Genomic DNA, 56,756 nt, shown 5'->3' on the forward strand with positions numbered 1-56,756 from the left:
CATGTACATATGTATGTATGTATGTGTATGTATGTATGTATGTATGTGTATGTATGCATGTGCGGGGCTCCAAGGAATTTTTGTAAGGAATTTTTATGCATGCGCCAATTCAATCAATCAGATCTGCATTGAAGATTCATAGAATTGAAATATTTATTTGTAATCTTCGAATATTTATGTGTATTTTGTTTTTAGCATTTAATATTAACAAACATATGTACATACATTCAAGTATTTAATAAATTTTTGCACTTTCGTTCTTATTTCTAAGCTACAGAGCTGCTAATAAAGAGAAAACATTTAGACATATAATTTGAAAAAGCACCGCAGAAAGTGTTTTTCGTGTTTTTGTTTTGGTGTTCTTGAAGTAGAGACTTTGTAGAGTTTTGGAAATGTGATTGTATTATGTGCTTTTGTATTTTTTATTCCTTTTCCTGCTCTTTATGGGTGATAATTTTGCGCCACCTTGTATTTCATCGCAGTTACTTTACGCTTTTCGTGTTTCAAAGCATTGATGTGTCTAAATATTTTTTTACAAGCTTAAATATTTTTTTACAAGCATAAATATTAGTAAAATATTCTTCTATTTCTTCTTCGTATTCTTCGGAAAGCTATTTTCATAGAAATGGAGATTTTTCGCAAAGGAGTATTCAGGATGAAGATTTGGTAGTTTGTGGAAAATTTTGCAAACAGCCAAAATTATTTCTTATTTATTTTTTACTTTTGCCTCCGCAAGCATTTCAGATTCCAGTCAAATATATATTTCCTCAAATAATAAAAAAAGCTTAGTCTAGAAATTAAAACAGTTTCCAAGTATGCATATTTTTCGTTTCTCCAATGAAAATTTATATTCCTTAAGTAAGTAGAAGAATAAAATTTAAAACACCATAGTTATTATATAAATTTTTGATAAACTTTGCCAGCTGGAAAAATTTTAGATGATTTTTCTTATAAATTGACCTTGCATTTCAAACTTTTGAGTGTGTGGAGAGTTTATGAACAATTATTATGATAATATAAAATGTTGTTCCAATTTCTATAAAATAAAAAAAATCTGTTCTATGACAAATTTAGTGTAAAAAAATCTGTTTATAAAAAATTAATAAAAACATTTTTGTATTAACTTCCATTATAGGTATAAGTTCTATGATAAATTTTGCGTAGTGAAAACTCTGTACAAAAACCTTAACAAATCCTGGCATATTTCAATTATTTATCAGTGTGGAGAGTTTTTCGAACTTAATAGAAAAATGTTTGACACAATTACACAAATAAAAGATTTTTCGTAAAAAATCAACCGGCATATTTCAAATTTTTGACTTTGTGGAGAGTTTATGAAAAATTAATAAAAACATTTCCTTTTCCTACAATTTCTATTATAAGTGTAAAGTCTATGACTCAGTTCGCATAGTAAAAACTATGTGCACAAACTTAACAAATCCTGGCTTTTTTTAATTATTCATCGGTGTGGAGAGTATTTGAAAACTTAATAGAAACATTTTTGGGAGCAATTTTAATAAAACTTTGTTAAAAAAATGAATCTTTATAAAAGTAAAACTAACCCAAGTCTACGAAATTCATTGGGAGTTAGAAAGCTTCATAATTTATAAAAAAATTTGAAAATATTGAAGAAGAGTGTGCATTGTAGAATTTCAAAATTCACTCTTTTGGCATATAAAATAAATGTATGTACAAACATATGCAAGCTGATAATCCTAATATCATGCAATCTATGATAAAAAAACTATAAATATATTGCGCAGAACATGGAAGTAAATTTAATGAAATCGGAGATGATAGTCTTTAGAGAAGGTGGTCAACTAGCCAAGGCAGAAAAATGGTGGTACAAAGGTGAGGAAATAAAAGTGGTAGCAGAATATAAATATCTTGGTGTCATTCTCACATCCAAAATGGCGTTTGCTAAACATGTGCAAGTCAGAAATAATTCAGCAAAAGCTAGCATTAATAATACATGGAACAATTTCTTAGCTAAGCCCTACATCTCATACAAAGCTAAATGGAAGGTGTTTCAGGCTGTGTGCAGAACCATACAAACATACGCCGCTCAAATCTGGGATTATTCGCTGTTCGAAGAAGTAAACTTCAGCGTTATTTTATTAAAAGAATTTTCAAATTACCTGACTTCACCCCGAATTATGCAATAACGCTAGAGACTAACGTAGAAGATAGATACATTTGGAAAACTATCTATAAATACAACAGCAGTAGACTCCCGCACAAACTTGCACAGTGCATATTACGAAAAAACGTGTTTTGGCTCAAACAACTCAATGACTTAGGTATGGAGTTTGGCCTAAAGCTTGAAGAAAACATAACTGCTACGGACTGGCAAGATCACTGTACCCAGCTTTTATAAAACATTAAACTACAAAAGTTAAACAAGGCCAAACAAAAAGCACTATCAAGCACCACACGAATATACAGGGCGTGCCATATTGCGTTTGCTTTTTGAACCACCTATTCTTTTGGGAATGGTAACACAAATGACATGTCAAATGTTTTCATAATTTATTTAAAGGTTTGACATTTACGAAATGGGACGCTATACGCTTGAACAAATTTGGGAAATATTGAAAACCTATTTCCAAAGTGTGAGTCTTCTTGTTCTTCCGCGGTTACAGTAAATGGTGAGCGTTACCGTGACATGCTCAATGAGTTTTTGTTTCCAAAAATCGAAGAGGTTGACATGGACGACATTTGGTTTCAACAGGACGGTGCAACTTGTCACACTGCCAAAGTTAACTCGAACTTTTGGCTACCGTTTTTGAAAACCGAATAATCAGCCGAATTCCGATATCAATTGGCCACCTCGGAGCTGTGATTTAAGCCCGTTGGACTATTTTTTGTGGGGAGCCGTTAAGGACAAATGCTATGCGAACCATCCAGAGACGATTGATGCTTTAAAACACGAAATCGAAGTTGCCATTCATGAAATTGGAGCCCAAACAATCGAAAATGTGCTTAAAAATTGGGTTGATCGAATGGCCTACTTTAAAGCCAGTCGTGGCAGTCATTTGAACGATATTATTTTTCATTCATAAATGACAATGTTCAATCTTCAAATTAAAAAAAAAAGGTTTGAAAAAATATTGATTAGTTTTTTTTTATAGCCGATTCAAAAAGCAAATTTTACATGGCCCACCCTATATATGCACTTAGATCACTCAAAAGGAGAATCATACTTTAGAGAAGATAAGCGGTTAGCTGACATAACAACAATATTCAAAGCAAAATGTGGTTTGCTAAAACTGAATGCAATAGCTTATGGAAACGCTGGAAAAATACCTATGCACACTATGCAACTCAACCGAAGAAGAAGACATGTATCACTTCTTAGGAAGGTGCCCTGTACTGTAGGAAATCAGACAAAGATACTTAAATGCAGAGAAGCTAAACGACGCTGAAGTAATATACATACTAATTGTCCAAAATTGGAGAACTCTAACTGGTTTCATATACTCAGCCTGACACTATAGAGATTTTCTTATAGCAGAGTTCAATTATTAATTAATATAAGAGCAGTGACAGACAACAACGTTATTGTCACAAACATTTTTATTTATTTCTGTATTTACTTTAATATATTAAATGAATTAATGCATGAATCAAATCAATTGTTAGCCATAATTTTTTTTTATAAATTAAATAAAGAATTACCTACTACTACTACTACATATGCAAGTATGCTCTGAGTGAACGAAAAATATTATCAAAAAGATCTTAAATAAAATTCCTGTGTCAATACAGATTAATATAGTAAATATTTATTTGTTATACTATATTCATAAAGCAATAATTTACAATAGTTTAAAAAATATTTAGTTTTTAGCCGAGGGATTAAGTTCTCGCAAAAATCTGTGAAGAATGAGAAATGAGGAAAAAAATTAGATTTGCATGTATTTTCCGCTTCTCCAATGCGGATATTCAATTTTTCTACATTCCAACAATTTATTTCGCCCAGTGATGGAATGTCTTTTTAAAGTCTGTAAACTGATGTCAGTGTCGGATTTGTCATTAAATGAAAAATTCAAACAAATTGCCAATAAATTGCATTACCGACCACAGCAACAACAAATCAAGTATACTAAATGACATACCATATACCGCCCAACATCCAAACAAAAAACACCAACAACGACCATGTAAACAAACACAATATTAGCAATTATATAGGGGGAAAAAATCGCATGCAATGCACTGCCCCGTCGCGCATTGTGGTTGACAGTGTTGCCAACTAATAACAACAGACAACAAGCAGTGCCGACAATGACTATAGCAACAACACCTAACCACACACAGCAACATCAGCCGACTAGAGCGTCACAGTCGCGACGGCATAAACATCGGCCGACATCGGTTTGTTTGTTGTCGATGCGCCTCACGTGCGACGTATTGAATAATTACGAATCGCATGAACTTGGAATGCCAAATGAGTGCGACAACAACAGCAGCAACAACGATAATGGCAACGACGTCGACGACGCGTCAGTAATGAATGCCAGCCAAAGCGGCAGTCAGACAACCAACCGGTCAGTTGAATGGATGGGCGAGTGTATGAGAACATACAGAGATATTTACATTCACACATACATATGCATGTGTATGTATATGTATTGTTGTTGTTGGTGTTGGGGGAGGTGCTGCAAGGTGGGTGGACAATAATTTTTTTGCTGCTTGTGTTTTTCGTTGTCATTTACATTAGTAGACGCGACACGCTTTGTTGATGTTGTAAATTACGTAAAAACAGGAAATAAATGCACATTTGAACGCAAAAAAAAAATTGTAAAAAAATTAAATGAAGTTAAGAATAGAAAAAGCATTTGTGTGTAAAAAAAAAAATAAAGAATGGTAGAGGAAAATTTAATGAAAAATTTAAATGCATGGAACATGCCCGGATTAATCAGAACAAAAAATTAGATAATAAAAAAGAAAATTTGAAAAGAAGCACTCGTTTTTCTGTATTTTTATTTAAGCAAACAACCAACTTTCGCAAATTATCTTCATAGCAACTTGTTTAATTGAAAAGGTACACAAAGGCGCGCTCGCATAGAATAGAGCCATTGTAGGAAGACGCTCGCCTTTCATCTCTACCACCAGCACAAATAATACAGTGAAAAAGGCCGTATTTTTATTTTTATTTATTTATTTCAATTTTTTTTGTTTGCTCTGCCGACTTCCTTGGAAACACACAACTCAAATCGACCTGTCTGCGCTTACTAATGATAATAATTTCAATTCAATTGCCTCATTCCTCTGACCCTTGGCACATGTAGTAGGTGAGCCTGCTGCTTTTTGCTGACGCCATTGTGGGTGTTAAGCCATCAATCATAATCAACACGACCCAAGCGTGTCTTCAATTGCCCCATCTGTCTTAGGCGGCGCAACGGAGCCCAGTCATGCATTTCGCGCACTTTCGTGCAATCGCTCGATTTCTGCAATCAATTCTTGACTTATTTGCATCACTTTTTTCTCTTATTAAACTTCACCTTTTTCCAGTGAAATGCAATGGCTACACCGAAGGTGAAGGTGAAGGCGAATTCATTCCAGCATTTTATTGAAGTCATCCTTTTCATTTCAGATAATACGCTTTGTTGTAAGATCCCTTGAATTCCGGCAAAATCATCAATGCTGCAATAATTTCGTTAATTTTTTAACATTTCTGCGAATTATTATTGAATCAGAAATGCATACCAAAAGGCTCGCAGCCTACACAAAAACAAAAACACACAACAAGAAGCACTCAAGAAGTTGTGAAAATTAATGAATGCGTGCTTACTTAACATTTAACTGAAGAGAAGAATGCACTCACGGAGTTTTGAGTTTGGTTCAAAAGAGTAACGGCTTTTATTTAAGAAAACAGAAGAAATGCAGCCAATATTGATGGCAGACTGTAATTCAAAGACTTATAAATGACTTATGGAAAAAGGCTTAATGTTTGCGCTATACTACAACACAAAAAAATCTACTTATATATTCATATGTGACTAAGCTATATGACAGCTGAAAAATTCTTCGAAATGCTAAGCTAAGTTTAATTAATATATATATATATATAAGCGTTTGAGGCTATCTGGTTGCCCGTGCAAGAACCACTTTGACAAAAAATTCTGGGATTTATTTTTCCTAAATATGGTACTCAAGCGAGCACATACACCAATTTTCGGAAAAATTGAAGACCACGTCCAAAAGCAGGTAGCAAATCGACTGCATTTACACGGATTTTCCAAAGCGTCCGAATCTCTCATAACATTTTATTATACATAATCTTCGCTTGAATTTCACTCTGCTTGTAGTGATACCATTGCGAGCATACAAGGAGAATCACAAGAAAGAAAGGATAGAGAAGAGGGGTTATGGAAAAGACCGAACGGCATACATATATAAGTGGCGCTTACACTTTTTGTTGAGGTATGGTCCGAGTTCCTCTTCCAATTTGTGGTGTGCGTTTTGAGGTTTTTCCAAGGTGTTTTTAAGTTTTATACCGCTTCCAAACGGCAGAAGCGCTTTTCCAAGGCAGAAAAACATTCGATGGTATGCTATTGCTTGCCGCGGGCCGACCAATATTAGAGAGCACTTTTTCGATCATATGATGCTTAGCCGAGGTTTTAAACCCAATGACTACCGCTTCACTTGTAATGAAACCGATGAAATTTATCAGGTATTGGATATCTAAACCTGCTATAACCCGCAAGCGCGGTACTCTAAGCGCGCAGACAGAGAGGAGAAGGTATTGAATTAAATCCTTCTCACCCTCCAGACAGTTGCTGTAGCAAGGGTTCGAAGTCCTAATACCAAGTTTCATCGCGTTGATGTCTAACGGACAATGTCCGAAAAACCAAGAAAATTTGAGAGCCTTGGCTTTGTTAGCCCTCGAAGTTCATTCTATCCTTTTCCAGAAAGATCACTCGACTTTGCATGTTGGTGTACTCGCCAGCGCTCACTGCGTCAATGCAAAACCAACCTTTTCAGTGGTAGACCATAGGTTTTCAAGGGAACACCAATCTTCTCATTACGCGGGGAAACAATCTCGGGTGGTTTGTGCTTAGCTGGCTCATAAAGTTTAATTTTAACATTTGATCAAGTTCCGATGTGCTATCGATGTACTGCCACCCATCTAAATGTGGCGAAAATTTAATGATCCAATTTTGTTCTTGAATAGATCTTTACGCGCCCTATTTGCAAAAATTGTAAATCTTCGATAGGGTGATTAATTTTACGCCACCTTGCATTAGTAATATTCTAAGGTACGCAGATAGGCAAATGGCTCAATAATTGTTAATAAAAGCAAGTTTTTGAAGAAGCACATTTCTAATTTGTGGAGAAACTTAGGTCACAAAAACACCTTAGTTGAGAGAAAGTTAATGGTTTTAGAGAAACCAATCTCTGCTACGTAAGCCGTTATCATTACGAACTTTGTGCCGCCTGACGATGATCATCTCTAATGAGTATTTGAGAAGGGGAAGAAGAAGAAGAAAAGAGGATGACGACTAGAGCGAGAATGTAGATCGTTTCCCAAACGCCGTATTAGTAATTTATCACATAAATGAACACTTCTCTTCAGTCATAGAAAGCATCAGAGAACGTCACTCATAGTTTCAGAAAACCCTTTACTTGTACAAGGAGAGTGTGAGGTCTCCAAATGCCGAACTACTGCCGAAAAGTAAATGATACAGAAATCTTTCACATTCTCAGTATCCTCTGCTCTGATCCATCCAGTGGATTTTAACGACTAAAAGGCCGTTTTAGAAATTTTATGCATAGGTATTCCTATTTTGGTGCCGCCGTAGCCGAATGGGTTTGTGCGTGAGTACCATTCGGAATTCAGAGAGAGAACGTTGGTTTGAATCTCGGTGAAACACCAACATGAAGAAAGACATTTTTTCTAATAGCGGTCGTCCCTCGGCAGGCAATGGCAAACCTCCGAGTGTATTTCTGCCATGAAAAAGCTCCTCATAAAATATCTGCCGTTCAGAGTCGGCTAGAAACTATAGGTCCCTCAATTTGTGGAACAACATCAAGACGTTCACCACAAATAGGAGGAGGAGCTCGGCCAAACACCCAAAAAGGGTGTACGCGCCAATTATATATATATATATATTCCTATTTCCCACGTAACAAAAATGTGAGCTCTTAGGTAAAGGCTAAGCGCCATTACATTTAAACTCGAGTATTTGAGTTGTAAAACATCAGGTGCCTCGATCTATTTTGTCTTGAAACCAAAGTGCCCTGCTTAGGCGCAACAATCGCAGCGGGCGAGATACACAAAGCCGTAGAACTCAATCAGTACAACAGATCGGATGTGAATTCATTTCTTTGCAAAACGCTTTATGTGGTGAAAAATCACAAGTTAAGTCACAAATTTTATAAAATTCTGTTAATTTTATTTGTCAAGGATCAGCTTAAAAATTAGGTATTTTTTAATATCAAAATGTTATTTTGAGTTTTTCTCACAAGCGATTACTAGTTATTTAATAAATCAATTATCGAAATTAATTATTTTTGAAAATGTAATAAGCCGCCATTGTTAACTCGGCTTAAAAATTACTATCCCTAAATTCTTCCCTTCAACTCGTCTGAAAGGTGCATCTAATCCGGCCATTTATTGTGAAAAACACAGTTCCCCTGTTTCTTTGTTCGAAAATATCCGCCTGTCTGTCCTAAATAAATATTGAAACGCAGAAACCAAATCTCCAGTCAGCTATCCGTAATTACATCAATCACCTGCCAAGGCTTAAGCCTCGTCAATTACGCGTTCACAGGCTCAATGCGCACACACAGGCTCATATCGAAAATTACAAGGAAGCCAATTATTATTAAGTGCATGGAAACCTGCTACTTATCAGCTTTCCGTACTTTCAATCATTTTTTTATTATTTTCTACTTTTAGTTGTATTATTGTTTCATTAAGGACTAAAATAAATCAAAGAAAACTGCAAGAAGTAATGAAAAACTGTTCACATACTTACAAGGGCGTTTCTGGCGTAGGGGGTCTTCCAGGCGAATGCACTAAAACCCGCCGACGGCCAATTGCGGCGCTGCTCGTTGCTTGATCGCATGGTTGACTGGTTGGCAAGCCGTCGCATATCAGTCGCAAGGGACGCAGGAGGATTATAATGCCCCGGCCGTTCAATGCGTGACATATGTATATACATACATATAAGTGCATATGTATGTGTGTATGTAATATCGGTAGTGTTGGCAACTATCCGAGTTCCCTGCTCATCTAACGCACTTTGTACCCGTACACTTCTGTTCCCTCGCTGGAAACTAATGAAGGTGCAGATTTTTTTCAAAGAAAAAAAAACATAAGCATTATGCTTCAGGATTATCGCCACGGCAATGAAAATACTACAAACAAATATGGACAATAGCTGCAAACAAGACTCATAATACGAGCATTTGGTCCATGAAATGCGTGGTGTGGAAAGCGCAGTGCTCATGTAAATAAATATGTATGTATGTGTTTGTGAGTGTGTCAATAAAATTACCCGCACATATAAATCCATTAAATTAAAAATAGGAAAACATACTTGCTTAGCTCAGATAAAAGAATGAAATCAAAAAGCAAGAAACACATGGTGTGAAAGCACCGACAGTTATACAGGGTGTGCGAATACCTAGTTTTGCTTTAATAATATTTTTATTTTTTTGGATTCTCTAAAACAGACTAAAAAAGCAGCCCACGTAGGTAAGAGAGATTGTGTGTGACTGCATATTTCTCTTCGGCCGACAATGCCACGCCTCAAAAAAGTGCTTCATGAATACATATTATCTGCGTTGGCTGTCAGCATAACATTTGGGTCTCTCCATTGTAGCTTTTTTAGATTTTAGTTGCTTATATCGATTGTTTTTTTAGAATAACGCTTCCCTATTACTGAACTTTACTTTGAAAAAAATAGTTAATAAATAAATAAATTTGTACGCGAAGTTCATGGAGCGAAGTGTTGAATAAGTCGTCGTTCTCGACTTGTTGGCTTTTGCCCTTCGACTATTTGGACAACTTTACGTAAGGATCTTTTGGGTATTTGGCCGAGCTCCTCCTCCTATTTGTGGCTTGCGTCTTGATGTTGTTCCACAAATGGAGGGTCTTACAGTTTCAAACCGACTCCGAATGGCATATATTTTTTGTGAGGACCTTTTTCATGGCAGAAATACACTCGGAGGTTTACCATTGCCATTATTAGAAAAACTTTTTCTTAATTTTGGTGTTTCACCGAGATTCGAACCTACATTCTCTCTGAATTCCGAATGGTAGTAACGCACCAACCCATTGGGCTACGGCGGCCGCCGTGGCTTACGTGCCTATAAAATACAGCTCGTGGAAGAACTCAAGCTAAATGACCGTCTTTTGCGTCGAATTTTTGCTGATTAGTCTCATTCAGATTTATTAGAAAAAGTAGTAAAAACATGGACTGATCGAATGGACCATGTAAATCGTAGCCATTGCGGACATATGTCGGATATCAAATATTTATTCAAGAAGTATTGCCATGAAATTATAATAAAAAAAAATTCATTGCAACAATATTTATGTTTGGTATTATCATTTTAAGTTATCAAACAACAAAAAACACCCTTTACAAAATTAATCATCCAATTGTTTTTGAGGAGCTTTTTTACTAAATAAAAAAAATTACTTTTTTGCCAAATAATAAAAACTATTTTAAGTGATGGAAATCTTTATTTGGACTTCCACCGCTCCGTTGCTTGTCTTCTTGTACACTGCAGCTGTCTAAACAAATGTCAAATATGATTGACATACGACGCCATTTCCAAAAACTATAATATTTTCCTTTAGTTTTATATTTGGGCTTTGTAGGTCCCAGCATTAACTTTAGTTATCAGAAAACTCCTTTCTAATCAAGTGAATCTCGTTACTGTTTTTTTTTTTTAACTATAAAACAAGACCTCGACCTCGCTTAATACTCCAAAAAAACAAAACTAAATTAACACTATTACTTTGAGGCACCCTTTAAATGTGCTTGCGCATGTGTGTATAAATAAATTTGCTCATTTATATACACATACATACATACATAAGTGTTTGTTGGCTGCTAAAAAGGGTGCCAAATATTTGTATGCTTCAAAGCAGGATATGCCCATGAGCCATGCAAAGGATAAGCCAGCCTGCAGTCACGTATACGGTTTCAAACGCTTGATCTTCACATGCATGCATAGATGTGCATGTGTGCGTTTAAATTCTTTCATTCGCTTATAAAAATATCACCAATTGTTAATATTTGTCTATTTGATTATGACTATTCAGCGGAAAGGCGAATGAATGAAGAAGTACGTATGTATGTGTGTACATATTTTCCTTTATTACAGGCTTTAGTCACATACATACATATATACATACAAACATATGTACATGCAATATGCTTGCTATGTCATGAATACGGCATAAGTAAATGTTTATCTTGCAACATAAAGGCTTCGTTTGGCATCGCCAACCTGCTTGTCACCCTATGCAGTACCTAAAATTGCCCTCCACATTTGATAAGGATGCTGATGGTGTAGACGTGGAAGATTACTTGCAAGTTGCAACGTACATATGTATATTAGTATGCATATGTATGTATGTTAGTATGCATAAAATGGGCTGGGTAAACGTCGATAATGGCTGAATGTTGTTGATATATTTGTGTTGGTGCTTTCGCTGTTGCCGTTGTTGTTTGGTGGCTATGACAGCGACATAATGTCAATTTCCTGCAACAGCCATTCTCATACCATCACTGGAGCTGCCCATCATCAGCATCACCATCACTCATCAAGCATTCGCGCCATCTATCAGGCACGTTTTGACTAGCCGCCTCTTCTTTTGAGTATTTGTAAATGTTGCTCCAACCAAGTGTTTTGCTCTGCTATTTGGTCGGAACAAATACGCATTCTTACACATACATTTATATCTACACATAGATACATACATACATAATTACAGGCAAAAGCATAGCGCGAGCAACAGAAACATCAGCACCTTGTTAAGTATTTACATAAAAATAAACAAATGCATGCATGCGCACATACATCCATGTGTACGTACATATATACATATGTATATACAATCAAACAATCGTCTTTCAATGCCAGCCGGCATATTTTGTCTATCGTTAGCGGAAAAAGTGCTTCAGGCCAGCATCAAAGGGCAAATGCGGTAAGGCCAATAGCACTCCCCTATGCGTACCGAGGTTACTCACACTTGCCTAACTTTGCGCTGGCTTTCGAATTCCGTACGGGGAATTCGGTTTTATGAAAAAACAAAAAAGCATTCTTTCATGAATTTAGAATTCTCTGTTATTGTTGTTTGTTGTTTAGTTGCATCAATTGCATAATAGGCATAATTTTGTAATTGAAAATATCAATAGGCCACTAACAAGGTTGTTGTGGGGCACAGACAAGCATACATACATAGATATGAACACTTACCTTCTTTGCGTTAAAGGACGTAACTACGAGTCTGCGCTTGGATATTTTACTTTTTTTTGAGGAGTTGGAGTAAACGAAGTGGTTATGAAAGGTTTACCAGAATTGCCATAGATTTTCTTTGTTTAGTTGCTTGCATCTTGCATCGTATAATTATGTAGCTTCATAAGGCTTCCTATATGGCTTCCCTATCAGATCAAAGTTGTTGTTAAAGTCCTCAAAACAAGTATGCCTTTTCAGATATCAAAATTAGACCAGAAAGTTTTTGAGAATCTCATGCCGAAAATTACGGGAGAAAAACTATTTTAGCTGAATAAAGGCACCTTGAAAAGGTGGTGGCAATAGCACAAAAACAACAGGAACAATGTATTTTGTTTTTGCTTTTGATCCCTAGAATATCGAAATCTATAAACCAAGATTGATAAATTAGTATAATTTCAATAAAATTTGACAATTTAGCGTTGAAATAAAAAGACAAAAATCAAATCAGCTGATTTACTGCTATTAAAGGTTGATCAATTTAGAGGTATCGGATTTTAAATTGAAATAAAACAAAGAAAATTCGAATTGATTGGGCAATCTTTATTATTTTTGTATAAAGCCATTCATGGCATTTATTTTTTAAAGATAAGTAAACCCTTTCTAATGTTAGCCGCAACTCCGCCGTAATTCGGCCATCCGTAAACACCAATTTAGAATGACTCGCTGGAAGACTTCGGTCTGTACCTCGTGAACAACATTGGATTCCAATGCCCTAATTGAAGCTGGTTTATCCACAAAGCATTTAGACTTTATCGGAGATGAGAGATAAATTGATCATCGAAACGACGATGCAGTAAATACATTGTTTCACGGTCTGTTTGGCAAGTAGCGTAGTCTTGTTGGAACCAAAAGTTATTGAGATCACGGACCCCAATTTTCGGCATCAAAAAGTCGTTTATCATGAGACGATAGCATTTGCCATTCACTGTTATATTGGCGCTAGCTTCGTCTTTGAAGAAATATGGACCGATGATTCCTCCAGCCCATAGCCGCATCAAACAGTTGTTTTCAATAGATGTAGTTACTGTTTTTGAATGACTTCGAGCTGCTCTTCAGCCCAAATATGGCAATTTTGCATATCGACGTAGCCATTAAGCCAAAAATTTCTGCGCAATAGAGGAAGAGGTAATAGGCTTCAAATCAACGTAATTAGCTTTGATCGCTGCTTGACAGTCCATACTTGCAAATTTTATTTATCAAAAATGCATTCTACATTAATGGGCGTTAAACACAAATAAACGCCCAAATCCTTTTTCAGAAAAGTAGTTCCAAACATAAACTCTAACTGGATGCTTAACAGTTTTTTGAAATTATCGATTATCAGCAGTATACCAGCACCGACGTATGCAAGTATTAGCCCAAAAGAAGGATTCGCGAATGAATATTACGCTTGCCTAATTCAGTTCTTAAGGGGGTATTCTGGTCTAAAAATTTCAGAGGACTCGTTCTTTCCAGAAAATCTTTTTTTTTTACCCCCACACAACCTTCATTTATTCTATACATATATATATATATAGTGTATACATCTATAATATATACCTGGAAATATATATATGTATATCCAGAGTGAGTGAGTAGTAAATATTATGATCTAAGTTATTCTATTGGAATTGTTGCTCAAACTTCAAACGCGATTTTCTCAAAACTACTTTTTTTGAGATGGTCGTCATGATATCTCAAGTTCTACTTGACCGATCGCTTTGAAGTTTGATAAGAACTTTTTATTATACATCTGTCCATCGCGCCTGCCTCGGATTTCGAAAAACTTAAGTTTGATGTATGTTTAAAAAATTTGAAAAGGTAAAAAAAAGAGGTTAAAAAACATTTTTTTTTTCAAGTCATTTTGTGAACGTTTTTTTCTTTGATTTGGCGGGATCCGATAGCGACATCCTAACTAATGAAGAATTTTTTTAATTTGTTTGTTTTCGATCACTACAAGGGTTGGAATCATGTCCACCATGGAGCATCGTTTTTTATGTAACCCCCACTCCGCCGGCTTGTAATTCCACGATTTAAATTTTTTTTTTATTAATTTTTTTAAATTTTTCAATATTAATAAAAACCATAAAAAAAATTGATAGTAAAAATGTTTTTCATTTTTTTATCTTAGTTTTAAAAATACCTAAAATTAAGGCGTCTAGACCAGAATACCCCCTTAATTTGTTTTAGTCCATGCAAGGGCTTAGCATCAATGCGAGATAATGACAGCAGCGTTTTTTTTTAATGAGGTCCTCTGTGGGTAAACTTCCTCGAATCGTGTCTTGGGATATGTTAACTCCATTTTTTTTTAAACTACTTCAGCTTCACATTACAATACGTTGGACTTTGTCATAAACAAGTCAATGCGTTTCTGATCTTGCTTTGGAGACGAGTTTATATTTTGTTTTTTGCCTCTTCGTCAACGTTTTTAATTTCGTTATACCATTGCACTCATTTATTTATGAACGTCCTCGACTTCTTCACATACTTTGCTGCAGTTGCACGTAACATTTTTGGGCCAAGGGTGTGTGAATAGGACCGCTGCTTCAAATCATTTTTCATATGCGGAACTCATTTTCTAAATTTCTCTCAAAACTAACAAATTGCAGATCGCGTATTGCGAAAAGAACGCCTATTTAGCAGCATTTACATTTTTTAATACCGGAAGCCAAAGTTTTATACGAAACTCCCTTTGTTCCTCCAGGGAACAATAGGAAATAATAAAAATAAAAGTTTGAATTTTGCTGGTCACGCTTCCACTAGACAGGCTGTATAAAAATTTAATCCATATTTTAGGGTTAATTTTAAAAATTAGAAGAAAACCTGAGATTCGTGAAGCTAAATAATATATAAAATGAAAATATTAATAAAGTAAAAATAAAAAGTTTACCAAAACGCTGATTACTTGTTTTATTTTATTAATTTATTGTTTCAAGCCACATCTACATCCACAAGGGGCCAAAAGTTGAATCTCAAGGCCTACTTGTTTTAGTGTTTGCAAGTATGACTTTTTTTAATGCTGAAAATCCTTATTACAAATAAAAAAAATTCAAAAAATCCTTTTGAAATACAAAAACAAATAATCGGATATTTCATCGAAAAATCCCTTCACACTCATTATAAAAATTTATGCGCTCACTTGCCACATTGACACACTTAAGCATGATATATTGAAAACTCCTCCAAAATGCCTTCATTTGTTTAGTTATTTTATATGCCCAACAAATCGCATGTGATGTATCGATTTCCGCCCTTCAAACACTACAGAGAAAAGAAGGCCTTACTTACACCGGGCGCCAATGCTGGCGCACATACGTAATTTTTTGTTAGTGTAATATGAGCATGTAACCATTTGTGCATATATAAATTGAAGAATGTGAGTAGTTGGCCTGCCTTTTTGTCTGTCTGTCTGGCTGTCTATCGATAATTTGTATGCAATGACAGCCACCGGAAATGTTGTTGACGCTAAAGTGTTGCTGTTTGCTGCTGCATTTGACAGAAGATTCATGCATACATTTAATAAAGCGCATTGTAGTAAATTACCAGCATGCGTGTGAGCAAGAATTAAATACAATATTTTCTAATGTGCCTTGCTTTTACACTATATTCTTCTTTTATTCATTTTTATTTATTTTTTAAATTTTAAATTTTTTGTTTTTATTTTTAAAAGTGTCAACGTGCACTTACAAAGCCTTTGCAAACACACTCATATCACCTTTTTGAGACTGCCTTTCTTCGACTTCTTCCGAAATTCTGGCAATACAAAAAACATTGTTGGCACATTGAGCGGTAGCAGCTCGCTCATTCCACTGGTACTTATTCGTGCACTCTCTACAACCCTTCAACATATTTCGTTCTACATTTTACTGACTTTCCCCATCCAAGCTTTCCTAAATCTCCTGCGCTGCTTATTGGCTGTCAAAATCTCTGTTGATTTGCTTATTTATTTGTATCGTAATCGCATCGCTTTTAGTTATTCACCTTTTTCCTCCGTTTTTTACTTATTTTTTCGGTTTCGTTATTTTATTCTCCACATTTCACTTTGGCAGCATCTCAGATTTATGTATGACACTTATGTACATATCGAGGCAGGCCAATTTTCATGTAGTCGTCAGCAGCGAGCTTGTGCTTGAGGGCCACTAAAGGTGCGCGCTAGAACAATCTTAAGCTTAGGGCAGTGTGTGGCATACCGAATTGTTGCTGGGATTGTAATAATAATTTTTTGAATTATTGCCCCACCCGCTGTGCCAAAGAATTTGAAAAATTAAGAAAACTAAAAAGCGCGATGACTCTTGCACTCCCGAAAGACCAACAAAAATGCGATCGTTGAATTTTTAAAGGCAACTTCTCTTTTTGATATACTTTAGCGATAATTTTAAAATTATCGAAATTACTGCAACAAAAGCGTGAATGTTTAAAGCATTATTTTAAAGCAATTAAAATGAGTGGATTATTTTTTGGTTAATCAAATCATCAAACTACGGGTGGTTGCGTAGAAGCCTCAACAAATGCAGCGTGACTGACCACCTAGGCTTTGTGCACGCACAGCGCGTTTTTTCGCTCATTTGATGAAATGCCTAGGCAGTCTAAAAAAATAAGAAATATACGAGCGGGACAATAAGTACTATTGAAGAGGGGAGCCTGCTTTAGAGGCTTCAAAAAATCGATTTTTTTGGAAAGGAAAGAAATATTTGATTTAAACGAAACTTTCAGGTTTTATTGTTATATATTTCAACAGTCTTCTCAAATTTTTTCATTAAAATACATATATGTCATATTATGCCTGGTACAAGCATTTTGCTGAGGCGCCTAGAGTGTGCATGTGTCGTGCGGCGGGAAAGATGCAGGTCGCAATTTTCGTCAGAAACCAAAAACCCAAAAAAAAATTTATTTTAGTATAGTATAGCTTCTAGTTAAACCAAGAAAAATAAACAAAAAGTGAGAAGTTCAACAATTTTTCGCTAATAAAAAAAAATCATTTTTTTGGAAAAACAAATTCACTTTAGATTGTTTAAAAAATGGGTTAATCATAAGGTTTTTTAGGTTCAACTAGAAGAGAATTTAATTCCGAATACAATCAATGTTATCTCGTTTCGATAGGACGTTTAACTTTTTCCCTATCTTTCCCGCCAATTAGGAAAAAACGTAAAAATAAAAAACCGAAAAATCGCACTTCGAGCGATCCGGCCGCTGGTATACCTGCTCGACGCTTGCTCACAATTTCTTCTGTAATTCCGAAAATATTTTGAATTTGCTTCTGAAATTTTGAGGACACTTTCTTGGATAGTTTGGGAAGACATTTATGCAAAAAGAAAATCGATTTTTTGAAGCCTCTAAAGCAGGCTCCCCCTTAAATAGGACAGAAAATGAGTTTCATGAAGAACGAATCAGATTTCAGGGCGTAGAAAACAAAAACGCAAGCTGACCAATTCGGACCGATATTTTGGAAAAAATAGGAATAATCTCAAGGGCTCAAGGGAGTATTTAGTAAACGTATGCATATGCTAGATCAAAATCAAACTTAAATACCCGGAGCGATTTTTTAATGCAGTGTCATAGTTGTCTAAGGATCATATTTTTAACTTAAAGATTCGAATGATTTATTCGGGAGGCGAAAGGACAGAAATCAAAATAATCTTATATGGGTGAGTGTAGTTTTGCCATTCCATTTCATTGGCGTTAAAATCACGAACCGTAACTTTTTCGACTCTTTTCCATAAAAATCATCTCCAAATTATTATTTTCCAACTTTTTGCCATAAAAGTAAAAAAAAAAATATTTTTTAACTCATAAAATTAAATTCAACCCGAATTTAAAAAAAAGGTTCGAAAAAATTAAGCATTGTTGTATATGGGTGCGACAGTTTCTTCTTAATGATTTCTTAGTTTAACCTTTTTACAAAACCGTTGTTTTTGGTCCTTAGTTAAGATCATAATTCACAAATGCCAGGCTCGTAATAAGTTTGGTAGCGCGATTTTGACTATACTTTACCAAAGCCTTTTAACCTACTTAACTCGAATCTGAACTCTCAATACCTTCGGTGCATCAGGTTTTCCAGATAGTCCCGTCTAAAATGCTAACTAATGTTTTGGCTGTATTTGAGGTTATGTAACACCACATTATGTGAAGTGCCTATTTCTGTTTCAAGGCCGTAGCAGTAACCGAAGTTAAACCCTCCCCCTTCTAACCATTACTCTCTATTAAAAAAATCTTAGAATGTTACATTACCTCTTAATAACCTCAAATTTCCCACATTCAGGATTTTTCCAACTTTCACTCAAACTATTTCAAAAGCGTGACGTGCTGGTGCTATAGTGAAGTCAGATTCGGATTCGATCAAACAAGACAAATCTGATTGTTGTCAGATTTAGTGCCCAATTTGCAATACCTACACTAATGGTGAGATGTTTAGCGAGTTTCATTGAGATAACTAAATTTTTAACTGAGTTATTCGTTGCATTCGCCACACACGAACTCACTTAGACCGTTGCCGATCCATTGTGATACCACAGTAGCAGTTTACCTGATACTCCTTGTTGAAACATTTGGTTTTAAGTACAAACCCATTGAACTAGCTGACACTTACATATATCCCTAAGGTATTCAGTAGCATTCAAGAATAATGAGCCGAATAACGGTCGTATCTAAATAAATTCCTATACCTATGCGTACGTATGCATATACCTATCTCTATGCCATTTTAGACTGCTTCAAACAAGCGTTATGTAAGCAAAGTTCCCTAACACCCTAATGCATAATCCAACAAGCAGACTGAGCACAGTGCCTTATAAAGCCACCAGGCGGCAATAAAAAAAAACATCTGCATAAAAGAGTTGGAAAAACGGGAAAAGGATGGTTACTAATATATCAAGTACTTTGGGTATGTAAAAGCTGCCTAAATATACATACGAGGTGTGTTCAAAAAGTATGGCGAATTTTGTGTTTTTTTTTCAAAAATTCAAGTAATCACCATGAAATATAATATTATTCAGTTGTGCACGTTTTTTCCAATCTTCGAAGCACTTCAAAAAAACCTTTTTTTTATCTTGTTCAGCTCCTCCTTCGATGCCGTCTTTGTCTCATCAATCGTAGCGTAACGTCGTGCTTTCATGGGTCTCTTCAGTTTCAGGAACAAGAAAAAGTCACAGGGGGCCAGATCTGGGGAACACGGTGGCTGTGGCATCATTAGTGTGTTGTTTTTGGCAAAAAAGTCGCGCACAAACAACGATGTGTGAGCAGGGGCGTTATCGTGATGCTTTGTTCTTCCACAAATCTGGGCGTTTCTGGCGGATTGCTTCGCGCAAATTGCGCATAACTTGCAGGTAATATTCCTTATTGACCGTTTTACCCTGTGGCAAGAACTCATAATGCACAACGCCCCTGCAGTCGAAGAAAACGATAAGCAAAACTTTTACATTCAGCCGAACTTGGCGCGCCTTTTTCGGTCTTGGTTGGTGCGGCAGCTTCCAACTTCCCGCGATTCGTCACCAGTTCTGATCCTCTGGAGCAAATTTGGGTCGTCGCGGACAGAGTTCACATACCAACATCTCATTAGCAATGTTCATGCGATGCTGCTTTTGGTCGAAATTGAGCAGTTTTGGTACGAATCTTGCGGCGACCCGTCCCATGCTCAAATCATTGAAAAAAATCGAATGACGAGCCAATCGATATGCCTAGGTCCTCAGCAACATTTCTAACGGTGATACAACGATTGGTCAATACCATTTTCTTCACTTCATCAATTTTTTCGTCTGTTGTTGAAGTGCTCGGGCGTCCGGCTCGCTTTTCGTCGTTTTCATCTTCCCGGCCTTTCGAGAACATTTTGTACCACCGATAAACGTTGCTTTGGCCCAAAGTAGCTTCTCCGTATGACACAGACAACATTCGGAATGCATCCGCGAACTAAATTTCGTTTTTCACACAAAATTTGATACAGGTTCTTTGATCCATCTTTTTGAAAAGGTAAAAATCGAAGACGAGCCGAAACACGTGCAGGCAAAGTAGCTGTCAACAATTAACTGAACATTCAAAATGGGCGAACTCGCCGGCATGAGTGAGAAACATGAGTACCAACATATCGCCATTCGAAATCGAAATTCGAATATACGTAACCTGTGAAAATTCAAAATTCGCGATACTTTTTGAACACACCTCGTACATATGTATGTATGTAAGTGCATACTATTTACTACCCACTCCCCCGCCCAATCAACTCCTTCCATTGCTGCTCACAAACGCCGCGTCGCGCGAATCACAAAGGGCAGCCTATATTTGGCGCCGCATTCACCTACTTACATACATAGATATGAATACATACATATGTACTCCCCATCCCAATCACTTTAGCAATGCCCCGGCGTCAATAAACGGCAGCGCCTCTTGGGCCGCGCAGCATTTGTTATCGTGTCATCGTTGATATCACGAAGCTGATGCACTCAAAGTTGCCGCTTCAGTGCGTTCACAAACATAAATGCCGCCAGCATGTGTTCATATGAATATGCCTCACAATTTTCTTATTACTCTTATTTTCACTGCCTGTTTACAACAACGCTTAAAACGGCATTTAAGGGAAAAAATTCAAAATGCAATCCAAAGAAGAACCAAAAATTATTTATTTAAAAATAATTATAGATGAAGTAAAGTGAACTGCTGTGCCGCACATTTAATTCATTTCTTTTTATGAGCGCCGTACCAGCTGCTCCCAACTGCTTGCCGGCTTGCCTGCTTGTTTCCTGTCTCGTCCTTACTGCCTATTACATACATACTGGTAAGCCATCAAATAATTGTTTACATTTAGCTAAGACAAGCAAAAGCACATCAACAACTAAAGTACTAACAATAACAAAAATAGCAAAAGCTTTTTGTATCAGTTGAAGCAGCAGCCAAGAGCAGTGGCAGCAGTTGGCAATAAAGACACAGCAACAAGAATATTGCCGACAAGACAATTCAATAGTAAAAATAACAAAATACTGAATGTAATTTTTATAGCGCGACAACAAAAATACACACGCGGTACATACCCATATACACATACATGCATACCACATAAATAGGTATGTACATACATAGCTACGCTAAGTGTAACACAGTCCGAGGCTCTAACGTACATTAAAATTGTAGGAGACTCTTCCGAATTAGCGTTAACCTCGCAGTCATCCTCGTTCTCTTCGCAGGGGTTAGATAACCGCTGCTCGTTCATGCTCGTAAACATTCGTCTGCAGTCGTACAGACTTACAAAATAAAGTCATGCATACCATATTTACTGAGTTTCATTAAGTAGGAGCAACCCCAAACAGAACAAAAATAATGCCTTGGTTGGTAGATCTTCTCTGAGAACCGCGACTAAAATACTCGAAAATTATCCCATTATTTTCTATGCGCTCACTGCATACGCGAGAATACATTTTAACATATCTTATGTTATGCTTGTTTGCTACATCCTTTGAGCGTTATTTGAGCTGCAGCTAAACAAACTACCCTTTTCCACTTGGTCATCTACTAGTGAGTGCTGAACGTATAAAAGATGGTGGCTCACAAACAAACAAACTTATTTGGCTTATGTGGAATTTCGGTGAATCTCGTAGGATTTTTTAGATTTTAATTCCAAGAAAATGTTGTTGTACTTTACATTTCCAATTTTTAATTTAAAAAAAGTATGAGAAGTTGAAATAAAATCTACTGCATATAGTTTTCTTACTTACAAATTTTCACATCCTTGTAATTTATTCAAGTGAGATAAAATCATGCAATGAGTGCTGAAAAAGTGGGAAATTTTCCGAAACAATGTTGACAAACATTTGTTTCGGCTTAGGTGCATTGCTTGAAATTTGTGTACCTATTCCGTTGGCTTTTTAGATTAGAGAATAACCTGAAATGTATTAAATTTTATGGTAGGTTCGAAGGTACGAGCAGCCGCGTAGCCGACTGAATTTGCGAATGAGAACTCGAATTCGAAGCCCACAATGAGCATTAAATATCAAATATAAAAAGGTTTACAAAAACCGCACGGGACATCGAGGCATACGCAAGGAAATTCGGTCCCTAGGTTTTACCTAGGGCAGCTACCAACCTACCACATACTTGTAGGTGCTACTATATAAATACATGTATATGTACATATACCGAATAGATAAGCTTTAAGACCTAACACTTAACGCCCCTAGGACTGACCGATCATCAACCACATTCGCTTAGCACATAGCGTTAAACATACAAATGAGAAGTGTCCACCTAGGTCATATAATCCAAATGGAGAAATTTCAAATTGCCACCGATGGTTTCAGGATTTTTAAATAGAAGAAAACCAAAATTAAAAGAAAATATGCATTCCGTAAGTAAAAGAAAAAAAGTAATTCTGAGAGCGTGATGGCTTATTTGCAATTAACCAATTCCAAAATCTTCTACTCCTCGCACCACGGCTGTCGGTTCTATATTACCATACTACTGAGTATTGCCAATCTCGCGCCATTCCCTAATAATTTAAAACCACAATAATTTTCTCTCTTTCCCCATATTTGATCTTCGTGGGCTTTAGTTGAAAGTTTTTAGTAGGCTTGTCGTAGACCTCTATTACTTATATAAGTATATCAGTTTGCCTTTGTTTTATATGTATATTCAAGGTTCAGGATATTTGGAGCTGACACTCCTACGAAAAAAAAGGTATTTTAAACGAACAGTGTTTACGTGACTGTAATCCGAGAGCAAAGAGCTAAAGAAATATGATTTTCAAATGCGCACAAATACAAAAAAGATTCACACAAACAAGTGATGGTTAATATTTTGAAGATGAACTGGAGTTCGAAAATCATATACAAATAATATACAGAGAACGCAAGAAGAAAGTCATCAAAGCGGAAACCAAAGAGCACAAAAGTAGGGAAAAGTGTGCATTATAGAAAAATGAGCAACTTTACTTAAGTTGGGAGAAAGAGAAGAAATTTACCATATATGAGTTTGAGCAAGCAACACAGAACAGCTGTGGAATTATGAGAAGAGCGCGCTTCACTCAGCCAATAATGATAAAAGTGACGATGATAATGATGACGATGATGGCAATGTTGGCTCTCCTGTTGATGATGATATTGATAGCTGACAACAAATATTTTTGTTGTTGTACGCGATTGTAGGCAACTTTTCGGTGTGGTTCATAAACATATCTACCTACGTATGCATGTAAATATGGTAATGTTTACTTTGAGTAAAGTGAATATACGATACTCCATGCATACATATGTATGCGAGCAAATATATATATACATACATATAATATACGAATACTAGAAGCCGCAGCGCTAGCATTGAAATGGGGCAGGTTTTTTTAGATGTCATATAGAATTTCACATCTTTTTCTTGATGTGTCTAATAAATACTTACTGCCAGGCTTAAACGGATAACCTAAACTGTTTTTGTGGCTAAAAGCGCGCTATAAACTTTAATCTCAACACCAATGGCACATCGCAAGGTGGAAATAGTTTTAGAGTATCTACATAATTGACTGCACATTTCAAAGCTTACAAATCTTTATAAGTTAGCGTCCTATGTGGAACGTTGTTAGTTTTTTACTTTTTTTTCAGCTACTCATACTTACATGCCTGAACATACGTATGTACATATATATATACTTATCATTTGCAATCTAGGCACTGTCATTTCTGCCCTTTTATGATAAGGGCCTCTAGTCCTCCCGTATAATGGGCTCTTCGAAGTCTTCTAATCCTGTTTGTTGTTGCGGTCACCGCACATATGCACATATGTATGAATGTATGTACATATGTACTTGTGGTAGTAGGTGTATGCATGGGCAATGCGTGTGGAGTTTGCGCCGACTCTCTATTGTTCCCTCATTCAATATGCACTCTCCGCATTCTCAATGGCCCTTCTTCGTTGCGGCACTCAATTTGCCGTTTTTATGTGCAGCGAGAACAGAAAAAACATAATGGTTCTCTGCAATGCTGCCAAGTGCATGAGCGCAGCGACTTCGTCGGCCGTATTAGTAGCAGCAGTAGCAGCAACAGAATAATAGGAGAAAATTAGTTTGTTTGTTTGTATGTTTACGTATAGGTTTGTTTGAAAAACTGGGAAATCATCCCGTTTCCATTCGGCTGGACGGACGGACAGGCGAGCCTTCGAATGGTTGGTTGGATGAATGGTTGATTCCCGTTTGAATGTGTCTCTACACAGCACAGCACTCCGCTGCAAGCACATATGCATGGGCTTGTGTGATTGTTTGGCCCTCGCGCTTATAGGCATCCGTACATACCTACTTGCATACATATAGTATGTGCCTCACTGTTGCCTGCCTGCTTGCAATCGCACGCACTCACGTACCAGCATACAGGCAGGCAATCAGCCAGCAGCTAAGAGCAGCAGCGCAACGCGGACGCGCTTCTATGCGACTCGACTCAACACTCAGCACACTGACTGACTCTTGGCTGTGCTGTGCTGCAAGGCGACGCGACACAAGGCTGGCTGTTTTACTGACTTTTTATATGGGAGTATATGTATGTATGTATGTACGAGTATTTTGAGTGTGCGGATGAGAAGAAACGAAATTTTTGGGACTTGCACTGTCACTTGGCTGGATTCTATAAATCAGTCAGACATTTTCCCTAAAACGGTGCGGACGTTAAAGTTGAACTGTTACGGAAATCCTGTTGTATGTTAGTTGTTTGACGATTTGGATACACTTTATAAGAATATACAAACAAACTAACATGCATACAAAGAGTGCAAGCATAAATAGTTGGTATTTAGTGTTTGTGTTTTTTTACAATATATATATAAATGTATATGTATATTCTTTTATTTGGAAGTCTCTATGTGCATAGTCTGTTGCGTTGTGTGTTGGCTTTGAAAAATATTTGTTTGTTTGGTTGTCGGTTTATGTGATACACGCATACATACGTACAAGTACGCGCTATGCACTTGGCGCTTCGTTTGCCTGTGTCTGGCTGTCGGTCGTTCTAGCTTACTGCCTTGGCTGGTTGCCCATGTATCCATCCGCCGATCAACTATCCATCCATCTAGGCGGGCAATGCGGCAGCTGCCTTTAGGGCACGTTCGTTCGGTTTCTGCCTCCGTCGGTGAGCGTTTGATTGTGTACGGGCGTATTTTTTTTTGCTTGTTTTATTTGAAGTGACTTGGGGCGCGCACGCCCCCCGCAATTTATATCCATCCCCATCCCCTTGTGTTACTCCCCACTGCGACTATTCCAAGTGCTACAAATACAAATGAACAACAACAAATTGGAGCTTGACGAAAAATTAGAACTTATTGAAAAATGAAAGACCAAAGGCGATAGGAAGTGAAATAAAAATTTGTGTTAAAACCCTCTGCAGCAACAACAAATGAGTTTATTGCACCGATGTGCTAAGGAAAAATGAAAGGTTGAGGAAATATGAAGAAGTGAATAAATACGAAATAAAAGATGAAGAGACTGCAATGGAGAAAATATTGTTTGCAACCAAAAAATTGATTAACTAATTAATAAGCATGACAAAAACAAAGAAAAAACGTTGCGATAAATTATGAATAAAAAAGTGAGGTGCAAGAACAAGATGAATCATTTTAAGTAATTATGCTCGGTAAACAATTAAATAAAAAACAACTCAAAACTTAAATGAAGCGTATGTATACGTGGATGTGTATTGGGATATTACCCATAGATAGTTTAGCAGCTAAATGTTATCAACTTGAAAAGTTACCTACATTTTATAAAATAAGCTAATATTTTGAGAACTCAGATTAAAAGAAAATGTTTGTTTTAGCAATGACAATTTTTTGTGTGTTTTTAATATAGTTCAGGGAAACTTCGTAACCTTCAATTAGGAAAATAGTGATGCATATAATGACAGAATTTCTTAGAACATTGTGACTTACACTTCCGTTTTAATACATCACTTAAGCGACAGAAAGCCAATTCTCTAACTACGTCATGTTATGCTTATTAATATTTGCTATAACTAAACTATTTCTGAGGCTTTTCTTGCAACTAGACAAGTGATTTATTAACGGAAATAAACTGAAACTGGAATTAAAAAATTTGCTGCTTCTAAATAAAATTTTTCTTTAAACCAGAGCTTACTTTTTAATGATGTTATCACTTAGATGACAAATAAGTTGATTTCCCTTTTTATAACTGCAACTGTGGAACGTCTTTAGGATAATAAAATTATTTGAGATAAATTGGCTTTTACTTTCTATTAAATGTTTGTCTTAAAACATGAATAAAAATAAAAAAAAAACAGTTGATTCTCTTAGTTTTGATTTTCTAACTCAAAATAAAGATTTAAAAAAAAATTGGCGTGTAATTTTTTATTACGCCTAGTTTTGATTATGCCATTTTCGACTTTAAGTCAAAATGAGCCAAAAGGACATTTGTTTTAACTGAAATGGCAGACACTTTTTGCCATAAAATTTCATCACCAAAACCACGCAAAAACATAATTTTTTAAGTTTTTTCCTTGGCTTACATTTTTCAGTTGTTTCTTCTTTCTCTTCTATTTACCTATAGAACATTAATGCTTAAAGACTCAATGAGATCATCAATTAATTTGCTAGTTTGAGTTTTGAAGTAGTCATTACAAAGTATGTAATTAAAAAAATGTATATACATGTGCACATACCTTTACAGAATTCTATTAGGTTGCTGAGCAAAGAAAATAATTGAAGATCCAGTTAGGTTAGGTTAGAGGTTGTTAGGAGAGGCCCTACTTGGACGTTAAATCAAAATCATCCACTGTGGTACTATTGCGAGGGGAAAAGTGAGAAAAGAGAAAAAAGAGAGTACAAGGGAAAGTTAAAAAATTAGTACTTTAATAGTAAACTTAACTCAATATTTCATTCGCTTGATGCTGAGATAAAAATCGGCTCCTACAACTTTAATTTAAAATAAAATATGCGCCTATACAAAGGTACTACAACTCCAGATCGTCTTCGTGTAAACAACGGTTGTGTTATTGTATGAACACTTGTGAAATAATTTCTAAATCTTTTTTTTTGTTTTTTGTAGTTTTGTTGCTCTTATCATACATGTTGTTGCACTTGCATCCATATTCATGTAAAAGCATAAAAATTATGTTGGTGTATAAATTTCCATGATTATACCGACATAGTCGTATGTGTGTATGTATTTTCATGCTCGTCGAAAAAGCACAGTTTAAAAACCGTCAAAAACTTAAAACTATAATAATAAAAAACTATAAAAAATGTGCTATGCAATGGAAATAACAGGAAGAGGCCAGAGTCATTGCAGCAGCAGTGACGACCGAGGCAATAATAAAAATAAAATTTCTAATACAAAATGAAAACAAAAACACAACGAAGAACAAGAACAAGAATTGTGTAAACTAAAAAAGTAAAAGAAGAAAACCTCATAAAAATAGTGAATAACAAAAAAGCAGAAGAACTACTATGCACATACATACATACAAACAAACATATGCTGGTTTTGTGTTCGTATGCAATTATGTACGTGTAGCTTAACGAAGGGGAGGAAGTGATGAGCAGCAGCGCCATACAGAACAGTAATAACTGAAGTTGCGGCATAAAGCCATCCGTGCAGCAGTGTGCAGCGCAGCACACCACTACCACCACCATCGCCACCACCGTTTGAGCAATGAGTGAAAGAAGGTAGTAGTAGAAGCAGCGCGGCGGTGAGGTAGTATGCGGTGCGTGGTTTCTATTTTGTTAAGCGTTCAATGCACTCAACGGCACGAAAAACGACGAACCTTGCTGCCTTGCCGCGCTACAGTCGGCCGCATGGACGCATGGTCGGACACGAAAGCAATCGGTCGCGACCGTTCGGTCGGCCAAAGTCATAGGCCGATTAGGGTGCTGGGGGCGACGACGCGCATCTGAACGGCCCAGGCCGAGACAGCAGCGCAGACACATTTGATTTGTTATTCTTCATTATTAGTGTGTCGCTGTGGTTAGTGCGACGGCTGTGTTGTTATTGTTTTTGTTGTTGCATTTTGATTATTATTATTAGTGAAATTGTTTTTACGCGGTGTTGATGATGCCTTTTTGTTTTTGCTTTGTGTCACTAAGCGAATATCAAGCGGCAGAGTTGCAGCTCATGCAGACAAGCATACATATTTACATGCGTGCATACATGCAGGCATGGGAACATGTGTAGGCATATATGTATATATGAACATATGAAGCATCAACGCCGTGTGTGCTTAATTAATACAACTAAGGCAACAATAAGAACAGTAAAATAAATTGGTATACAAATGCAGGAAGTTGGATGGCGTGGCGTGTTGCCGAAGTCAAAGTGTCTGCGAGTGTTTAAGTAAAATACTTTAAAGGCAGTGAACTATCAAAACCAGCTGACATCGCAAGAAAGTGGATTACGCGACGGCAAATTAGCAGCAAATTGTACAAACGTAGTGGTTTGTGTTTCATTTGATGCGCCTTGAAGTATGCACCGTGATTGCTTAAAACACTTATAGACATACATGAATTAAATTAAATAAATAAATATATGCATTCGCTTTGATGTAGTTATGTATGTGTTTAAGTGGAACGAGAACTTTTATGCTTTCTGCATACATTATTTAGCATCTCAAAATTTTTAAGAGGCACACGATTTTCTGATAAAACGTAATGAAAATTAACTAAGCGCTGCTGATTGTACTCGTAAAGACTTTATTAGAATTTGTATTGGTCGCACATGCAAGTAGAGAAATCAAAAATCAATGCATCAGGATCAGTAAATATTAGAATCTATTTATTTTTCAAAGAATTGTTCGTAGATTTACAGCTATGGTTCGTTCGGAATCCTCAACCTTATGTCGCCACCAACTGCAGATCTTTTTCTATGAGAAGCAATTTTCATGCCTAGGCTGGCTGTTTTCCATTGTCTGCCGAGAAGCATTGCGCTATTAGAAAATACTTTTTAACTTGAAAATTAATAGTTTTGAAAGCAATATTAACTCATAATTTTTGGGCTTTCATAAAAAAAATAGCTTTACCTTTGAAAAGCAATATAATTTTATGCCGTACAGGCAGGCCCGTCGTCAAAAATGTCATTAAATCACAGAAATAATCGAGGTTGACTGGCATCTTATGTGTAGTCCTCGTAGCATCGCCCAGGAGCTAAAGACAATAAACCATTTACGCAAAGTTTTACACAAAAATAATGGATTCCTTTTGATGTGTCGACTCATTGGGAAATTATTTTCAGCAAATAAATCACGAATTTTCCGATTCTTCTTAAAGGTCGTCGATTTTCATAATAAATTTCAGTAGTTTTAACGCGTTGTTCTATCATGTAAATTTGAACATTTGTATACTTAAAAAATGTTAAATATGGCATAAAAAATGGTACCGTCTAGAAATTATTTACTATTGACAACTAGGCGTCATTTTTGAAAGATGATTCATTTATATGAGTATCAATTCGTTAAAATGTTTTGAATTTTCATCTGAGGTCACTTGAATCGATAAATACAAATTCCAACGAAGGTACGGGATACAGCAGATGTAACAGAGTTTAATTTTTTTAAATTATACTTTTTTTTAAATTGTAAATATATACTTTTATACTACCATTTGGAATTCGAAGAGAACGTAGCTTCGAATCTCTGGTAAAAGTTTTTTCTAATAGCGGTCGCCTCTCTACCATGAAAAAGATCCTCATAAAAATATCTGCCGTTCGGAGGTGGCGTAAAATTGTAGGTCCCTTCACTTGTAGAACAACATCAAGACGCACACCACAAATAGGAGGAGGAGCTCGGTCAAACACCTGAAAGCGGTATAAGCGCCAATTATTTAAACTAAAAAGGCTTCCTTTTATTATTTTTTCTAGGCAAAAAATAATTTTTCTCCTTTTGTTTTTAGGTAAATGAATTTTCGAAGCGTGTTTTACAATAAATTTATCACGGAGCGCATAAAAAAATTAAAAACGTACTCGCACTTCTTTTGTAAAATGCTTATGCATGAAAAAAACTTTTGGGAAAAAGTCTTCAATATGAAGCACTAAAATTGATATGTAAAAAGCATAAAAAAACGAAAGGCAACTAAAATCCAATAAATATGTTAATAAAAGCCGAGTGCTAAAGAACTTAACGACTTCCGCTTCCGTCGCTCTTTTTACAGTGGCTACAAATAGTGCCCGCACTTCGGTATGTTTGCATTTGTATGTAAAAATCTATATATGAGTGCATGCGCCGGTTGCATAATTTATGCATCTTGATTCCATGTGTGCAACACGTCGCCAGCACCAGCACCAACAACAAGAACAACGGCAACGAATTTAAATGCTAATAATAAGTAATAAAGCGCAGCGCAACACCGCAATAAATCGCACAGCCATTTCAAATTAATTCCATGTTTAAACGTGAAGAAAAAGCAACAAGAATACAAACGTATGTACATACATATGTATGAATGTATACGTATATGTAAATAATATGTGAATAAAAATAATTAAATTGAGCATTAGAAAAATATAAAGTGGTGCGCAAATGGCGTGACAATGTGAGAAAATACTTATTAGTAAAATATTTAAATTTAATGCGTAAGCTGAATGGCAGCTATAAAATAAAAATATAGTGTAATGGGAATAATAAAAAAGCTTCGACAGACAACCGCAACTATAACGCGAACTGCATAGCTAATAACTAGAATAACAACGGCCACTCGTTCTTCTAATAGTTAGTAAAAAAAGCTTCCCTCGCAAAGCCAACCGCAACAACAACAAAAAATAGTGCATAACTGAGGTTAATTGGTATAAAATAATAATCAAGCAACTAGACTCCGTGTGTTTAAAATTATCGAAAAATTTCTAAAACCAAGGTTTTACGCCAAAAAACTAAAAATTAAAATTTTCAGTATTTTTAAATATCCAATCTCTTCTAATTTAGAAACATTTGATGTGAAGGGAAAAATATGCACTGACAGAACTTTCTAACAAACAAATAAAACAAAACACAAAAAGCAAAACGCACAAAAAATAACTAAATAAATCGAAACAGTGCTAATCTCATATTTTGGACCCTATTTGATTAATTGACAACTACAACAAAAATGACTTTGTAATATTGAAAATAGTCAAGGCATAAAACTCGCATCACTATTTCTCAAAAGGAGCAAGGGAAGCACGAAAAAAGGCTGAAAGGTAAAATACTACACAAATTTTATAAAACTAGTTTAATTAGCTCTAGAAAAAATTGAGAGCAAACGCAAGAATTCCATAGCTACATGCACTCATTAATACAAATCTGTGGTAGTGTACCATAAAAGACGAGGGTGACTTCAGTTAAAATTTTTTAATTTTCTATTTTTCAAAGGGAAAAATTATGGGCAAAAGATATGTTTAGATTGTTTACTGAAGCAGCTAGCATAAAAATTAAACAATAGGCTCTTCTATTCGCCACTTCTCTGTTCGCTACCTCTCCGACCTCGCTCAATTGCCGAGAAATTTGTCGTTGCTTTCGCTTGTAAATTTTTCTCAAGAGAGATTGCGAGTAGAGAAGTGGCGAATAGAAGGTGCGTAATATTTTAATGTATTGAACGCTCCATATGTCCTTTTTGATAGTACTCGCATTGCCTATAAATAACTAGGTTACATGTAATTGAACAAAGATTATATACATATACTAGCTTTAACCCGCGGCCCCGCTCGCGTAGGAGTAGTTTTGAGGGATTTGGGATATGTATATAAAAGAATTACAAACAATAATTTCATAGAAAATATTTTTTTATTAATAACCATAATATTACAATACCCGGCATCCGTTGCTATGCCTCGTTGAATAAAATCAAAACAACGAATCAGAAAAATACCAAGCAAAATTATTTTTATTAATTTTCTATCTCAAACCGTTTTTGAACTTTGCATTTGGGTCATAGTTGAACAGCTTATGCGGATTATGAAGTCTAGAGTGTGCTATAAATAGTAGGAAAAACTAAGATTTTTTAGATTAAATTTAAGCAAACATTCGATTATTAGTGACGAATGAGAGTGGTGGCGCGGCCTGGGGGCTGTGGGAAGGGAGTTCCATCATAAAAACATGCCTATAACCTTCATTGGGTGAAAATATGAAGGTATACAAATTTTTACGTCATTTGGTGTTGTCGTTTCGTAGTGATGCGCGGACAACGTACAGACATTCACCTTTATAGTATAGATTAATGAGAGAGACTCAGTTAACAATTTTATCTGCTTTCGATTGGCCAACCACTTGGCGACTTGCGAATAAAACAAACAGCAGATCGTTGTTGTAGAAGCTTACTAAGCCCTGTGAGTTCGGTGTAGTCACCGATCGTCTTCGTCTAATTCATCTAACGGTAGACTCAGAAAATGTGCTGCTGCGACAGTTTAGGTCCAGAGGGAGAGTGGTATTAAGTGAGTAGGTTTGATAGGGCATCTGAATAGGTCGCATGCATTTCTATGAATTTAGCAGCACTGAACACTATTAACAAAACTCAACACAATTAACAAAACAAAGTGATGAGCAAACAAAGATTGGCAAGAACAATTTACGACGCATACACCCTTTTTGGATGTTTGGCCGAGCTCCTCCTCCTATTTGTGGTGTGCGTCTTGATGTTGTTCCACAAATGGAGGGACCTACAGTTTCAAACCGACTCCGAACTAGCAGATATTTTTATGAGGAGCTTTTTTCATGGCAGAAATACGTACACTCGGAGGTTTGCCATTGCCTGCCGAGGGGCGACCGCCATTAGAAAAATGTTTTTCTTAATTTTGGTGTTTCACCGAGATTCGAACCAACGTCCTCTCTGTGCATTCCGAATGGTAATCACGCACCAACCCATTCGACTACGGCGGCCAGCGATATATTATAATATATATAATATATATATATATACGATATATATAACGTTGAACCGACTGTCGTGTGGACGCCATTTCGCTTACTTCATTTAAGATCTTTTCTGCTTGCTTAATTTCTTATAGCTTTCCCTACAAATTTTTCCCTAAGCAAGTGAAGAATTGGCTAATCGTAAGCGTTTTAAATCAAATTTAGAGCACATTTTGAAGGGTAAAGTTCAACTAACTTAGCCTCGAATTGTACTAATCCATGTCCATGGGATGTTTTCGTTATTGCCAAAGTAACGATCCCTAAAACAACCTCGAACCCAAAGGGCTAAATTAGACTAATTAGGTAATTCTGATATAAAACCCACGGACAATAAATAAACACCTTTAGACAACATTCTCTCTATGGCATAGGTTGCTAAGTTTTTGACCGCCACACAAATTGTGAGGATAAAAAGCGCTAATCAAAAGGTCAGCAAAACAAAGTTAAATGAAAAAAAAAAATTTAAAAAGAAAAATTAAAAAAAAAGAAAAGAAAAGGAAGAATTTCAGAAACAGAAAATATTTAGTAGAAAAAGAAATGGTATCTACAAAGCAGTCATATAATGTGTATTAAAATTCTTCGGAGTACGGTCGTTTTCATTTTTTTCTTTTTGAATTGAGTAGGAAACAAATCGTTAAGGCGCCCCCGCTGTTGTATGGCATACACATTTCCCTATAACCCCTTTTTCCAGCAGTCACACCTTCCATCACCCTCGCGCACACACTTAGATATTGTAGTTTTACCCTATTCGCTTGCTTCTGCGGATTATAAAAACCATTGAAGCCAACAAAGATGAAAATATGCAGTTAACAAAAAAGGAGCACAGAAAGAAACAAGTGAGTAAGGGTATGCGCTTAGATGGTCATGGGCATAGGAAAATAATTTAGAGAACAGAAATGAGGAGCCATCCCCACCTAAACACATAATCGCGCATACATATGCATATACTATATACTTATGCTTATATATAATGAAAAAGTATGTATAAGCAACAGCAAATGGATAAATATGTATGCATGTATGTTTGCTTGCATGAATGTTTGAGCTGTAAGATCGCAACTAAGCGAAAAACGGCTCCAAACACAAACACAATAACAAAAGCAATACAAATTAAAGTATTTACAACAACAGCACAAACCTCAACGGTGCTTTAGTTCATAGTACGTACGTATAGGGTTTTTCAGTAAGAGCGCTTCAACTTTTGAACTTTTTTGAATAAAACACAAACGGTTTGACTTTTTTAACTAATTTTTTTTTTTATTATCGAGTTTGAACATATACATTTAAGTATGAAATTCGATTTCTTTTGCATGACCACCGCGTGCACGTTTTACGAAGTCCAATCGTTGAACCCAATTTTCGACCACTCTTTTGCATAAATCGGCCGAAATTCCAGCAATTTCGCGTTCAATATTGGCTCTGAGCTCACAAATCGTCGCCGGCTTGTTACTGTAGACCAATGACTTCACATAACCCCAAAACGGGACGGCTTGTTAAATGGACCGTAAAATGGCCGTAATGCTCTTAAAGTAGCAGCAACAGAACGATTATTTTCATAAAAAATTTGCACGATTTGCAATCGTTGCTCAAATGTGTAGCGTTCCATGATGAAATGTATACTAATGAAGTTTACAAATGACAAGCGAAAAATAAAAAATATTGCGTCGTTCGCCCTTCCTATCGGAAAAAAGTTGAGGTACACCTATTGAATAACCCTATACATATGTAGTTGTCGATTCGTAGTTGATGTTTAGATGCAGAATAAGCGGCAATTGCTATTAAACAATGTACATATGTATGGATGTATGTGCACCACTTTCATTGCGACTGCCTGCGGTGTACCAATCGTCGGTCGCTTGCGCTATGAGCTTCACTCTAATTCGAGCAGCTCCGCTTTAAATACCTGACAGTCAAGCAGGCGCAGCTCACACGCATCGGCTTTTGTCGGCTAAACATTTTATGCCGCATTAGAAGTTGATGCTTAGCGAATTTTTTATTTGCTGGAGACCCTAACCGATGTCGTCTCTATGGCGGCAGACGGCCGTCCTATCAACTACATGCACCATCTACAACCGGCGGCTTCTAATTCCACTGTTTGCACTGGTTTGGTTAACGTTGTTGGTGTTTTCATACCTGTCACATATTGTTGCCTTATAAACGTCCATCACTTCTTCAATCCCAGCAATTTTATACTAAATTGTATGCATTTGCTGTACCAGCATTTTTTATTCACTTTTCCTCACTCTTAATTTCTTGTCGTTAGTTGTTTTTTATTTTTGTACTAATTTTTATTCTTTTCTTTCTGCTGCTACTTTTTATGTAGTAAGCTCGTAAGCTTAGGCGGTCACCGCCACCATCCCCAAAACCGTTGTCATCATCGTCACATTGTCGTTCGTTAGACGGTTGGTTGCTCGTGTGACCATCGGCTGCACGTCGTCTCTCACGTTCACGTCGACGTTTATCGACCGACTTCCAACGGCCAACAAGAGCTCTATTTTACATCATTTTACTTTTTCTTATCATTATTGTTGTTGGCGTGGATATTGCTTGTGTACCACCACCACTGTCTGCAACAACGCTACTACTGTTGCACTTACTACAATCTACACTGGTAACTGCAAAAACATTTATTTCTCAAAAGGGCCCCATACACCTCTTAAAGTTCATTCGTCCATATGCATAAGTGAACACATACATACATATATGTGAGTATACTTATGTGTGGTTGTGTGTAGGTAAACGATTTTTATTTATAACTTTTTTTCGTTCACATCGAATTCCCGTTTATTTTCGTCCTTTCGGTACCTCAACCACTGCATGCAGCTGCCGCTGCTAGGCCGCTCTATTTTCGTCATTATCATCTCTTTCATTAACATGCCAATGTTTACAGCGTTTCGACTGTCGCTGTTAGCTTCTCCATAATATCTCACTTCTCTGTTCACTCTCACTCAACTTCACGGCCTCTATGGTGCTTCCGCTCAATTTCCGCCAAGTCTGCCAATTGTCCTCTATACGTGGAATATAAATGTATGTATTTTATCCTTGTATCATTTCTTAAACTTTTTTGTCACCTCACCTATCTGGACAATTTTCTCTACCTTCAGGAAATTTGTATGCTCTTCTGAACCGCAACACCACTTAATACAATTTTTTGTTTGGGTTGTTCAGCTCTTTAATTAGAGTTTTAATTTTAATTAAAAGTTATTCGTATCGAAATATGTATAATAATTCCATTTAAGAGGTACCCTAAAAGAAATTATTCATGATGTAACAGTTTTAAGGCCAATGTAAGGCCAACAAAAGTAAAATAATTTTTCTAAACTTGCTAAAAAAATTCAAGAGTATTTTAATTAATCCTTACACTTAGTGCTGACACAAATATATTATTATCAAAATATTTAATATAATTATTATTATAATAATATAATAATTGCCATAGTTTTTATGTATTCGTTAAAATATCGATTTCCGATAATAGAATTAGCGCGGCACCTAGCGGATGTTTTTGCCTGCGCCATCTGCCCTCTCGTGGATACAAGCACACCATCAGCTGTTTGTAAACACTCGCGGATAAATGGCTTGGGGAAAAGCAATAAAAAAGAACAAAAAACCATTTGTTTAAAAGCGCGTTTTCTTTAGCAAAACAAAACGAAATTGTTAATGAAAACGTAATAAAAGTCAATTAGAAAAACCAAATATTGAAAATATGTCTTGAAAAGTGTGCATTCGGTTCATTCCACTATGAGTGATAGGTGTGTGAGTGCGAGGCGAACGGGCGTAGCCAACCCTTACAAAATTGTACCAAGTTAATAAAAATTCTCAAATTTTTTTTATTTTTATTACAGTGGCGTTGTGATATCACTGAGCAGCACAGACTCCAATACAGGCTCGAGTGAAGATGCATCGGAACCGGGCTCACCATTCAGCCAACACTCAATAATAGGCGACGAACAACAGAGCAATTCGCCCGCCAAGGCTTGTAAAAGTGGCTCCGAAAGCCATAGAATCATGCCAACACAAACAAAATTGGCTCCGGCGAAAGGCAACGCCAACAGTGGACAAGCGACAAATGTTAGCTCGAATGCTTCCACTAGTGGCTCAAACGTCCATGCACACACTGTCTCTGGAACAAATAGCAATAGTAACAATAACACTGCCAAATTGAAACAAATACAACAGCAACAACAAAAAAACAACACTGCCACCACACGTAATGGACTACCTACACTTCAATGGCCCTGGAATACAGCGTCAAGTAGTAGTACCGCACATCCAACTAACTCGCCAGGGTCTGCGCAACAAACTAAAAAGCGTAGTGCTGTTAGTGTAACGTCTTCAGATAATAACTCAGGTAAAAAAGCAAGGTACGCTGGTGCTGATAGCGCGACCAATTGTTCTTCCGCGAGCACGTCCTCCAGCGCAAGTGGAATTAGCGCTGCAAAAAGACTGAAAGCGGCGGCATTAGAGGAGTCGCAGACGAAAATCACCGGTTACTTTAAGTCTCAAATGAAATCGCAAATCCATCAAAATAATATCACTAAACGCAATATGGAATCTGTGCTGATCGCGGCCTGTAGTTCGTCGGGCACTGGTATGAGTACAACTTCGCTTACAATGAGTGCACCTGCCACTACTGCCTCACTAAACAAATACTTCAACATATTAGCGCAGTTGAAGGAGAATAGCAACCTCAATAACAGCGGCGGTAGTAGCAACAATAACTCTATACCCAAACCAGCTCTAATTTCATCATCTACGCCATTAAATAGTAACATAATTGCAGCAGCTCCATCGGCGCCGACTTCAAACTCTGCCACACCATCAACATCTGTCACATCGGGTTCCTCCGCAGGTGGTGTGATTGCACTTACCGCAGCCACTGCGATGCCGACCATGCCGGTGCCTGCTTTGAAAAAGATCGAACGGAGTAAACCTACCAAAATTGCTCAGGTTGCACCTAATTTGCGAAAAACTCCTTCAGCTTCGGGAAACTATACAAATGGGACCGGTAAATCACCTGCTAAAAAGCATGTAGCCATAGCGCCGCGTACGCCTGAAATGAAACAACAACAGATGCAGCAACAGCAACAACAAGCCGCAGCGAAAGCTGAAGCAGCTGCTGCAAAACAGGCGGCCACGTCAGCTACACAACAGCCTCAAACAGCCACTCAGGTGACGGCAAACCAACCAGCAGTACTGCTTACTGCCATACGTTTGCCTGCACAAACAACAAATGCGTCTACGCCAGCAACGGCCACACAGCTGAAGTCAGCAGTAGCTCCTCCGAAGTTAGCGCCGGTTGCAACAGCTACTGCGACAACAACCACTGCCGCACCTGCAACTGGTCAGACGCTTTATCAACTTCCCGCCGTACAACTGCCGAATCTAGTCCAACTGCCTCAGCTATTAGCTGCCACCAATGGCGCAAATATAATGCAGTTGAACAATGTTGCAACAGCAGCGAAAAATGCCAATACAACAGCGGCCGCTGCAGCCGCCGCAGCAACGTCAGCACAAGCTGCACAGGCAGCAGCCGCCCAATATTTTCTTAATGGTACTGTGTTTAAACTGCAGCAATTCACTACTGCAACTACAACAACAGCAACTTCAGCGGTGGCTGCCGCTAGTGCCGCTGCCACTGCCAACCCATTCAACTTGATGACTGCCGCAGACCTGCAAGATATACTCATTAAGCAGCAACAACAGCTGCAACAACAACAACAACTGCAATTACAGCAACAACAGAAGGCTGCGGCCGTTGCTGCCGCTGCAGCCGCTTCGGCTACAAACTCAAGTTTCCAGGAGATCTTCCAGCAGCAAATCGCTGCGGCTATTGCGGCGAATCAGCAGCAGCAGCAGCAACAACAACAGCAGCAATTTCAACAGCTACAACGCTTGGGAGCAGCGGCTGCACAACCGGTATTCATGGCCACTCCAGCGGGCCTGCTGCTAAACGCGGCCTCACTACCAGCCATGCTGGCACAAGCGGCTGCTGCGCTAGCTGTGAATAACAGCCAACAGCAACAACAACAAAAGCAAATTCAAATGCAGCAGCCACAGCAACTGCCTGCCCTTCAACCGATACAGCCAAGTGCGCTACCTGCTTTAAGTTCCATATTCGCTGGTGCAGCTCAGCAACAACAGCAGCAAGCTGGTGCCACGCATGAGCACCACACTGACTTCCAGCAACAGCAGCAACAACTTTTAGCGTTTTTCCAACAACAACAACAGCAGCAACAACCACAATTTATAACAGCAACTCAGCCACCACCCCTGTCGGCTGTAAATGTGACCTCGGCGCCAAGTGCATCTTCGGCAGGAACATTAACGCCACTGCCAGTTAACGCAACCACAACCGTCACCCCTGTCAATAACGTGAACACTGCCAAATTGGCTATAGTAAAAGCAAACACTGCCTCTACAGCTCCACAACAATTTACAACACTGAATTCGCAGCCGCCGCCATTGGTCACTATTTCACATGGCAAAACACGCGCCGCGGCAATAGCGCCGGCAACTGTTAACAGCACTCCTGTGAACACTAGCGCATCGGCAAACAAACCAGCAGCACTTGCAAAACCGTATCAGAAGCGAATGCCAAAAGTCGCGCCAACGCCGGTACCAGTAGCGCCCGCACCAAGCAAACCTTCACTAGCAAGTGCCAAAGCGAAGATCTCTACCAATTGTAAAATCATTGCCACGCCTACTACGCCGCCTCCATTAGTGCCAGCGTTGAGTAGCAGCTCTAGCAATTGTGGAAACATTGCGTCGTCACCCACCAGTCGTACTGCTCCAATGACGAAGCAATTGCTACCTGCTGCTGGACTGCCTACGCCTGCACTCATAAGCATCGCACCCGCACCGGCTACGAATACAACAACAACTACCGCGGCAGGCGGTGTCAATGCAACAGTAATTCCAAGTGCCATTAAATTGTCACCATTACCGCCGCTTGCTCCGAAAATAAGCATAACGCCAACACCAATAACAACCACAATACCTTCCCCAGCGCCACCAACAGCAAAAGCAATCATTGCCAGCACTACTGTTACTTCAACCACAAACACAACTTCCACTCCTGATCTCTTCGACTTGGTTAAAAATTCGAATGGCGCCGTCACAATAGCTGCACCCCTCACAAGCAGTAGCATCAGCAGTAACAGCAACAGTAGCAAAAATAACGTATTCAACAAGTGTACTTCGCTACTGCCATCATTCTGCAACTCATCACTGTCGTCGTATTCATCCGCGTCCTCGCCTTCTCTTTGCTCCACTTCCAACACCACATCGAGCGATAGTTTCTGCTCCAAGATCAAAGAGGAGCCTCTGGATGAAGTTGCCGCTGTCCCGTCTGCTAACACATCCGATAGCGGTATTAAATTGGAAAGCTTTACTGCATCAACGCATAATCAAATGCTACTGGGGGATATTAAGGTCGAACTAATGGAAGACACAACTGAAATGTACCCCTCAACTAGCACCGGTACTTCGGCCAGCATCGTCAAAGGCATCACACAAGCGAATGAATATTCATCGTACTCGTTTAGCTCACACTCGAATTCCGTGTCTTCGGCAGCTGATCTCTCGCTTGAAGCATCTACCCCACCGTCGCTCTCTTCGCTATCCGCCTCCTGTTCCTCTGCGCCATCCCCAGCACCTTCTTCGTCGGTGGGTGCGTCACCGCGCAATTCCCCGCCTCCACTGCCGCCAACACAACCATGTGAATCAAATTCTGCATCTCTTAGCTCAGAATCATCCGCATCATGTGTCACTGCAGGTACGGGCAGAGATATGCTTAGCGAAATGGTAACATCTTCATGCATATCATCCAATCTTACGTCGGATGTGTCGAACTCGGTAGATGGCACAACGGCGAATCAGAAGGTGCTTACCGCCGGATTCGAAAATATAGAAAAGGATGCCAATGTGGATGAGGAAATCGGCGAAAAACGCGATTTACCCACACCGGAGTCTGGCATTGGAGGCAGTTTGACAGCTAGCGAAAGCAGCGAATCCATCGTCAGCTCAATGTAAGTTTACATAATGCTTTAAATCTATAAAAAAAGAAGTTAATCACTTTTTATGTTTTTTCATATATTTTATTAGCTCAAATAATAGCAGTAAAGCTGAAGTAATCGCTAACATCATCAATTCGATTGACTCCAATTCGCCGCCTCCCACTCCACTGTCCGGCATTAGCGCCAGCAGTGCAGATAGCGCAAGCCGCAGCATCGGCTGCTTGCGTTCCACCTCCAGCGATAACAATTCAATCAACAGCAATGTACCATCACCGATCTCACCACCTACGACTTTCAGCGCTGATTTAAGTATTGGCGCTTCTTTATCGGAAACAACAACAAGTTCTACCTCCAACAGTGCCGTGCCTATTGCATCCAATTTGCCTAACAGCATTGACAATAGCAATTCGAACAGCTGCACCAGCAGTAGTAGTAGCAGCATCAGCGGCGATCCGCAGTCAACGTCCAGTAGCAGCAATTGCTTCAACTCTACACCTACACTCATCGACACCAAACTCGCTGAGTCCAACAGTGAATCACTGCCTAAATGTGCTATCTCGCCAATACTCTCACAGCCGAAAACTATACGTTTCCCTGCAGAAGCAGGCGGTTTTCGCTATGGTCCAAAAGGTGCAAAACGTCATGATGGCGTATGTTACTGGGATAAATGCAATAAGAAGCATGACAGCTGCTCCAAATTACTGGATCATATGCAGACACAACATGTGAACACACAAACCGGTCCATTCTCATGCCTCTGGGTCGGTTGCAAGGTATATAACAAGGAATCGTGTTCGCGCCGCTGGTTGGAACGGCATGTACTGTCTCATGGAGGTTCCAAGCAGTTCAAGTGCATTGTCGAAGGATGCGGACTTCGTTTTGGATCACAGGTAAAAACGCGGCATAAAGAATTTTCTTAATTTCTCAATTAATTATTTAAATATTACAATCTACTTTCATATAAAGCTGGCTCTGCAAAAACATATTAATAATCATTTTACGGCTACCGAAAATAAGGAGAGCTCGAACAAACGTACCTCAGATCCACCAGTGCCCAAACAATTGCGAAAGAATGGCAAAAAGTTGCGCTATCGACGTCAACCATTCTCAGGTAATTATTTTCTGTGCCAAGTCGAAAGTGCGTTTCATAAATATGGATCAGGGGCTTATAAGTTTTGACAATTGATATGAAAAATCGCGTGCATTTTTGACAATGTTTTTTTTTTGTTTTTTTTTTTTTTTATTTTGCTGACGATGTTGGGCGTTTTCTTCCATATAAAAATTTCGAGCATTTTGTTATATGCAGAAAATGCACAAAACCGCCCACAAAAAAAGTGCGTGCAGCGTAGTACACATAATAGAAGTGAAATTTTCAAGGCAGACAAAGAAAGAAGGAGAGACCCGAGAATAAGAGAGAGAGAGAAAGAATATATATCTGATGCTTTCCATTTAAATTCAACCGGGCTATTCGGGTCATGTTCTTCGATTTCGATGTAACTTAAATATGTTGCTCTCTGGTCAAAATAATGAGACACGTATTTTTTTGTTCGCCCGAAAAAATTTTTTTTCAAGAGTTATCGGCAATTTTGTTTTTCGCCTCAAACTCGATTTTTTTTAATTATATAAGAAATTTTTTTTTTAAATGCCCATAACTTAGTCAAAAATGAACCGATTTTAATAATTTTGGGTTCAAAATGATCGTAATTACATACACAAGCGACTTCATGTAGAAACAATTGCAAAAAAGTAGTTGAAATTTTTTTATTTAGCAAAAAAGAAAAAAAAATGAAATTTTTTCGAAATTCAATATTTCAAAAAGTGTATTTTTTTTTTTTTATAACTTTTTCCAAATCAAAAGGACATCTCAAACTTTAATTGAGCTGCATGCCTAGTAGCTAAAATGCGTTGTTTTTGAGTAATGAATTTTTGAATAAACACCCTGTTTCGCACTTTTTGTTTTTCGCAAAATAAAAAATTTTCAACTACTTTTTTGCAACTATTTCTATATGAAATCGCTCGTGTAAGTAATGACGATCATTTTGAACCCAAAATTATTAAAATCGGTTCATTTTTGACTAAGTTATGAGCATTTAAAAAAAAAAAAATCTTATATTATTAAAAAAAATCGATTTTGAGCCGAAAAACAAAATTGCCGATAAAGCTAGAAAAAAATTTTTTTTGGGCGAAAAAAAAATACGTGTCTCATTATTTTGACCAGAGAGCAACATATTTGAGTTACATCGAAATCGAAGAACATGTCCCGAAAAGCCCTTTTGAATTGAAATGGAAAGAATCTATATAAGAAATTTTTTTTAATTGCTCATAGCTTAGTCAAAAATAAGCCGATTTGAATGATTCTGGGTTCAAAATAATCGTAATTACTTACATAAGCGATTTCATGGAGAAATAGTTGCAAAAAAGTAGTTGAAAATTTTTTATTTTGCGAAAAACAAAAAGTGCGAAACAGGGTGTTTACTCAAAAATTCATTACTCAAAAACAACTCATTTTAGCTACTAGGCATGCAGCTCAATTAAAGTTTGAGATGTCCTTTTGATTTGGAAAAAGTTATAAAAAAAAAAAAAATACACTTTTTGAAATATTGAATTTCGAAAAAATTTCAATTTTTTTTCTTTTTTGCTAAATAAAAAAATTTCAACTACTTTTTTGCAATTGTTTCTACATGAAGTCGCTTGTGTATGTAATTACGATCATTTTGAACCCAAAATTATTAAAATCGGTTCATTTTTGACTAAGTTATGGGCATTTAAAAAAAAAATTTTCTTATATAATTAAAAAAAATCGAGTTTGAGGCGAAAAACAAAATTGCCGATAACTCTTGAAAAAAACTTTTTTCGGGCGAACAAAAAAATACGTGTCTCATTATTTTGACCAGAGAGCAACATATTTAAGTTACATCGAAATCGAAGAACATGACCCGAATAGCCCGGTTGAATTTAAATGGAAAGCATCATCTAAATAAATTCACAACATTTGCAGAGAATACAAATAGACAAAATTGACAAAAAACGCAGAAGGGTCAACCGGTGTAGGTGAACGGCGGACACAAACCGTGGCAACAACGCACACTACTCCGAGCGTTTATCACCCACACAAATGCAGCGATTCCAGGACCGCAGCAATGGCACAAATTACCGCAAGGCAATACCAATGAATCCGACGCCGGAATGGATGGCACTTTAAAGTACGCACAAGCACTAGCCAGGAAACGGAAATAAGCGCCAAAGAGTAGGCACCAAAAAAAAAAACGCCAAATAAATGAGACCAAAAAACGCCCCAAAGAGTAGGCACCAAGGAAATATAACGCCAAAAAGTAGGCACCAAAAATATATTTTCTACAAGTTTGCACGAACAAACAAGCGCCAAAAAGTAGGCAGAGTAATTTCTCACTAGAAATGAGCAACCACAAGGAAAAACTCGGGGAAAAATAGGCTAAAGTGTATCTAAGATATATATAAGGTATAGCTCTCTCTCTCCTTTCCCTCTACGTTATATCTTTTTTCTCTCTCACGGAACGAAAATGCCCAAAACGTTGCTTGGCCTTGAAATTTTACTCTCCATTCTCGCTCGTCCATCGACGCCTAAAATGTTCCACTTCAAAAATTGTCAAAAACAACGCAATTTTCGAGGCACTTCAAACTTGCACTTTATCCTTCCAAAATTCAATGGGCTATAAAACCGCATAGTAGAATTTTTCCTAAAAATTCTGATTGAACGCTTGGAATTTTGGTGATTTTTTCTTTTTTAATTTGCACAAAATTTGCAATTGGAATTTATATAATTTCTGTATGATGATTGTACCAGTTGAATGAATTTTATTTTCATAAATAAATAAAATTAAAAAGGAAACGCAAGTTTGCAAAACTTAAAAACTCATTAATTTGTGCTATAATTATGAAACGCGCTTTGTCCACAAACTTCAAGTTACTATCTGCCAATTTATATCTGGCGTTTTTTAAGAGCTTGAGAACTTAAAATGATAATACAAAACAGAAATATTGTTGGAATGATTTTTTTTTTTTAATTTAATTTTATTTATTTTGCTTAATTATTTTTTCCCCGTTTTATTTTATTTTATTTATTTATTTTTTATTTTTCGTTTTATTTTATTAATTTATTTTTTATTTTTCGTTTTATTTTATTTATTTATTTTTTATTTTTCGTTTTATTTTATTTATTTATTAAATATTTTTTTTTTAATTATTTATTTTTTGTTTTATTTTATTTTTTTTCTTTTAATTTTTTATTTATTTATTTATTTTTTTTTTTTGTATTTATTTTTTTTTTTTTTTAATATGAACCGTTTTATGTTCGCCGCGGCTACGAGTTTGCATGGCCAAGCCAATTTTTTTTTCCAATAAATCTGGCCGTATAACGTCAATGGAGGCTTGAATATTGCAATAAATCGATTGTTGTAGTAGCATAAACATTTCGCATACCTGTTTGCGGAATGCTGCTGAAGTGACAGTCCTTATGCGGATATAAATCCGAATCGTTCCCAATTACGTAGAACCGACTTTCGTGCGAACGGGCAATAAATCGATCGTTAAGTGCGCCATACAAGTTGCGCCGTCTTGTTGGAACCGAATGTCGTCGATGGTTAGCTGATTAATTTTTGGAAACAAAATTTAGTCAGCATGGCTCGATAGCGCCACCATTCGCCGTAATGGTAGCTTTTTTCTAATTTCGAAAGAAATAAAGACCGACTATATCACCAGGGCGCTGTAAACTTCGCGAAAATATTTATTTATTAATTTTTTTAAGTAAATTTTCACAATTTGGAAACGTTGTTCTAGCGTTAAATGCTTCATGACGACTTGCCAAACCTTACCGAACAGAAATGTTAACACAGTTTGGCATTCTCAGCAGTCATACAGTAGTTATCGATATCGATAGTTCTCATGCAGCTAAAAAACACCCGATACATTTTTTTATGTTTATTTTATTTATTTATTTATTCTAATTTGCTGCAGCGCGAATGTTCGACTTCTTTGATGCCGGAATAATGGAAGGTCTTCAGCATCGTCTGCGTCAGATTAGCGTGCTTTCTGATGGCTGTAGCGCGATAACATTTCATGGTCAATGCATGATGCAGCGCCGCACACGGCAAGGTACTTACGAAAGTTTCGTTTCTTGGACGCCTCGTGAAATGTAAGTAAACCTACAACAACCAATTTTTTATTGATATGAAACGATTCTTTTTTGCTATAGCATATCCGATGAGTGGGTCCCAACTTGCGAGGGACCATACACAAAGACAGTTAACATTAGACAAATGCGTCCTGCAGAGAAGATTAAGGTTGAGGGTCTACTTGCCACTGCTTACAAATTACCATATTCGCCTAACCTCTTCGATGATGTCGACGACGAAGATGAGGAGGATGAAGAGGAAGGTTCCAATGATGAGGACGAAGATGATGAAAATAGTGAGTATGCAAGCAATATCAGTATATTAGCAGAGTAGTAAAAAAATATTGATGTGATCTTTAACAAACTACTTTCTTGTTCTGCTTTAGATGACGAAGAAGAATTAGCTACTTTAGTAGAAACGGTGCGCAGCTCACAACAGCAAAGTGTAATTGCTATTTCCCGATTGCAAATGCAGCAGCGCCGCAAGCATCCCCGTAAGCCGATGAAACGTGTGCATATAGAAACGCCATTAAATGTTTAAAAAATTGAAGAAAGTTATGGTGGAATATACACTACAACGGCCCAATGATCTCCTACAGAGAATAGCAAAAGATGCAAAAAATGCAGCGCTAAGTTGCGACGTCTATCCTTGTGTGATTGTAACAAACCGGAAAATATATCGATGCTTTGGAGGCAATCTAATTTAGTGGTTAATTGGTTAATTTGAAACAGTTTCATTATCGTGTATCAGCAGCGCACACTACTACGCAACGGATTTAGACGAGTTTGGTATGAAAACTGCAGGTCAACTATACAACATAGATAAGTTTTTAGTATTTTTTGTTTAGAATTATTCTGAATATTGAATTGAACATACAAACAAATGTAAATTGTAATCGCACCTAAGTTCAGATATATATTTTGGATTAATTTTATTTTTTATAAATGTATTAAAAATTTAACATAACAAATTATTGTAGAGCAAAACGTAGAAATTATATTTAGCAGTTACAATAAGAAAATTAGCATACATATAAAGATGTTTTTTTTTGTTTTTGTGTTTTTACCAATAACAAGTAAGCCACTTTTAAATCGCGTAACAGCAAAACAAGAAAAAGTGTGTCAAGTTCTAATTGATTAATTTATATTTATTAATTTATAGGCGTTTTTAGTTGATTTTGTCTGCTTTAGCAAAATGTTTTTATTTGTTTTAGTAAGCTTAATTATTATTTTTAATATTTGAGTAATAGTTTAAAGTTATCCATTCTTATACTTTGGAATATCAAGCATTTACCAGCAGTTAAATGTATGTAAATGTCTCATAGCACATAATTGTTGTAATATAGAGTAGTACTGTAAGGTGCTTCAGAGTGCTGTAAGTGACTTCAATGAAGCAATTCAATTCCATTGTTTTTAGCAACAAAGTTTCATAAAAAAAAGTTTAGCTAAATGCCATGTGATACCTTAGTTGATTTTTTTTTTTGTAAATTTTATCAAACTTATTTGTCGTGATTTATAGTTAAAAAAAATAACAAAAATGAGTTAAGGGGGAACGTCACTATGAACGCGTGAAAATTAAGTGAGTTTCATGAATTTTTTTTTATAAGTAGGGATGAGTATTTGAGGATCGGACAAATTAAAATTTATTTAACATATATTCAACTATACTGACACGAATTTTTATTAAAAAATACTGATAATTACAATTGCTATTAATATTAAGCCAATGACGTCATAAAAAACTGATGCACCCTGGTGGCCACGATACAGCGGTGAAAAATCATCTGAAAGCAAAAAACCAAAAAAATGCTTAATCTATACATCAATGGCTATGGGATACGGTACACTAGTCAGGGCTAGTTTACTGGGGCGGCAGCCCTTGGTCGGGAAAAACCCGAGTCATTCCGGTAACGTAGAACCGGCTGCCAATGGCTATCGTCGTACGTGGCGGTTTTTTTTTTTTAATTTATATATATATATTTTTTTTTTTCGAAAGGCTAAAAAAAATATTAATTTTTGGAATTCTTGAAAACGGCTGTGTATGACTATAGCCAATACATGCACAATAATTAAAAAAAAATTAAAATCGGTTCATAAGTCTTCGAGAAATCGAGGCCACCGTGTTCAGAAAAGTCGTTTTGAGAAAAACGCGTTTAAAGTTTTCATTGGCCGTTGCAACTCACTCCCTGCACTTATTGTATTGGGTATAACTTCGTCAATTTTCAAGATTTTAAGTAAATTTTTTTTTACATACATATTTTTGAATATATCTAGTTTAAGAAAATGCAAAAAAAAAAAATCGATTTTATTTTGAAAAATCACACTGGTATTCCCCCTTAAAACGGAAATCAAGCTTGATTTAATATTTTTGGCGTTATTCGGTAACTGCTAATATGCATTTTCTTTTTATAATGAAGAAAATATACGAAACGAAGTGCGTATTAATAAACTGAATGCTGAGTTATGAAATCGGCCTGAATTCCTTAGTTTTTTTTCTGAATATAAAAGGAGTATTAAAACAGAATTTCAACAAAGTAATTTAAATTTGCGAAATTCCGCGCCAATCGATTGTTAAAAAATACAACGAATTCTACAAAATCCGCTTGTTGCTATCATGACAAACACTTTTAGCGCCCTTTGAAGAAATCACTTACAAGCGCTATCACAAAGCACTTTATAAGACAGAACCTTATCAAAAAACGCGCCAACCAGCCAACAGCATAGGGCACAATTGGCCACTAGCCCACCCGTTAAGGAAGTTGCAAAGAGAAAACAAATGAACAAATTTCATATTTTTTATTTGTAAATAAATATGCTTATATGCATAGTTTTTGTTAATGTTTATATTTTTTAGACATGGTTTTAATTTTTTTTAATATAAAGAGGAGCCACTTAGTTGCGTAGATCTGAACGCTAACAAATGTCATGCAATGCAAAGCAAATACAAGAAGACTTTTTGAAACTGCTATTTAATTGATACAAACGTATGTATTTAAGTATTTTGTATGTCAAGTACAAGCCGCATACAGAGAGAGAGAGAGAGAGGAAGTGTACATTGATAGGTTTATAACAGTACGCATATGTGCCGTAGTTAGTAGTGTAGGTTAATGTAATAAATGTCAGCAATGCTTGCTAGTAAAATTATTATATGCTAAATGTATAAAGATATATATGAAAAAATACAACAACACCATGTGACTGGTTTGAAACAGAGCATACGTTCGTATAAGAACCTACCTATCAACTGGAATTACAATTAAATAATTATAATTTTTATAAAATTATTTTCGTACCTATGTAACACTTAATTCGTAATGCAATTAGTTATTTATTTTGTAAATAAAAACAAACGACAACAAGTTTCAAGCACTGCAGCGAGCAGGCAAGAAGGGGCTCAACACCTTTGTAAATCTAGAGACTCCACACGCCTGCCTATTATTACATGCGCATAGACATTCGCTACTAAATAAATTCTTAATTTGTAAAACAGCGTAAAATACGATGAAAGCTATTTTAAATATGAATTGTAAAAACGTAATGTCAGCTACTCAGCTACTCAGCAAGCAAATCATTTAGTCAAAATCACAAAGTAAAATTGAGATCAATAGCATTTAAGTTTAGTTTAGTGTGTTTAGAGCGTTTTTTTATTTCTTATTATTAATATTGTTTTTTTTTTTGTTTTTTTTTTTTTTTGACACATGCCAGTGCCTATGTGCACCAGCCTGTGCGTAGGCAAATCATATATGCAACAAGACTTGTACTATTTAAAGAAGAAGCAAAGGTCCGACTTATTGTAACTAAGTTTTTACCCGTGCGACGACACAGCCACTCTAAAACGTACGTTTGCCAAGTAATGCATACATACATACTAACGCGTAGGTATGTCTAGTTTATTTAAGCTTAATTAATATGCATCTATTGAAATGCGTATTTCAGCGCCGTCACGCTTCTTTCACGAATTAGTCGTTAGTTGAAAAGTTACGAATTATAAAAATGTAATTTTTGCTTTTTCACACACTTAGTATTACACGCACTGTATAATAGTGACTTTATTTCTCTGCTCATATACCGATTTACTATGCTACAATTATCTAATTTTTTTTTTTTTGTTAAGGAAAACGAATTTTCTTAGTATTGTAGGAAATCAACGCGTTTCGGTTTTAAGTATTCGCAAGTTTTACTGCTATCCGGCAGAAAATGAAACTGGAACATAAACAAAAACAACTCAAATTTTAGGCGGGTTGATATTCAATTTTTTGCAATTTTTTAAGTAATTGTCTTAAATTTTTTTTAATTTTTATAGCTGCTAGTAAATTACACATATTCATATAATAAAAACAAAAAAAAACATTTACATATATACTTTAAGCATAGATACATAAACCGTTTGGTACTAACGTATTCTTATATTAGCTGCATATGCGTGTGTGTTCGCAACATACTACATTCACACATAAATACATACATCTTATGCATTTTCATTACCTTACCATAATACAAATATTTTAATGCTATAATTTGTATATACATAAAAATCGTGCAGGTATAAGCTATTATACGCGTACACACAATATTTTGCATACCTACAAGCATTTTTTCCATTATTGCGAAATATATGAAAAATAATTTTTTAATAAAAAAACACTGCATTTTTTATTTACACAAAATCGTTTTATTTGCAAAATTTCGTTTATTTTATTTTGTTCTATACTTTCTCGTACGTTTACAATAAGTCCATACAACCTTATCAGCATTTTACATTTTACGCCTAAAAGTATGCCATAGTTGTTAATTTCATTCGCCAAAGAAATTTTACCCACCAAATGTTTGTTAGTACAGGGTGACCAAGTTATTATATTGTTTTTGAAGCTGGTTTAGAATTTGTTTTTTGTGCTCCAGAGTCAGAATATGAGTTCTAGCTTCATAGCACTTTTTACATGAAATATTCATTTCTAGCTTCGCAGCATTTTTTCCAGCACTTTTTACATAAATAATTTGCGGCCGCCGTAGCCGAATGGGTTGGTGCGTGATTACCATTCGGAATTCACAGAGAGAACGTAGGTTCGAATCTCGGTGAAACACCAAAATTAAGAAAACCATTTTTCTAATAGCGGTCGCCCTCGGCAGGCAATGGCAAACCTCCGATTGTATTTCTGCCATGAAAAAGCTCCTCATAAAAGTATCTGCCGTTCGGAGTCGGCTTGAAACTGTAGGTCCTTCCATATGTGGAACAACATCAAGACACACACCACAAATAGGAGGAGGAGCTCGGCCAAACACCCAAAAGGGTACTGTACGCGGCAATTATATATATGTATATATAATTTGTTTTTTTATGTCATATATATGCGTCAATTTCAAAAGATCATTTTTTAGTTAATGTCGTATATGTGCGTCATGGCGAAAAAGGAAATTGCATTTGCTATGAAATCTAAAGTTAAGCAAAAAACCAAAATTTCCCTGTTATTTTGACATTGTAAAGTAAGCATGAACACTGAATTTCCTGATAATCGTTATCATAATCGTTCGGCCGACGCGCACGGTGAATCCAATATTTGGCTGAAAACCGGTTTCGTATCGACAGTCTTCGCTTGAAATTAATTCAGCACAGTAAATACCTGTCTAAGAAAAACTAATCGCTTGACAGGTTAAGCACGCAACGCAACCCTGTGGCAATGGTCACAACTTCTCATGCTAACCGATTTCGGTCAAAAATTTTGTGGTGAGCAACACGGCGTTGCGGCCATGTGAATGTTTCAGCAACAAATGTTGCGCAACATTCGTTGGCATCAATTTAGCGGGATGCTGTTTGTTCTTTGAATTGATTTTGATGTCATATGAGAGTGGGAATTTTTTTATTGAAAAATCGTATGGCAGAAGCGTAAGAAAAATAAGTGAATATGAATTTTATGAAATTCAACCAATCTCACATAGCGCTGCAGTTCATAATATTATTGGCACAGGCAGTAATTTTTGAATTCCCCCATTTTGAAAGCTAAATCAAAGTCTCATTTTCTGAGCTAATTACACAAGTTTTACTGTATTTTACTTTGTCATGTACGTACAACACATACATACATAACTGCTTATACGATTTTGACAACGCTAGCAATAATGCATGAATGTAATTTAATTGATTGATGACACGTAATTACTGGTTGATTACTGGTCATTAACAGCCATTGCGTTCCATTTTGTGAAATCAATTGTAAATATTTTCAACACCAAGGCTAGATAAATATTTAGTTGCAATTTCATTTCAAAGAAAAGTAAACAACTGATTGATTTTATACAATTTTCATGAAGACAGGCACGAAAGTGATAACTCCAGTAAAAAGTTTCTGTTGCAGAGCTGCTGAGACTTTTTTAATAATGAAAAAATAATAATAAAAAAAAATAAGTAATGAAAAAAAAAATAAAAATTAAAAAATTTTGAGAATTCCAAATATCTGAAGCTAGAGTATTGATAGTTTTTTTTTATTTTTATAAAAACATAAATTAAAAAAAAATTAAAAACTTAAATTATTTACCATTAAAATATTTACCATTATAAATGGCGCATGCGAAGCAAAAATGTATGGATCAAATAAAATTTAATGAGAAATTTATTTAAATTTATGAACAAAGGCAAAAGTTTCAAAGTAAGGAGTTATCATTTCTATGCCACATACAAACTCACATACTTTCCTAAATTTTCTTAAACATGTACATACATACATACATAAGTACAAGGTGGCGCAAAATTAACTATCCAATTTTATTTTTGAACAACTTTTTTACTAATTTAAAAAAAAAATGATTCTGAGTGATGGAAATCTTTTTTTGACCTTTTCGCGCTCCACTGCTTGTCTGCTTGTACGCCTGTACCGCAGCTGTTCACTGGAGTTCGCAAGTGTCAAATATGGTTGACGCGCGACGCTATTTGCAAAAATTATAAATCTGCCGTTAGGGTAATTAATTTTGCGCCACCTTGTGTACATATAAAAATACATACATACACACAATGCATAATATTCTGCAAACTACTGCGAAAAAATATCAGAAATATGTATTTTCAGTCATTTTTATAAAAAAAATAGTTTCACATTCACATGCATACTAAAATTGCTTCCAGATTTCGTTGAGATAAACGGCCTCTTCCAATTAGAAACTTAAAACCGGTCACTCTTTTGTTGAATACTCAAAATAAATATTGTATTTAATGCATAAAAAATATTAAGCAAAGAAAAAATTGAATCTGTAAATAAGATGTAGAAAAAAGAGAAAACCCAGTAGGACTACAAGAAAAAGTATGTAAAAATCAAAAAAAGCGTGGATTTAAAATAAAACTCAAAAAAGGGTAGTTTTAAAATAAAACTCAAAAAAGGGTAGTTTTAAAATAAAACTCAATAATAAAAAGTATATCATCACTGCCAAATTAAAGAAACTGACTGATAACTTTAGTTTAAAAATTGTGAGTGCAGACAAAAACTTCAAAGTAATTGAGACAAGGGGAATCATAAAAGCAAATCAAAGTCGATTTGAGCGTAGAATTCGCATACATATTGACACCATATAATATGTATATATGTGTATGTGTAAGCAAGCAACAATAAATATAATCATAAATGTTGTCGAGTAGAGCCTAAATAAATAGTGCAAGTGAGTAAAGTATAATATTTTTTTGCAAAGTAATCAGACGGTATATGTGTATGTAAATGTGTCGTGACAAATTAAAAATAAAATAAATACTAGAACGTATGTACTAACACACACACTCAGATATTGATGTTGCAACTATAATTATGCATAATGCTTAATAAAAAGTAGTGAACTATTCACTTAAATCATTAAAATAGTTACTTATGTGCATAACAATTTACGAGTAAGTGTATGTGTGAAAATCTGAAAAGCTAAAAAACAAAAAAAAAAACACATAAAAATAAAAATTAGTATGGCAATTACAAGAAAGGAGAAATATAAGAAGAATATTACTTATGTATGTTAATCAGTAACACAAGCCAATGTGGCTTTAATAGGGTAAGCAACACGAAAAAAAAGTAATAGTAATAATAACTTAAAAGAATTAAAGAGAGAACTAACATTCGGCGCTAAAATGTTTGAAAAGCAATTACAAAACAATATTAAATGTTTAAAAAAATTATTTTTTGTTTCATCATAACTTCTTCATAAATAGCAAACGAACTTTAAGATTTCGATAAAAATTTCTTTTATTTTGCTTCATTTCAAGCCATTTTTCATACATTTTTTTTCATTAAATAACGAATTTTTGTTTGTTCTTGATTACGAAAATTAGAACTCCTGTTTTGATATAAATTTTTTTAACCCATTTCTTTCATTCATTTTAGTGCAAAAATTCATTACTTCATTTTTCATATAACTATTTTTTTTATTCCTTTTTTTGGTTTTTTGGTTACAAAAATTCGTTTCTTCAGTTTTCATATAATTTGTTGTTTTTTTTTGCATATAACTAGATTTTTAAAATTTCTCTACTTCAGTGTTCATAAAACTAATAATTTTTTCATTCTTGTTTTTGTTTACGATTCATTATTTATTAATTCATTACTTCAGCGGTTTTGATTACAAAAATTCTGTACTTCAGTTTTCATATAGCTAATTTTTTCTAATCAATTTTTGAAGTGAAACTTCTTAGGTGTCGATGGACGAGCGAGAATGGAGAGTAAATTTACGTTTTGGGGATTTTCGTTCCGCGAGAGAGAAAAAGATATAACGTAGAGGAAAAGGAGAGAGAGAGAGCTATACCTTATATATGTATATCTTAGATACGAGTACACTTTATGCTGAAAACAGTGAACACCGCACGGAATCCCTTACCTCAGTCCCTTACCGTGTACAAAAACTCACCCCCGAGAACAACTGCGTTCGTTTAATTACATATTTACACAGTACATCGGTTTGTGTGTGTATGTGTTTGGTTGTATGTACACAATGTTGCCATTGATATTTTTGCTTACACACTTTTTCACACATCCGCGTTATCAGTTACAATTTTCATTAGTTCATTTATCTATAATTAACATTATTCAACAGTATTTTTAAGCTATTTTAACAAAAATTATCATTTTTCTAAGCTTATTTTGTAAATGATTTCGAAATTTACTGCTTGGCAACACTGTGTAGTGAGAGAGCAATCAGCTGAGTCGGTATTACGGGATTTTTTTAAACATCGTGAAGTAAAATCTACGGTACTACGATACGGAAGGAAGGAACTTTTCATTTACATGGGGTTCTCATTAGTTTGATCGGAACAGCTGAGTCGGGATTGCGTTTACGAGAAATAACACTGCCTACTTTTTGGCGCTTGTTTGTTGGTGCAAACTTGTAGGAAATATATTTTTGGTGCCTACTGTTTGGGGCGTTTTTGTCCCAATTTTTTTGGCGTTTTTTTTTGTGCCTACTTTTTGGCGCTTATTTCCGTTTCCTGGCTAGTGCTTGCGCGTACTCTAAAGTGCCATCCATTCCGGCGTCGGATTTATCGATATTGCCTTGCGGTAATTTGTGCCGTTGCTGCGGTCCTGGAATCGCTGCGTTTGTGCGGGTGATAAACGCTCGGAGTAGTGCGCGTTATTGCCACGATTTGTGTCCAGCGTTCACCTACACCGGTCGACCCTTCTCCGTTTTTTGGAAATTTTGCCTATTTGTATTCCCTGCAAATATTGTGAATTTATTTAGATATTGTATATATTCTTTCTCGCTCTCTCTCTCTCACTCATTCTCTCTCGGGTCTCTCCCTCTTTCTTTGTCTGCCTTGAAAGTTTCACTTCTGTTATGTGTACTACTCTACACGCACTTTTTTGTTGAAATTTTGCTTAAGTCAAGACGAAACATGATGTATTAGTGCTATGTTTTTGTTTTTGTAAAATAAAGTAATTGACTAGCAAAAAGAAATTATTGAAAATCATCATTTTTTCGGGCCTCTGACTACCCCTAACCCCTTGCAAATTAACTTAATTAATAAAATTAAAAATTTATTTAATTAATAAAATTTAATAAATAAAATTAATAAAATTATTGTTACCAATATGTATTTTATTAGTTTTTTTTTAACCAAAATTCAATACCTTAGGTTTAATGCAACATGTTTTTTATTACTTATGGATTAATGATAAAATATTGGTATTTGTAAAAATTTGGTTTTATATTATTTATATTTTTAATTTTTTTATATTAATTTTAAAATTTTATTTGATTAATTTTATCAAATGAAACATTTTTTGTTGTTTTTAATTTCCTTTTTAATCTTTTTAAATTCCTTTTAGATTTGTCTCTCTA

General features: G+C 36.1%; 1 protein-coding gene and 1 long non-coding RNA gene across 2 annotated transcripts; one reads left to right on the forward strand and one right to left on the reverse strand.

The window, feature by feature from the left end:
* Window positions 1-35,992: 35,992 nt before the first annotated feature.
* LOC129245636 (uncharacterized) lies at window positions 35,993-36,527 on the reverse strand. Its single transcript, XR_008582421.1, has 2 exons — window positions 36,373-36,527; window positions 35,993-36,304 (listed from the first exon to the last, which is right to left on the reverse strand). It is a non-coding gene; the product is annotated as an uncharacterized LOC129245636 (long non-coding RNA).
* Window positions 36,528-36,854: 327 nt separating this feature from the next.
* LOC129245637 (zinc finger protein jing) lies at window positions 36,855-48,417 on the forward strand. The gene is made up of 7 exons (XM_054883933.1): window positions 36,855-37,048; window positions 37,142-41,326; window positions 41,403-42,204; window positions 42,281-42,425; window positions 46,307-46,484; window positions 46,545-46,759; window positions 46,850-48,417. Exons 1-7 carry the CDS (start codon window positions 37,038-37,040, stop codon window positions 47,002-47,004), a joined length of 5,691 nt encoding a protein of 1,896 aa, XP_054739908.1. The 5' UTR covers window positions 36,855-37,037; the 3' UTR covers window positions 47,005-48,417.
* The last annotated feature ends 8,339 nt before the right edge of the window (window positions 48,418-56,756 follow it).

This window comes from Anastrepha obliqua, chromosome 4 (assembly GCF_027943255.1).
Source record: "Anastrepha obliqua isolate idAnaObli1 chromosome 4, idAnaObli1_1.0, whole genome shotgun sequence".
Lineage (NCBI taxonomy): Eukaryota > Metazoa > Arthropoda > Insecta > Diptera > Tephritidae > Anastrepha > Anastrepha obliqua.

Bases quoted from the DNA above. Each gene is read 5' to 3' on its own strand.
- LOC129245637 (XM_054883933.1), top strand. The intron at 41,327-41,402 runs GTAAGTTTACAT...ATATTTTATTAG, and splicing joins GAATCCATCGTCAGCTCAAT to CTCAAATAATAGCAGTAAAG. The intron at 42,426-46,306 runs GTAATTATTTTC...AATTTGCTGCAG, and splicing joins TCGACGTCAACCATTCTCAG to CGCGAATGTTCGACTTCTTT.